This window comes from Myiozetetes cayanensis, unplaced genomic scaffold (genome assembly GCF_022539395.1).
Source record: "Myiozetetes cayanensis isolate MyiCay16 unplaced genomic scaffold, myiCay2020 scf7, whole genome shotgun sequence".
Classification (NCBI taxonomy): domain Eukaryota; kingdom Metazoa; phylum Chordata; class Aves; order Passeriformes; family Tyrannidae; genus Myiozetetes; species Myiozetetes cayanensis.
Genome location: NW_026087964.1, coordinates 12,174,019 through 12,246,107, shown reverse-complemented (window position 1 = coordinate 12,246,107; position 72,089 = coordinate 12,174,019). Strand labels below are relative to the sequence as shown.

Genomic DNA, 72,089 nt, shown 5'->3' with positions numbered 1-72,089 from the left:
AGAGCTGCAAAAAGCCTTGCCTGAGATTTTTCCTACGCACCCTCTGCTCATGGATCTGCATTTGAGCTCTGGGGTGATGGAATTGAGTCCATGATGGCAAGGCTCCCACTCTGCCGATAGGACAGTGCCTGCAGCTCCAGAGCTCACAGGGAGTTTGCTGCTCCTTGATGCCTGACTTAGCAGAATATCTGACAGTAACCTACAACCTGTTCCAGGGCCAGATCAAGCAACCTGTACTGAATGTATTTTCAAAACACTTTGGTTTTATTTGAAATTGTCTCTTCCTATTTCAATTGAAAGGGATTTTTAACCTTATACGCAGATTTGTGTCCCATTCAAGGAATACAACAGGACTAGAGAGATGGGGTCCTCGGTTATCAACTAGATGAGAAAATGAGAGCAAATACTCCTCTGTGTGAGGAGAACTAATGTAACAGGGCTGCACAAATCTGATATTCATGCGTGGTCATATTGTTTTATTATAATTTGTTATTTTTGGTCACTGGGCATAGCAAACTCCTGCTCTGAGGCTACATGAACCTTCCTTTATTTGGGCTGTTAGTAAAGCTAGAGGTATGATAATTCTGGATTGTCATAGTTCTGATTTTAGCAAGGAATTTTTCTTTCCCTTCCCCTTGCCGCAGTGTGCCCTGTGTATAGGCCATCAGGTAGCTATCAGGTGAACAAAAGAATCAGCCGGTCCACTAATGGCCGAGAGATCAGTCTCCTAGGAAATGGGCAGATGAAGGAGCTAAAGTCTACTTTTTTCTCTTGTCTCCAGTGCAACAGGGGAATGAGGAATTTTGGTGGGCTGTGGGGTATGGCTGGGACTGTTTTTTTCTCCCTGAACCATTGCCAGCTGCAGTTTTTGCCTGAGGTGGATTCTAACTAGCTGAAGATTGTGCGTTTTCTTCCGTTGCGAGAACTTTCTGTTTTATTGCTGGCTTTTTTTATTTTATTTCCTTTCCCTTCCCCCCCCTCCCCCCCCCACCTTTCCCAGTGTGGGAAGGGAAGGGGAATCGAGGTTTTTTTGTTTGTTTGTTTTTTCTTTGACATACCCTGGAGGGTATTGCTTTTCCCCTTTCCCCCAACCCACGTGGCGGTAACCAGGGATCTCACAGCGCCGCCTGGTGACAGGCACTGGACATTACAAGTTCTGCACCTCCAGTGATCCAACAGCGCCACCTGGTGACTACTATAGGACACTACAAGTTCTGCATTTCCAGTGACCCGACGGCACCCCCTGCTGACTGTGGTTGGAATTGCACCAAAGGGTGCAAAAATTGAACTGTTTATTTTTCCTTTTGCTGGTTTATTGGTTTGTTCTTGAAGGGGATTATTGGTGGATATAGGAGTATTGCTTGGTTGTTTTACTTGGTTTTTTCCATGTTTCTGTTAATACACACATACCTTTTAAAAAAGGGCTGTTATTTTCCCTTTTCCATAATTTGTTTTCCTTCAATTGGAGCCTCTTCATTTTGGATTTATAATTGCTTAGAAAGAGAAGTTTGAGTCTTTTTCTCCTAACTCATCCTCAGCAAAAGACCCTTGTCTCATTTAAACTGGGACATGGATTTACCCAAATTTATTGAATATTCTATTAAGTATGCTAGCTAACTTACTAAATTCAACATCCTGCATTAGTCCAGACTATGAGAGTGATAGAGAAAAACCATACCTCTTCCCAGGATGTAACATTCTGTTATATGTAATCATGCACTTCTCTGTCTTTACCCCATGCTCCATTATCAACTAAAGTAATAAGATGTGTATGATTCTTGGAGGTTTAGAGAATTTGCCAAGAAGTTGACTGGTCCAAAACACTCCTGGTAACTTCCCCTCCCCTCTTGAGTACAGTAGGCACCGTGCTGTAGTGACGAATCAGCCTCATTGCAGCTTACTTTGACAAGATGTATTTACCTTTAAATTGCATGCAGAGTGTTTGATTTTCCACCCACTTGTATCTTTGATACAAAATAGGTTCATTCCCTTCTTTCTATTCTCTCTAACTCAAAAATTAGATTTCTATAAATTGCGTTTCAGTCACTGAGTCAAAAGTGATGGACAGTTCACCTTTACTGTGTTTTCAGGAAAGACATGCTCAGGCTCTTTCCCCGCCTGTCCATAGAGCACTGTCACTCCAACTAGACCTTTACTTCTATTTAGGTTCAATGCTAGCAATCCATTAGAATTTTCCTTCATTTCCACTTTTTTATCCTGGAAACATTGTCTCCTCCTGGATATTGTGAGTTGAATTCAAAAGCTCCCTTTGCTCTGGTTTCTTCCCTACTGGCAAAAGGCAGTCTCTCTTGCTAGTGGCTCCAAAGGAAGGTTACTGACAGTAATTTTAAATCATAGAAAATGCTGAGTTGGAAGGGACCCATCAGGATCATTGAGTCCAAATCCTGAACCTGTGCAGGACACCCCATGTGCCTGAAAGCTTGTTTTTCTTTTCTTACACACATTGCAGAATAGCAAATACTTCTCGGAAATGATTTATGGAAACATTGCTGCACTACCTATGATCTTCCTATGCTGTATTCAGGCAGCATAATCTAAACCAAAAAAGAACACATGTTCATTGGACTTCTTTAATATTCACATATTCTTCTTCCTAACCCTAATGTTGAGGGCATTATCTCTTTTGTTTTAATGAACATTGAGCAAAAGATGGATATCTCACAAAAAGTATTTGCTGCCCCCCCTCGATCTGGGCAGAGGAGATAGCACATGATGGATTGTATGGAGCAGAAAAAAATAGCAGTGTTTGTCTCTTGCAAACTGATCTAGCAAAAAGAACACTCTGAGCTATGGAGGAGAGAGCTGGAGTAAGCAGTAACAGAAGACTTCAGGAAAAACTCAGGCTATGGAACTAAGCTTTATGAAAAGGCAAACACAAGCAGAAATGGGAGCTCTTGCCAAATTTCCACCTTGAGAGAGGTAAAAAAGCAGAGCAGCCTTCTCTGCTAAATGAGCCATGGGTCAGTATCACAAGCATTGAAAACTTTCAGGAAACTTGAGAGAAAAGACAATTTTAACAAATGACAATTATTTTTCAAAGTCAAGAGAATGGAAACAGTGATACAGAAATGACCATATGACCCAAAGGAGTGAGGTCTTTGGTCTGAATGGTATCAAACTTGAATATGAGTATCTAGCCAGCTATTAAGCTATATCATCAATGTCTGTGGTCCTTAAAAACTAAAATAAACTCAACAATTTCATGATAAACAATAGATCGTAATACATGAGAAACCCTCAATTTATTTGAAGCCTCATGGTTGATAAAAGATATATTACTTTATCAAGTAATTACTTTAACCAACGTTGCCCTGTCTTGTTGATTGAATTAGTCACAAAGGCTCAAAGCCAAAAGTCAGCACTACATGACTATATTTATTTTTCTAAAGCCAGTAATTGCACTAAGTCAAACATAGGCCAGCTTTTCTACTGCAAGTTCAAGCTGTTATAGAAGCAGTGGAGGTAGAAGCTTCCCAGTTCTTCCAAGGTGTAGCACATCCAGCAGCAGCATAGCCTCATTTAGCCAAAGATGCAGGGAACTGCAGGGGCACATATAGAGAAGCTGGGATTCTGGAGATGGCTGCAACTTGCATATCACCTTTCAGCATAGCTGAACTATTGAGGTATCTATAAGGTGCAGAAAGAAGGAAGTGTGCCCTGGGGAATGGTACAGAGTGAAGAAAAGGTTTTAGGGCCATGAGGACTTACTAAATGGCACCCAACCCAGTTTTCTTACCTCATGGTTTTGCCTTCTAATCACAAAGTAGATTCAGAAAAGGATGTAGATATAGTTGGTATATGGGCCATAAATTTCATCACTGTTCAGAGAAAGCAGGCTATGCTGCCAGTATTTGTCAAAGCAAACATTGAGAAAGCAGGAACATCATGGCACATACAGGTTCAAGATCTTAATGTTTCATGTCTGACAACCCTCTTCAATCTGCAGCCTGTTGCCTAATTTCTTAGCACCTGTAAATGGCAGTGTATTTATTTTTACTTTGTTACATCCACTGGAATATTCAAAAGATCTTACCTATTCCTGTGCTATTACTCCATAATTTCAAAATATCTGTTATAGCAACATCTGGCTCCTTTTAAGACTTTTCTCTCCAGTCAATCTTTGATGCAGTCTCCATCTCTGCCACTCACTTAATTAGTTGCCACTGCCTTCCTCAAGCTGTCTGAAAATATACCTTCTGACAGAAAAAGAACTGCCACTGTCCACATACACAATGTGCTCAATATGTCAGCTCAGATACACCATGACATGCACCACTGCATTCAGTGAAGTTTACCAAATATGTGTGCCATGAAATATGGGCGATACATGCATCATCTGTGTACATAAAACAGGTGCTTTATCCTGCACACAGAGTGCAACATATCAAACCTGCTGCCTGTGCTACAAAACCAGCTCCACCTAGTTTCTAAATAATGTTATTTCTCAGTTCACAGTGATCATGTACTGTTTGATCAAAACTGAAAGTGAACAACAAATTAAAGTAGAAAATACTTAAAGCAATTCAATAGCATGAACTGGACTTCTCACCCTTCCCCATGTAAACTTCCAAATTGAAGCTACACACCACAAATTCTTCCAACGAGAAGTTCCTCTGTTTTACTGCCGATGCACTTCCCCAGGAAAAAGTTAATCTGCCATGCTTCATCAGTATTAGCGATAAATTTAGGGACACTTAGATCCAATGGTCTTTAACTTTGTATCTGCCAGTTTCAACCCAGCATGGGTAAACCAGAGGCCTCTGTCTTCCATTTCTCTTCCATTCCTTTCCTATTCCTCTCTGTGCATGTAGGTCTATGTCCTTCAAGATCTCCTTTTTTTCAGTTCAAGGTACACCTATATCTGTCAAGTTGTTGAGGTGTTTTACAGTATCTCATTAAGATACTGCACTTTCCATTTGTTCATATAACTGTAATTCTTACCTGAGCTTTCACAAGTTGGTGTCTCGTTAACTGCAGCAACCACTGGACTGGTCTGCAGGCAATGTCCTGAATTCTGGTCAGCGATTTTTCAACAACTTTAACAAGACTAATCCTGTTAGTAGCCAGGTTTCCTTTGCTATCCTAGATGGTCATTTCAGAATCTCACCAACTGAGGAATGAGAAACTTTTCTTGAAATGTCAGGCTAAATTTATCCTCAGACAATTTATGTCCTGATTCTATTGGATGATATTTGCATCAAAAATTACCTCTTCCGTCCTCAAATAATTTTGAACTACTGTTATTCAATATGTTCTCCAGTTTTCAAAGTTTATTTCTACAGTATGATTCATGGGAAGCATTAGGTATAGATACCTACTCTCCATCTACCCACTACTGTAAAGCTGATGTGTCTTCATGTGAAAACCTTTAACCTGAGTGGCATCACCAAAACCAGACACTTTCCAGGTTGCCTTTGCATTGTGCTAGTGATACAGTGCATGGCATTGCCTGTCTTACTGCATGTTTAGCAGCTAAGAGTCACCTTCTTTACTGGGTCTAATTGACTCGTCCTCAATAGACTTCTCAAAGCCAAGCTGCAGGAACAGCAGGATATTATGCTTTATAACATCTTCTAATTTAACCTCAAATTTTATTCCAAGATAAATGTTTGCTTCTTTATGTTACAGAGAGGAGAGAGAACTTACAGGCTTGCTGGTTTTTTTTCATGTTGCTTTCCCACAGTGGCAGAAAAGCAGAAAAGCTGACTTGGTATGTTCTCCAGGAAGTTTTGAAAAAGGGCTTCTGGTGGACCTGTTTACCCATAGTCAGAAACTGATTCAGTGGGTGCTTACAGAAGTTTCCTTCTCAGAAATGTGCATGGACAACGACTTCACAGTGTACCCGTCCTATGCACAACAGCCAAGCTTGTGACTCCTCACTGAATTAACCCATTAATACAATTATTAACACAAATATTCAAAGTAGTATCGCTGTTCTTTCCCTGCTGTTGGTTCAGTATGGACTGACTACCTAAGAACAGAAAGTATTGCAGTAAAACGTCGGCGCCGAGCTGTGCAGGCCGGACTTGGAAGTGCTTGGATTTTGCTACATCCCAGCAGGTCACACTTGCGGCCACGAGATGGCAGCAGAGAACCAAATATTATCGATACCTTGTGTTAGCCGCCCATGCGATTGAGCTGAAATTCTGTTTGATTCGTGCTATAAACGGTGCGTTTAGCAGTGCCAAAAACACTCTACCTTTGGTAATAAATTCATTAAATATTTGACAGAAGCCTAGTGAATTATTTAGTTTACATTTTCCGGCAGGATTTCAGGCCTTTCCTTAAAAATCTGCTTACCTTTGGATTTTCTTCACAGTGAGTCTTTCAAATAGAATTGTTCTTGTAAGTAGACAAGCACAAAAAATTTATACCCATGTCAGAATTAGAGAACAGAGTGTGATACTTCAGCTGCTGGCAAGAACTCTTCACTGGCAACTATATAGAGCTGGTAAAAGTCCACACTGAAAATAAAAAAAATACAGTACAGTGAAAGATGCATTTTTAAAACTCAAGGAGTTACTCATAAATAACTGGATGCATCAGTAAGACAGAGTAGTGAACAGAGTTCTGAGCTGAAGGTCCCTGAGGTCGAGAGCCAAGAAAAGCCATAACTAAAAAGGATATGTGCTACCACAGGTGCATGCAGCCCTGGGAGTTCGCTGGCCTAAATGTCTTCCATAACTTGTCCTGTTTCCTTATTTTCCCCCCAGAACCTGCAGGAGCCAAGCCACAGGTGGAATGATAGACTACCCAAAGCATATTTTTCTCCTACTGCAAATATTCACCCAGGAATGCTTTGAGATATCTTGCCTTGACACTGCAAGTGGTGGGCTGACTCTGTCAGTACCACCAGCTGCACGCAGGTATTTTGGGGAGCCTTTGCAGTTTGCCATACAGCCATTCTTTGTTCACCTAGCTGTGGCAAGTCTCTTCAATACAAAATACATTTAATTGCAAATCGTTTCAACAGTTCACAATGCTTTGTACTATTACTAAAGGTGTTAATCACTTATTGTCAGCAGAGATTGCCGGCTCTTTACCATTATTACAGCTATGCAGATTTAATAGGCTATTTCCTTCATGTTTCCAAAATACCCATGTAATTTATGCATACTCAGACATAATGGAATTTCTTCATCCTTTCTTAAAAGATCTATGGTACTGGAATTCATAAAATCTACGCATGTTTTGGACAGAAAGATAAGCATGGCCACAGCTGATGACACCTGCCTTTACTATGAAGAACTATCCTGTCTCCAGCAGCCCATCATCAAACCCAATTGATTTCTTATGAGGAAAGAGCAAGAAATCCTGAAGCATACTAGCCTGAAAGAAAAAGTGTTCCTATAGGCAGATTTTTCTCTCATCTGTTAAAATTTGATTCATGTCCAAAAGAATGAAAATTAATCCTTACAACAGAACTGAATCTTTTCCAGTGCAATTCTGAATATTATAGCTTCATTTCCTATTTGAAGCTGTTGTGCAGCATAGCTATAAGCTGTCAAAAGAGCTTTTCTTTATCCCTATTTTGACTCAATTTCAGTTGGGGAGATAGTCCAACTGATTTCCAGCAGCGTTATTTTCTGGATTTTTAAAATATATATAGATGTTTCTGGCAGGTACAATTACACAATCTTTAGACGACAAAGTGGACCCTTACTAGCTCTTTGCTGAGTGTTCATCCAACACTGAAATGATTGATCTTGGATATCACCATTTTCTTTAATTAGAATATAAATTAATGGTTCTTGTTAATTTATTGCAGTTTTATGATTCTAGGAATAACATAAAAGTAAAATTTTCATCTGGGGCCTATATATTTTAAATTGAAGCTTGCCTTGATAAAAAATTAAAAACTATTATTTTCAATAATAGCTATAAGTTATTGTGCTTTGGTTTATTGATGTAATCCTTCATTTACCTGTTCTATCAGCAACCTTCACATCTATCTTGTACTGAGTAAGAAAACCTCCTTGCTTGTAAAAAGCACCTTATTCTTCCCTTCTGCTTCTTGGAAGAACTAACAAATTATGTATATCGTAGTAACTGCTTTGTTACCTCTCACAGTTATGTTCTTCATTCCCTTGTAGCTCACTCATTTTTCATTGTTATCACTTGATTTGCTTTTATTATAATCTCCATTTCAGACAGGAAAACTCTTGCAACAAAATTTCTTTGTGCTTTATTTGTAGGGGTGATGTGATAAACTTACATGACTACATACACAACTGTTACAATCATATAAACCAAAGTTATAGTGTTTCCTTTCCTGTTGTATTTCCTGTTTGAGGATTTCAGAAATATTAAAAAATGTTAATACAACATATATTACACATGCACACATCACACACACACCCCCTACCCCATGGCAGGATGTTTGGAACTAGATGATCTTTAAGGTCCCGTCCAAACCAAACCATTCTATGATTCTGTGTTGCTGAATCAAGCATCACAATTCTGGTAGAAGGTGACATACATAATAGTATACTCATTTCATATACAGGAAAAAAGTTCTGTAAAAGTAATGATTCTACATCTGGAATAAAGAAATAAACAGGTCAGTTCCCTGTGCTCTAATGTTCTTTCTTCTTTGGTTTCAAATGGTCATTTGTGAGTCTTCTACTGCAAAGAAATCCTTTACTTAGCCCCTCTGGATGAGAAGCAGGCATACTTTTAATTTGTTCCAATTTGATGAGATGGCCTTTTATAAAATACTCTACTTTTTGTTCTATGCATTTCATTTCTGGTTGGATTCAAATGTCAACAAATTGATCCTTGGCAAATCAAGCTTTCCACTGCATAATATCATAACCTCATTGCACTAAATACTTCACCGTATCAGTTGAAATACTGCTTTTAAAGTAATTGGGGCCTTAGATATCCATATTGTCTATGCAAATTAAAATCAATAGCTATGCTTAGTAAATGGGAGAATTGCCTGTTAGAGTAGTTTCCCACAAAAGAAGTTCAGTTGTTAACCCACACCTAAATTTAAGTTAAAATTTTTAAGTCTGGGTGTCTAAAGTGACACTCTTAAACCCAGATCTAAAATTTTTTATACAAGTGGCTCCTTTGCAAAGCTTGTCACCTCCAACTGCCTCTAGCCCAGTAAGACACAGTACTCCTCCTTTCTCAGCACTGTATTATCTACACAACTATCCTTGGAAGCCCACAGAAACTGGACTTTGTTGTACAAAAGAGCTGGCCTGGGATCAGTCTATTCCTTAGCTTCCTAAAACACACGGCTCCTAGCATAACAATGTTTGAGTGGTCACTGCAAACAAGTGGGAGGGTGTTCCTCTCTCCCAGGACACCAGTTATTTTCCAGAGTGAAACACTCAACTCCTGGCTGTGCCTTCAGGACAGTGTGATGCTCATCACGTGGCTGATTCAGCCAGGCATTAAACACACTCACTCAAGTTGGGCTAGAGGTCTGAAAGGTCCATCACACTGCTCAGGCAAAGTTTTAAAATTTGGCTACTGAAGATGTGAGGCAAACACGGCTAAGGGGGCAAACCCAAGACACGCGTGGAAGCACTCTGTAGAAAAAAAAAGGGCGATTCGATACCATGAGCAATCTAAAGTCATGGCATCAGAAACCAAAAGCATGCTGGAAGTAAGAAAGAGGAAATAAGAAGGCACAGTAATTCTGTGAATATTATTAACTTTTTTTCCTTCCAGTTTTCAGGTATTGTTTTATCAGTCTTACTTGCTCATATCAGGGACTCCAATTTAAATGTATGCTTGTGCTCTGCAGATGTATAAGAAGGTGTACTTTGCATACTACCATAAAGTATGCTGCTTGCAATGTTCTGCATTCATCCAAGGGGCAACACTCAGGCACTCAGCTGTTCTTATTTCAATTTATAAATCTCTTGATTTCATTTCAAACAAACTCACTTAAGGAAATTGGAGAATGATTGTTATGGATTGTGAAATTTAGGAGTACTGGGAGGGAACTGAATGTCCCAACTGGGAATATAAAAAGGAGGGAGTGAGTCATATAACTTCCAGTCATTCGGAAAGGGCAGTCCTGACTGGGCAGGGGTGCAATTATTAAAATTTATGTATCAAGTATTTATTCCTGGGTTAAATGAATAAATGATCTGCTAGTAGACCATAATGATCATAAATGACCTGCTACCAGTGCTGTGATAAAGCTTCTGTCAGCAATTACATTATAGGGATTTATAATACAGAACTAAAGTAGAGCATCCTTGGTCACTAAAATAACTCCAGAGTCAGACTTTGGATCAAGTTATCATAACCAAGCAGCTGACTAATGCCCACAAAAATATCTGTATGCATCTTTGTGCCAGCTGGTTGGATAGTTGCTTGTCTAGGGTTCTTTTTATCAACACCTCTACAGAATGTTGGGTACTTGGTTATGTGAACAAGCATCTCTGTGTGCAGGTGCTCTGAACAAACATATGAATATCAATACACACTGGTGCAAGTTTTTAGGCCAAAACAAGCCATTAGAATGCAAAAAAAATATCATGTATTCATAAGTCTGATATAGAAGTTAAACAGCAAATCTCACTCACTGAAATGCTGACAGTACTTTAAACATAATAGTGTTAAGATACATCATTTACATGACTTCTTCTTAAGTCATCTTAAGCCTGTGTTTGAAAATGTGCTTTCAGAATATTTTCCAAATAAGGAATATATTTCATATTGTTTCAATTAAATTTCTGGATTCCTTAACCTTTGATGGTTTCCCCAATACTTACGTTCTGGTATTTCAAATATGAACTCAGGGACTGACAACAGAATCTCAACTTTTACTCTTGATGTCTCTCCATGAATTCTGTCAATTCATAATGCGACTTTGGGGCATATAACTTGTTGAAAATTACAGGATCTCACAACAATAATAATTTGAAAATGGAAAGGAAAACCATGTTTAGTTAATATTGTTCTAGTTGATGCAAATGTAGGGCAGGCAGAGTTACTCTGCAGGAATATTAAGCATTTTCAGTGCAAGTGGCTTTCTTTATGATCTGACAGGGCTGAAAGAGCAATCCCAAATACATTCCAGTGCATCTTGTTACTCATCAAGATAGAGCAATCCTCCTAGAGTTCCAAATGATAATTGGATTTGTATGGGACCTGCCAAATTAAAATTGCCTGCTTAAAATATAAAACTTAAGCAAAAAAAGTACAGGAAATTTTGAGTTCCAGTTGATGTGCTCTTATCTCATCAAGCTACTACGGAGGGTCTTTCACTTGTGACATAAGAAATCACCCCTTGATGCTGTAACTGTGCTATTGATAAACACAAATTGGTATACTGATAGACAGAGTTTGTGAATTCATAAAAAGTCTACACCTGCACACTAACACATAAAAGATCATGCAGGCTATACTGGTGTTACTGGAATTAAATTAGAGTTGAACTTGATCCAAATGTTGTTCTCACATTTGACAACTGAATTGTAAGAGTTAATAATAAAACCAATAAAAAAAGAAAAATCAATCTCAAGGGATGACAATTATTAAAAAACACAGCACTGCACTCTTGCCTGAAAGAGACTGGCTGATTTTAGAACATTTCTAATCCTAAAACAATACTTGACCTTGATTTTAGTATTTTGTTGTAATATATATCTTGATACCTTGGAGTTTTGATGTTTTGACTTTTTAAATTTTTGTAGATCTTAGAAGTAGTTATGTAGTAAATGTAGATTTTAGAGTAGTAGCATATTATCCCTTTACCCTTAACACACCAGCTCAAACCCCTGTTACCCATTCCCATATCAATTCCCTAAATTCCACTGGCCTGTTTTGTCTCTTTTTCAAGGTACTATTATAGGGAACACCTTAACCCTACGGAAGAAGACATAGCCATAGACGCAACAACCCTCAGGCCTAGTATTCTGGAAGGCCTCCAAGGACATTACGTGCTCTGAGGAAGATGAAGATGAGGAAGAGGGGGTCCCAAAACACCCCCAGACCCAATTCCCAAGAGGCGTGGTGGGGGCAAAACCTGGATGGTGGCTGGACTGGGAATGGGTGAAAATCATTATAAAAACTGTGGACATCTGTATTTCGGGAGCACGTTGAGGGTATTCCAGAAAGCCTGGGGGCTCATTAAAGCCTTTGTATCCTTATCTTATCTCCTACCTAATTTGGCTTGGAGTGTTTTTTTCCCCACAGCCATTTAGGCAACAATCTAAATAAATATTTGTATGTCTATATATATAAAAAAACCCAATATCTGTGTTCACGAAGAGCAGTTCTGTATAATGTTTTTCACCTTCTTTATATTGTGCACAGTGGATTAAGTGTACCTATTCTAACACTGTTTAAATAACAAATAACAATTAAACAATGACACACTTACTCTTTCAAATGTCAAATAATTCGAAACCAGTCCCAACCTCATAACCACTGCATGAGCCCACTGAAGGTGATGACTTTATTTTGACTTACAGTGACTGAAGATTTGGTCTCAAAGCCATTAGTTACACATTTATAAGCAATGTATTTCCTTTTCTGCATATGCTACGGTTCATGGTTTTCAAGTGCAAGTATAATTACAAAATGAGCCATGATTTTCAGAAATAGGAATCTAAACTAGGCATCCCAGAACCTCTTAACTGACTCAGTTAGTCCTACAGGAGGTTCAACATTTTTGAAGAACACATGGGCCTGATGGGATGCATCCAAAGTGCTGGGAGAGCTGGCAGACACTGCAGCGAGGCTGCTCAGGATCATCTTTGAAAGGTTGTGAGATCAGGAGAGGTGCCTGAGGACTGAAAGAAAGCAAATGTCACCCTGGTGTTCAAAGGAAGACCCACAGAGCAGGCCAGTCAGCCTCACCTCAATCCATGGAAAGCTGATGGATGCCTCATTATGGAGGCCATCACTATCCACATGGATGACAAGAAGGTGATCAGGAGTAGTCAGCATGGATTCACTAAAGGTAAATTATACTTGACCAGCCAGATTCATTCCACAATGAAACAACTACCTGGATGGGTGAGGGGAGAGCAGTGGATATTGTCTACCTTGATTCAGCAAGGCTTTTGACACTGTCTCTCACAACATCCTCACAGGCAAACTCTGGAAGTGTGGGTTGGATGAGTGATGTGGGATGGATTGAGAACTGGCTGAACAGCAGATTCCAGAGGGTCATAATTAGTGGCAGAGGGTCCAGTAGGAGGCCTGTCACTAGTGCTGTCCCCCAAGGTTCAATACTGGGCCCAGTATTGTTCAACTTATTCATCAGTGACTTGGATGAAGGGGTTGATGCCTCCTCAGCAAGTTCACCGATGACACAAAGCTGGGAGGAGTGGCTGACACCCCACAGAGCTGTGCAGCCCTTCAGAAGGACCTCGACAGGCTGGAGAGATGGGGAGAGAAGAACTGGCTGAAATTCAACAAAGGCAGGTGCAGGGTCCTGCACCTGGGGAAGAGTAACCCCGTGCACCAGGACAGGCTGGGGGTCAACCTGCTGGAAAGCAGCTCTGTGGAGAAGGACTTGAGGTCCTGCTGGACAAGCTGTCCATGAGCCAGCAGTGTGCCCTTGTGGCCAAGAAGGCCAGTGGTACCCCAGGGTGCATTAGGGAGGTGATCCTGCCCCTCTACCCAGCCCTGGTGAGGCACATCTGGAGGAACTTCTTACTGTGCAGGTGACCGTGCACTGGAACAGATTGCCCACAGAGACTGTGTAGTCTCCCTCACTGGAGATATTCAAGAACTGTCTGGATGCAATCCTGTGCAATGTGCTCTAGGAAGACCCTGCTTGAGCAGGGAGGCTGGACCAGATGACCCACTGTGGTTCCTTCCAACCTTACCCAATCTTTGATTCTGTGATTCTGTAATTTTTATTGCCCAAAATCAGAAAAACACTTACCATTATGTTAAAATATAGCATATTTAAATTCTCTTCTGAGTGGAGATGCTTTCCAGAAGTGAGAGACTTAAGATCCTATCCAGAGATCTCATAATCTAATTGTGTGTATATATTTGTCATCATACATTATCATAATGGAAATACTCTTGCTGAGCTGAGACTTTCAACTAATTAAAATCAATAGGACCATTTACAGAAACCCTAATTGCTAATGATTCTTATAACACAGATTTCCATCTCCACTTGGGTTTGGCAAGACTGAAAACTCATATTGTAAATTCAGTCACCCTGACACTCTAAATCTGGGATTTCACCTTTGCTACCTGGGCCTAAAACATGAAGAAATGCTAGGCTGAAACTTATACATTAGGAAACTTAAATAAATTACATACTTTAGAGGTAACATTTTCTGATACCTAAACAAAACACCAATCACTTTCTGTCTAATACTGAGTTTCATTCTTAGGTACATGGAACTTATGCTGAGGTGCTGAGACAATACTCCAGTTGCTCTTCTCTTCCTAGTTCATGACTTTTGGAGCTCTTTATAAGCATCTTTCCTTCTGCATTTTTTTTACCAATTTCCTCCCACCTATTTCTCTCTCACCTCAAGTCTGTCTTAGCTTTGCTGAGGAAGCAGCTGAGGATGCAGTCAAAGGCAGCTGCACTCTTATTTTATAACACTTAAACCTATCTTGCCATGTGTAGAGCCATCTTTAAATGTTACACAGCTGCAGATATGTAACATGAAAAAAAAGAGGAAAGAAGAGATTACAAAACCTTTCTTCCAGCATCTCAGGGTGAAGCTTGTGATAAAAGTAGCTTGGAACTGAAGAGATTTAGGAATCTTGGGGCTACTTTACTTTCAGCTGTGTGAACATTGCGGGGAAATGCCCCATATATCACTGAGTTCAGCGATGTTGATGTTGAAAAGAACCTTTCCTGCTTTTTTACATAAAAGGTGTCAGAGATTCAGATATCTGCACTCCAATAGAGGCAGTAGTTTAAGTATTAGTTGTGGCATTTTGATAAAGATATAAACCCTGAAGAAATCTTGACACCAGGAAATTGAGATCAGACCATGAGCAGGAAAAAATGGCCACTGATAGTCACAGAAAAAGTATTGCCTTGATTAAAAAAAAAAAAAAATCAAGATATCTGACAGAAAAAGAGATATAAAAATATTGCACTAGGAAACTCTTAGAAGTTTTAACAAAAATCAAAGAATATTTTCAATTCTATTTTTAAGATAATGTGAGTATGCATTTAAAAACCTGTAGTACTGAACTAACTTTCTGTACCTCTGCCCTTCAATCCTGCTTGAACTACAGTCCCAGGATAAAACACCATATAAAAGTGTCTGAAAAGAATTATTTCTTCCAAAAATGTCAAAGATGTCAGGTGTGGAAAATCATGCTGTCACTGGAAACCACCACTGATTTTAACTTTGCAGTAGCTCCTGTGCTATATAATACAGTTTCGAAAGCAAACAAATAATGGAAATGTACCAGTGAGAAGTCAAACCCGACTTTCAGGTCCTATAGTATTGCATAACATGATTTGTGTTTTCATTATTCAAGGACATGCTGATGTTGAGTAATGCCCTTAGCTTACCTAGGAGTCAACCTCATCTTTAGTGAGCCTACAACTCAGGAAAAAATATGGTAAACTCTAGAATCATATATTTTCTATTGAGATTTTTTTTAAAAAAGGGGTGAGGGGGAACACTTAGGTTACGTGTGTGTATACAACAATTTCTTATACTGATTATCCCATGCAAACATTAATGTACTGCTTCGATGTTGAACATAAGATGAAGGAAAGAGTCTTTACATGATTTTTCTCCTGTGGGCGTAAACAGATATTTTTAACTTCTGCTACCAAAACACAACTGACTGAGACAGAATTAGATTATATTTCTAACCAATACTTTTGTACTTTGCAAATATATGACAGCTGCGACTCTGAAAGATTTAGAACTAAGTTTGCTAATATCAGCTGTTGCTAAGAGATTCATTGCCTTTAGTAGAAGAGTGAATATGCACCCACATAATAAGTGGATTGATGAACTAAAAGTCACAAACATAATGCAAAATGAATTGTTTATATTACAAAAGGATCTGAAAATATTTTATTGTGGAAATAAATTGGCATTACATTTTGAATTCACCATGAGTTTTGTTGACATGCCTCCTCACAGAATATGTACTCAGCAATGACACTTTTAAAAATGAAAAATTATTGAAAACAATGAAGACCATAATCCAAGATAATTCTTGCAGGATATTCAGGAAATTAAACCATTAAACCATACATTTTTAGGATTTAGTCTGTTTTAAATGATATTGGAAAGTCTAAAGAAGTTTGATCCCTACTAACAAAAAGCTTACAATAGAAAGATATTTTCACATGGTTATGAGTATTGTAGTTACTCACAATTGTTTCATACTGCTATAAGTATTGCATTGTTATTACCATCATTTTAACACCTGCGTCGTCTTTATTGTTAGTTAATGTGTTCTCCAGTTTCATGTACCTCTTCTTGGCAGTACATTGAGTTTCCACACTTTTCTCTATACTTCTTTCACATTTCCTAACCTGTGTCCACAATTTGCGTCTCATATGAGATGTAATTTTGTTGACAGATTTTTTTTCCATGTTTATATTACTCTCTAAAAAGATCTTACTTGAGCTCATTTTTAGCACACATCACTGATACACCATCTCTGTTAAGAGGGGATTGTCTGAGTTAGTGGGAGCAGATGACACAGATGGCAAGGTCTGAAAAGACCACAAAGTTTTGCCAGCAAAAAGCACTATGAAAACAATTTTTATACATTTTCTGAATCTTCTTCTTAATGACTTAATGACTTCTTAACGTCTTGTAGGAGAAAAGATCCATTAGGAAAAAAAGGAGTTTTAAACCAAGTAAAATGTTCTTCAGAAAAAGACCATCCTTCCTAGGAGAGAAAGTAGTTGCAGCAATGAGTACTCTGGGACTAAAGCACAGCTGAGCTGGACACACTATAAAATTTTAATACTTAAAACTGCCTGAAAAAATTTCCTGATGTCAAATGAGCAAAAATCCCTCTGAGATGATTATATATAATACACTTTATAGGTAGACAAACATCAGTCTACTTTATGTGTGGAAAATTTAAGGCAAAAAAATTAAGTAGCTTGTGCAAAGCCCCAAAGACCAGCCGTGATGACATTTCTCATAAAATTCAAGTAGCCCTTACTTCCCAGCCTGTATTCACTATTCTAATGGTTCTTGCTGTTCTATGAATGAAACTGTTTTTTTCCTGGAGACAGTCCTTATTTTGAAACAATCCTCCCTTTCCTCTCCACCTGCTAATTATCTCTTGGGGAAAAAAGGGGAACTGCAGCTGTGGGAACGTAGACAGGGTTGTGTCTTGTTCTAAGAAAATCGCTTCAGGAAAAAGATTGGTGAACGGTTATGAAACCGTAAAGCAGATTCTGACCCGCTGCAAAGTCACTCCACAGCATGTCTCATAGCAGATAAGCTTTGGAAACCAAAAAAATACTGCTTTTTGTGCCCAAAGAGCAGACGGTCCCAGATAACTCCCAACCGCAGGTATCGTAATGAACCACTACTTCCTATACGAACACTGCTGACATTTGTCACCAAACAACTTCTCCCCCCTAGTTCAAGGACTCAAATACCTAAAAACTGGATTTTGCTGCAGATGGATTAACCTTCTGGAAGTGGCCACCATGCCAAAATATCACTTGAAATATGCACATATTTGCGTGTGAAAAAGAATATATTATAAATCCAGCCAATGATGGTTATAAACTGTATATAAATACAGAAAAAAACATACAGTAGGATTCCATGGGTAGAAACTTGAGGATAGCTGCTCAATGTGGTTTTGAAGTGCCAAAGAGATGAGTGAATTCTTAGCTGAACCATATTGTAGTCATACTATTATCATGCCTTCAGCTGAACTACTTCAAGCACAAAACTGGAAGATGTTGTAAACTAAGCAAGGTTACCTTGGGTCAACCCCTGAACAGAAAATGTATGTGCTGTCACAAGTGATGCTGGCAACTCATTAGACACTTCTCAGTGTGCCTGAAGGAAGAAGAACATAGCTGGTTGCTAGATGATGTTTGATGCTGCAAGCACCTTCTTTTTGGTAAGACTGATAACAAGGCTGTGACAATTTGTTGTCCTTAAATATCATGAAGTACATCTTGTGGATGTATAGAAGCTTTATACAGAGTTGGAAAGAGAGAGGCAGAATGCCTCCCCAGTTGTCATGTAACTTTGCACAGACTGCAGCATCTTTCAACTGAGGTAATTTGTCGGCTCTTTTTGGAGCAATTTGTTCTGCATCCTATTTTTCTATCTTTTTATATCTACAGAGAAAAGATGGAAGTCCAAACTGAGAATGTGTAGTAGTTATCACTATTAGCTCCCTATATGATTCTCTTATTACACAGTATGAGTGACTGTAAAAAGTGCTCTATGCCCAAAAATACAAGACGTAGATTAATCCTACTAGAGTTGGGGCATTTAGAACCAATAAAGGCAATGGAAATGGGCACCTCTAGTCTATCCAAAGCCTGGAATGCTCTTTGGGACAGCTGTATAATTAAGAGTTATAAAGGAAAACTACTATGGCCTTGCAAAGAAAGAATAAAGCATTCTTTGTTTTTCCAGAGTGAACGGCTAAATATTAAGCTGACTGCATCTGGCCTGTGAATGCCCGATAAGAACACAAGAACTGAATGTGAAGGAGGTCTCGTACTTGAAATGCAGGCCAGGTATTTTGTCCTCGTGCCCATGTAAATTGCCCTGCGAACGAGTGCTTCACTGTTACCTTGAAGCTGCCTAGTACTTATATTCGTGTTTGCTTGTGTATTAAACATAAGCGGTTTGCTGCAGGAACAGTTAGTTTTCATTAGTATGGTCTGCGGCAAGCCTCATCGCCGCCGGTACCACACTGCCAGCAGCGAACAGCCTCTCCAGCCTCAGCACTTCACGAACCGCGTGATTTAAGACCCTGGTGTTCGGACTGGTGGGGCTCCGTGACCTTCGCGGGCTCCTCAAGCCCTGCAGGGTCTGGTGAGCTCCATGAGGGCCGGGGAGCTCCAGCCGGCCCGGCGCGCTCGGCAGCCGCCGTCCTGCCCGGGACAGCGCGGGACTGCGACCTCGAGAGCCCTGTCCCGGCCAACCCGGGTCCCGCAGTTCATCGGAACCCTGTTGGCTTTAGAGTTAATAATTCACCGCCCGCTTTCCGTTTTTGAACATGGTCTTTTATTTGCACGGCTCGAGGTGGATTCATCACGTTGTTCCCAGATGCTTTGAACTGCTTGTCTCCCTCACCCCCACGTGTTGGGAGTGTGTGTGTGTTAAACCGTGACCATCACACCCACTTTACGGACAAAGGCTCGAGCTGTCCCCCACCTCAAATAGCGTTATTTGTGCCCTGCAGGACCCACAAAAGCAGAGGGAGCCTCACACAGGGAGGTGCTGGGAGGCGCTCCCGGCCCGTGAAGGGTTAACAGCGGCACAAGATGGCGGCGCGCCGGCCCCGCCCCCGCCCCCCGCGCGCGGGGCAGCGGCGCGCGGCCGGTCCCGCGGCTGTCGCGCGGTGATGAGTCAGCGGCAGGCGCGCGGCGCGGGGGCGGCGGGCGCGCAGCGGGCGGCGAACATGGCCGGCCTGGCCGAGGCGGCCGCGCCGGGCACCGCCGGGGACGGGCGGCAGGACGGGCGGCAGGACGGGCGGCAGGACGGGCGGCAGGACGGGCGGCAGGACGGGCGGCAGGACGGGCGGCAGGACGGCGGCCGCGGGGAGCCCAGAACCCTATGGGGCAGCAGCGACCCGCGCCCGCCCCCCGCCGGCCCGGGGCAGCCGTCTCCGCAGCAGCGAACCGAGACGCTGGGCTTCTACGAGAGCGACCGGGGCAGGAAGAAGAAGCGGAGCCTCTCGGGTGAGGGGCGGCGGCGCGGGGAGCGGCCTGCGGGCGGCGGCGCGGGGCTCTCACGGGGGACCGGGACGGGTGGCCGGCGCTGGCTTCTCGCAGCGCCGCCCGAGGGGCCGGTGCCGGTGCCAGGGTGGTGCCTGAGGGCGCCGCCGCCGCCCGGGAGAACTTGGGCGAGCGACTTCAGAAAGTGCGTTGGGACCGGGCGGGCCCGGGGAGCGGCGGGCGGCTCGTGGGGAGCTTTCCCTCGGCCCCTGCCCGTGGGTTCGGCCCGCGAACCCGCCCGTGGCCGGTGTGTGCCGGGGAAGGGCAGCACGGACGGAGGGGTGTCCGTGTGCGGCCACACAGCTTCTCAAATGTGATGGCGTGGAGGTTTGTGAGCAGCACGGGCATCCCCCTGGAGCGTGCTGTGCCCTGGAGCTGGAACTCGGGCTGTGAGGCTCGGTCCTGCCCGGCAGTGTGTGTGACAGGAGCGGAGAGCCGAGGCCGGGAGGCTGCGGGCTCGCTCAACTTTCTCGGCGAAGTACGAGAAACGCTCCGTCGTCCTTCCAGTTCTTGTTGCACGCACACAGCTGTGAGCACAGTGGTGTTTGCCGCTACTACTGACAGTAGCGGTGCTGTTGGAGCTTTGAACTTGTACGCAGATTGTTAGAAGTCTTTTAAACTAAGTGTAGTTTACTAACTGAGGATTTATAGGGGAAAAAGGGCAAAGGTCATTGCTTTTGCTATCAATCTGCAACTATATTTACATTCATACTTGAACTGGTTATTTCAGGTATCTACCAAGTAATTTTTGAAAATAGCCCTGCCATTCTTGTAAAAATTGTCAGTTGGTGTATCAGGGTGGATTTAGTGTTGGTAAGGTTATAAATAGCTTTATTAGCAGCATAATCTTAATTGATTGGCTTGCTGAAAATCTGGAAAGTGCTTGAAGTGTTCAACTTTCCAGGCTTTCTCCCTCAGTGTTGATTGAGTGGGATATTACAGATTTTATCAAATGCAAAGAAAAAAAAAATAGAAAGGAAGTAGGATTTATTAAAATAATAATTAACAATTGAACACTTTCCTTCTGAGTTTGATGGGTGTTGTGTCTGTTTCTGATGGGTTATGTCATAGGACATGCAGCATCGACTGCAGTTCTGTGGTGTTGATGAACACTACGGAATGTAATGGTGATGTAATTTCCATAGTTAGAAAAGAATTGGCTTGGTTGTAGTATTATAAATTGCCTTGAGGTGAAAAAAGAATGATCAAGATACATTCTGATGTGCCTGACAGCTAAATAACTTTATAAAGGAACTGTTATTGGGGGCAGTGAAAAATACCTAACTATGTTCCAGCAGTAGATTTTAAATTTAAAAATAGTTAAAAATCGTTGGTGCTCTCTGACTCTTCAGAGCAAGAAAACATAAGGAGAATAGGCTTCTTGATAGAGCAAGTCGAAATCTTAACTCACCTAAGGGTAGCAATATGTTAAATAATAGAAGGGTTTTCTTCATGGTGATGAAGCAGTACTGTAAAAAGAAGTTGTTTAGAGGAGAAGGAAATACTTTTAAAATATATATTTTCTTCATTGATTATTTGGTGTGTTTATGGAAGAAGTGTGTATTTAGGATTGGTGGGAGTGAAGTGAGTGCCTGGAATTGTTGTATTTAGGATTAAAGTTATGATTATATAATAAATACTTAGCGAAGCGCAGTTTGTTTCTTGCTTGCACAACTTTTCCTCTGCATTTCTGGTTAATGGTTATCCTTGGTGTAGCTATGCATTGAAATATAACTTAGGTAAATCATTATCTTCATATCTTGAAGAAATTTGTGGTCTTTCATGTTTTTTGAAGCTGCTTACACTTTCCTCTCTTGAGATGGGGAGATAAATTAGCATACTATAAGCATTAAGAATATGCTATCTGAACAGATTAAACTTGGACCACAGTCTAAAATTTCCTGACTGCAAAAGAGAGAAATTTGAAGTAGGGAAGGAATTTGAAGTAGGAGTTAGAGTGTTTACTTTTAAAAGCAAATGTTGCCTGATGCTTTGATAGCAGAATTAAGCTGTTTTTCAAATGATTTATTGCTTTGTCCTGCCTTCATGTCTCATGCTGTTCTTTTGGTTATTGTGTTTTTCCTACAGGGTCAGCCACTAATCTTTTTCACAGCTGGCACGGGGCTAGGGTTGGTGCTGGGCAGCAGTGAGTGCCCAGAAAGGAGGTGGCTGAGTGACTGTGTTCTAGTGCATCCCCTGTCAATGGGGAGATTATTTTGCAATCACAGTCTGGAGCTTGTGTATTGATCAACCTCAGTCATGAGATTATCCCTTAATATCCAGGACATTGAAAGTCTACCCAGATGACGAAAACTTAAAATCATTTGTTTCTCAGCAATAGGCCTATTAAATAGTTTGTGTGAGGTAAGAAAGAGTGGGAACAAATAGTTCATTAGCTAAAATCATTGAATATCTCAGGTTGACAGGGACCCTTAAGTTACTCTGTGGCAGTTGCCCATATGCATGTATTTACTGTGCAGGAAACTTCAGTTGCTTGAGGTTGGGTTATCTTTAAGTTAGAGAAAGTCAGTTATCTGAGGTGGAAGAAAATACACCTGGGCAGTTAACAGAGTGGTTACTTGGTGTGTTTATACTTAAAGTTACCTCTTTGCTTTCATGTTTAGAAACAAGGAAGAATTGGCAAAACCAACAAAAGTTACAAGTGATAGTGCTCACAAGAGATCTGAACAGTGATTTAGTGGTATGAATTTCTGCTTTATTTCACAGAGTGAACTTTGATTGAGACTTTACATGTAAATATTATTTACTACTTGTTAAACTACGTGTTGGTTTGTTTGTTTTAAAATAAATGGTTTAAAGCTTAGTGTGGTTTTGGCCTGCCTTATAGAAGCGGATCAGTAATATATAAATCATCAAAATCACTATTCAAACAATCTCATACAGGGGAAAAATGATTCAGTTCACTTAGTTTAAAGGAAATCATGATTTATTAACAATACATAATTAACCTGCACATAGTGAGTTATATAGCTGAGATCAGTATAAGCAACATGATAAATCACAATACTGGGCACGCAAAGAACATTAATACACCACCACAAACTTCTGGGTGCTTGTTTGTGATGCCCCCAAGTTCTAGTCACACTCAATGTGTGTGTGTGTGTGTGTGTGTCTCCCCAAGGCTGTGTGGGTTATAAGCACACATTGTCTCTTCTGCTTCTTTTATACTTGTGTTTGAGCTGATTCCTTCTCTGCTTTGAAACACTTTATCATTTTCTGGCTACTGTTAATTATTATGGTTAATAATCACCACATCATCAGTGTGGTGATTATTGAGAAGGCATTGCCTCAGATAGTTTTGGGTGAACTTTTCAGGCATAGTGTCCATACTTGAATTCCTCTCTTACCAGCTGTTACCTGGGCATTTTTGCTGTTACTGTTATACAACCTCTTCATTCCCACGAAAAATGTGGAGCATTGTACCATGCAAGGTCCCTTCCACCTCTAATACTCACCAAGAATTTGGCTAAAATCTGAATTTACTATTTGCTTGTGTCCTGGTAGGCGCTCTATAGCTTTTCACCTGGTTGTTTAGATCAGTGATTTACATCTTTTCAAGGTTGTGTGAACACTGAGAGTTTCTATTTTTAAATGCCAATAACCAGAGATGCTGAACTTAATTGTAGTGTTCTGTCACTTCTGAAGTGTTACAAGGAGGTGGTGGTGTCAGACCTCATCAGTGACTGTTGAAACTTAAGCTCAACCTCTTTGTGCTGACAGCCTGAATGTCATAATTATGATTTCATATGTTTTTAATATTTTCATATGTTATTAATTTTGCAAGACTACTCTGTGCAAAGTCTTTTTTAGAAGCCATATGAGTTGGCTAGACATAGGTCAGTCGGCCTTCAGGCTGTTTACCTACAGACATTAAAACACAGAAAACCTGTGTGTGCCTGATGGCTTTTTGGTTGTGAAAGACTTTGTTCTGATCTCCAAATGTTCAGTGTGCTTGTACTGTTTGTGCACTGAGTGACTTGGGATCATTTGTCCGTGAACATTTTGATCTTACAGAAAATTTTTCTTTGTAATAAAAAAAAGGTTTCTAATATTGCTGAGAGAAAAAATAGCTTTTAAGAAGCCAAAAGTGGAGCTTAGTAAATTTAGGAGAACTGGCAATAAATTAAGTTTATTGCATTCAGTGGAGCGGCTTTGAGTAATGTTTTGGGTTATCTGATGGAAAGGATTGCCTAGGAAAAGTAACTTGTTTTGTTTATTGGAAGGCAACATGGCAATTAAGGGAGAGCACAGGACTTGCTTCTCATACAGCTCCATCCCTACAGTTATTTAATCATCAGCAGAAACCTGTGTTAGAGGCCTTGTAAATGCAACATGTAGCAAAAGACAAGTAACAGAAGTACAGCAGCTTCTCACCCTTTGGAGATCATGCCTGAAGTGTCTTCTGCTTCTGTGTGTTTCTGAATAGATCTTTCATTGCTGAGATTCATCAGTGCTGAGCTAACAAGAGGTTACTTTCTTGAACACAATGAAGCAAAATACACGGAGCGGAGAGAGAGAGTGTACACGTGCATGCGGATACCAAAAGAACTGGAGAAGGTGAAGTATGTTTAATATTTAACTTAGAGATGAAATCTGTTGCATTAAAATATTTAAGGAAATATGTGTTTTTGAAACACCTTTGCTACTAAAAAAAAAATGTAAATATCTATAATGATTATTTTTCAGTGTTATAACTTAAATGTTTTTGTTTTGGGGAGGGATTCTGCCTATATTTTCTTATTGCTGTTGGCAACTCAGCTTATTAGCAGGGAGAGACAAGTCCACCTAATGACAAATTGATTCAAATATAAAGATGTCACTGATCCTCAAAGGAATAGTAAATTAAAAGTAATTTTTTTGTAGCAAAATGTAATTTTGCATTAAAACATTTAAAAGTTTTTTTTCAAGTCTCTAATGCTTTGAGGATGGGAAGATTTCAGTCTTATAAAAATGTGGTGATGGATGAGTTTGTCTAAGGTTTTTTGACATAATTTTCATAGTCTTCTATTTTACTTCTTGCTACTGTCTACCACATCTTCCCTCTGTGGCCCTTCCTGAGGGATTCCAGCCACCTCCTTTATGTCAGCTTAGATATCATTCTGGCTGTCCAGTGGTGTAAGGTAGAGGAGAGTTTTAGTTTGGCATAACCATGTTGATTTGGAAGGCAGCAGCAGCAGTATGCTCAAGGATGATGAGTAAGGCAACACTGGTAATAAGGTTTGGCTAGACTGCAGTGTAATGATAACATTAAAATTAAGAGTGCTAAAATTCCCAGAATCTCAATGTATGAAGTTACAAATAGAACTAAATCAATTTAACTTACACTGAAGGAAGAGGCTTGTTTCACTCTTCCTCCCACTTCAGTCTCCTGCTTTATGCATGCTGCCTGCTTTGCATGAGCTGTGGTGCTTGTTGGATTGTTCCAAGAGTTAAATTAGCTCATAACTCAGCAGTGAATGCTTCACTTTTATTGTTCTATTATTCTGTACTTGGATAGTGAGCTGATTTGCTCAGCCAATATTCTTGAGAGTCCAGAACCTACAGAAGGGGACCTCTATAGCTTCGGGTAGAGGTAGAAAGATGAAAGGGCAGTGGAGGAGGGAGGGGGAGTAGGATTCCCTTTGTCAGTAGCACTCTGGTTCCTCCTTCAGTATCATTAAATTCATCCCTGGACCATGGTAAGGCCTGGTTTTAGAAATTCCCAGTCAGTTAATGCAGAAAACCACAGAATGAGATTGGGATGGACCTCTGAGATGATGTAATGCCTTCCTTAAACCTGTGTCACCTACAACAAACAGGTTGCTGGGGATCAGAGGCAGATGGGCTTTGAACCTCTCTAGGGATGGTGTCTTCACGTCCTCACTATTTACCCATTCCAGTTTATGGTAGAGACTCAACTGAGCAATACAGCAGTTCTACATCATCTCCACTGTAATTACATAGACTTACATGCCATCTCCAAGGCACAGAAATTATTCTGAAGGGCCTCGGACTTCCAATAAAACTTCCAGTGTGTAGGAACAAGTAACGACCAGCAGTCTTTTTATACACAAGACGATGCTGTACTGAAATTGATTTACCATGCAAACCCCACCAAACTTCAGTCTGTACTTTGAATATGAAATATTATGATACTGAAGAATAAACAGATTTAAAAAGTGATAGTTGTCTTCTTAAGGGGAGATTATGACAGAAATTTGTTAGTTCTTTGTTTTGGCTTAGTCCATGTTAGTACTCATACTAGCTATGTCAAATTGAATCTTACTCATTAAAAAAAGATACAATGATGAGCATCTAGAAAGAAAGCTAACTACTGCGCAGATCATCACCTGTTGCAGCAACCACTTGCCTATGTAATACAAAAATCTGCTTACTGGAAATAAGGCATGTAAGGCACTAGGAAAGGAACAGAAGAATTTTCTTAATGGCTTTTTTTCTACCTAGTAGTATAATTACAGAATAAGAATGAAAATTATAATCCGATAGAATAAACTGGAGTAAATTTATCAAAGCCTAATATTGGGAGATATTATTTAACATGCACTTATTACATTCCCATAGTTTTAGAGTGGGGTGTGATGTTAAAAGGGCAGTATTTTTGTTGTTCTGACTACCCTTTTTTATTTTGGGAAACTAGATAATTTACAATATAAGTACTATTTCCACTCAAGCTTTTTGTGCAATTTCAGTGGAAACTTTTCTTTGTAGTAGGGTATTTATACTAAATGACAAGGTGGTCTCTCTTCCCACCATCTTAAGGGAAGACTTGCTAGTTGATCTCAAAATTAAACTGTGCTCTTTTTCTAAGTTATAGTTATGATGATGGAAAAGCTCTGTAAGCTTTCCTGTTAGTTCCTTAGTATGTGGAATGTAGCAGCAAAAATAATGTTTACAGAAAGGATTGGAAGGTTCAGTACTGATTATATTTAAATGTGTGCATGTAAATGTGCAAGTGCATTGTAGAAAAAAATTAAGAAAAAGAGGACGTTAAACAACAATTGCAAATATTAACATAAGCTTACAGAATGTGAGAAACCATTATTACACTCAGGCAGAGAAGTCTGTCTAAATCAAAAAGAAAATGCAGTGCTGTTTTCAAGATTATAAAAATGTCCTCAAAGAACAGAGAGGCAAAATGACAGGCTATTTTTCTACTTTGCTTGGGTTAAGGAGTTAAAAAAAAAAACCGCAAGTGTTCAGCTCTGGTCATCCCCAGTGCTTGAAAATTCAGCACCTGATTTAAAAGTTAGCAAAGAAATAGGTTGCTTAATAGCATACTAATCCACTGCATAAATTTACCCATCATTCATGTAACGCTGCTCTTGATAACTTTAAATGATAACTCTGCTGAAATTTTAGAATATGGTATGAGAGGCTAATGAGTGAATGTCAGGGAAGAGACATCTTAGTATCATGATGGTATTGAAATATTCTGTCACTGCAGAATTGGTTGAAATAATATTATAAGGGAGAGTAACAACTCAGGGATGACAGCAGTGCTGTTGTGCCCAAGCCAGTCATCTTGCATGGCTTATGGATAGATACACTGGAGTGCAGTCCGTAGGATTGCTGTCAAAGTTACAAGGATGCACAAGGAGTAAGAGTGAGAGAAGGGGACACATCAGTGATATGTAGCTCCTTAGATACTGATGTGGCAGTTGCACAAAGAAGGTATTTTGAAAGGCAAAGAGATTGTGGGAGATAAAAGTAATTTACTTGTACTTTGGTTTACATACACCCCACTACCCCAGTGTCTTCCTTTCTCAGCAGTACATACAACTTCCATATGTAAATGCGTATCTGTCATGGACATTAGGCCTGCTTAGATGTTGCTAGTCTTAATTGTGTAGTAAGATAAGCTTGCTTTTTTACATGATTATTCTTGCAAGAAAAAGTATTAGCTCCTGGTTTGACAGAAGTATAAAGGCATGTGCCTAGAATCCCATTCAGGTAGACTCATAGAATCATCCAAAGATCAGATAAAGAAGGAATGCTGTGTGGGGAGAGTCTGGTATAAGAGCTTTCAATTTGTAGAGTTTAGGTCTAGTTTAATTATCACAGAGTTGCTTGGCTTGGGGCTATAGTGAAATGGTTTTAACTGTTTCTGTAAATTTAAGGATAAAACATTAAACAGAGGGCAATGGGAAATTTACCTCTTCATAGTTTCTCTTCTTACATGAAGAAGGTGAATGTTCCCTGAAAGAGATATACTAAACTGTAATTAGCTATGCAATAGAAAATTTACAAGGTAATAAAAAAATGGGAGAGTAATACTGAAAATATAGAAAACTGACTGTGCACATTTACACACAGCTTTTTTCCTCTGAGGTTAAAACATGAACTTTTGTAACTTTAGAGGAAAGTCACCATTGGAAAATGAACTACAGTTCAAGTAGTAGTAGTAGTTCAAGTGCAATTCATCTATTAAATAAAGACTGAGTTCAGTGAACTGTGAAAGTCTGCAAAAGCCTTTGCTGCTTGGACCTTGTGGTGCAGAATTTTTGCTGAATAGTCTTCAAAGTGCATAGCATGTTAATTTTTGTTACAGTTCAGCTGATCGAGCAAGTGAGAGTATTGTGCTTATTTGGTAAATTAGCCTTATGCAAATGTATTTTTCATTAAATAATTCTTTATGAACTTTTATAACCCTTTATAAACTACTAACATAATTCTGTTTTATTTTTGTAATTTAGTTGATGTTTTTTGGAATCTTTTTGTGCCTGGATGCTTTTCTGTATGTATTCACCCTGCTTCCTTTGAGAGTCTTTCTGGCAATGTTCCGGTTCATCACTTTGCCGTGCTATGGCTTACGGTAAGTTGATTCAAGGGAAAGGTGTTGATACCCTTAAATAATGTTTTTCCATTTATTTGTGTGCTTCATTTTTATGGCCTTTCTGTGCCTTTTGAACTACTGATGACTTCTTCCACTGTAAAATAGAAGTTTTAGTCTAAACTAGCCAAAGCAAAGGTGTGTGCGTGGGACCTTTAAACTTTGCCACCAGTCACTAACTCTCATCGTTGCTTCCTTCAGACACAGCAGTTTGATAACAGCACCACTTAGGCATATTCAGGTTAGTAAAGGACAGAGATGTAACCTTACCTTAGTTTTGTTCTTTTATCTAACATCTATTTGAACATGGTTTCAAAATTTCTAAGGCTGATTGACTTGGCTCATGTCTTTGGTAGACTTTTTGATAATGAAACAAAAGTGGGTTTTTTGTTTGTTTGTTAACAATAAAAATTTTCCTTATTTTGTGGTAAACTTTGCCAAAAGGATCCCTGAATGAAATGTGTTCTTTTCTTTCCTTTGAAGAATCTTGGAGAGTAAATCTTAGAGAGGAAAACTCATCAGAATATTAAGAAATTTTAGATCTTAACTCCTTGCTTTCCTGTTCAGATCAATACTAAGAAGAAATTGCTAATATATAGGGTTTTTAGTTTGTCTTTCTGGCATAGACATAAAAAATAGGATAGAATTAATTTCCTTCATAACATTTGCTACTTTACCGTAAAGCTGATTTTGTAAGCCTTAAGTGTAGCTTAAAAGAAAAGGAGCATTTGTATTAGTGTTGTAATTTTTTTCCTGAATGAAGAAAGACTTCAGGTTTTTTATTCCAGATTTCCCAAAACTTGATTTATGGTTACTGAGTGTTGTTGTTTTTTTAACCAAGTTGCTTGAATTAGTGTTATTAATATTGTCTTTTATGTGTGAAGGGCTTTTAGATGCATGGTTTACAAATGTGTGTTCTGATTAGAGCAAATGATAGTCTGGTGGCACAAGAAATAATATTTTAAAGTATAGTCTAAAGTTGAAATGTTCGTACTTTAGTGATGCTTAACGTAGGCACTAGGTGGCACTCTAATGTTTTATTGTGCTGTTCTTTTTGAGCTGAGTCTCAGACTTTGATTAGGTCAAAAGATTTTTCTTAGTTGTGTTAAAAATGACAGCTATTTGGTTTTAGCCTGATGACAAGTCAAATTATGTGCCTATTTTTAAATATCTATGTGAATGGTATTGCTAAAATATTAAAATTCAGGTAAATGTAATGGATTTTATTGTGTCATTTTGATCTTACTACTTTTTTTTTTGTTCAAGAATGTTTTTCCTTGTTTATAAACTCAGTTTTTCTTTTGACAAAGAAGTTTTCTGCCCTTCTGAAATTATGCATATAAATTTGAAAGACCAGTTGCTGGTTTTGGTTGTTGTTCAATATCCTGAAGCAAATGACATTGAAAGCACCGCAGGCACTCACGTATGTGATGTGTGTATATGTACGTACACGCACCTGCAGTGTTCAAACAGTCTGCTTGCTTGGCAGGATTTTTAGTGTGCGAGGCAGGGTAGAATCCAGTTTAATCTATTTAACTCGACTGTGTAAACTTTAAAGTGTTACCAGGTAAGGTGCAGTGAAAATAAGATGATCTTGAGTGAAGAAGGCTTTGTTTTTGTAACAACTGCTGAAGCGATTTCTATTGTTACAGTTTCCTCCAGTGTGTTTGAAATTTAGATCCCTAGAATCTCTTTATTTGTTCAATACTTGAGGCTTTGTCTAATCCATTCATGTTCTAATGTTGGTTGCTTTTTACTGAAAGATTTAGAATTCATGTCTAAGGTATGTAATGGAACTTTTTCAGATGTAATTATTCTTATTTCCAAATATTCAGAGCCTGTACTTTGATTTTTGGGGTTTTTTGTTTACTTTTCTGGTTATGCTATGTGATTTATTATGGCAAAAAATATTTGTGATTTTCTCCTAGCTCAGGAATACATATTTATGTGTTTGTAACAAACTAGAGTTGAATAGGTAAAGCACATTCATAATTGCAAAAAGTACTTACAAAGCAGGTGGCTGTTTAGCTTGCTCTTTCTCACAAAATATCAAATAAATGTTGACTAGTTGTTATTTGAACCTGCCACATCATATTCCATTCTGTGTAGTAAATAAAAGTGCTCCTCCCTTCATCTTGACTTTTTTCTCAACATCTCAGTGAAGTAACTAAACAGTGACTGTTCCGTCTCCCTTCCAGTTTACTCTTCAGTTCATTTATTTCTTCATAAATCTATCTACTCTTTTCAGTGTAGAAAAAGATCGTTACCCATTATTTCTATAAAACAATAAACTCACATTCTATGTAAATGGGCTAATTCCTGTCTATGTTATATTGTGCACAGTGCTTAAATGTATGGGGCATGCTTAATAGCCTCTTCCACGTGTTTTAATAGTGCATTTTATAGAGTTCTGAAAGGAAACAGAGTAATGTATCTTAAAGAAAATGGTTTCCTTTTTCTACCTGGACAGTGTAAGCACTTCAGTTTGATTTTTAAGTTGTCATTCCTCATCACTTGATCTTTTCTTTTGAGCAAATGTAGTTTGGTGGTTTTGTGGGAGCTATATTGGTGCTAAATAAGCTGTTTTTTAACAAGACTCTTAAAACTTCTTCAGTCAGAAGAATCCAAGATTCTATCATTAAGTGAACTAAACTGCTGGTAAAATCACTGTGATCAAACTGGCAGAGACTGAATCATCACATTGTGGTAGTTTTGGCAGGTGCAACTTCATTGCTTTTATGCTTTGTAAGTAGCAGGGTGCTCTTAAAAAATTAACAAACACTTCACAAAATTAAATTACATATCCTGAAATTAAAAAAAACACCACACAGTTCTACTGTATTTTCTTTTGAGTTGTGAATTTCTTAAATTACTCTCTTTAATCTTGTAAACTACTCTCATTTTATTAAAATATTCTTTGACAACATAAAACCACATACTTTGCTTTAACAACTAATCTAAGGTAGAAAGAGAAGTGGACCTGGTGGAATTCTCTTCGTAATTACAGTCCTTGGTGACAGGTTCCTAAAAATAGCTCTGTTTGTGGCTGAAAGGTACAGTTTCCTTTTAAATTCAGACTCTTTTTTTTATTAATACCTCAGACCCAGAGATTCTGGGTAGAATAATATCATTGCTTGTTTTGAAAATTTTATAGAGCTAACTAATTTTTGTTGAAAGTATGTTGCACATCAATAAAAGGTCATATGGGAATGTGAAAAAACTCTTCTGTATTATTTGTAAAACACCACAATATGAAAGCTAAAATTGTGTATTAGTGAAACGCTGATGGGACTCCCAATTTAATTATGCCTAAAGGCATTTTACATCATCTCCACAAAGTAAGTAAAGACTTGTTAGGAAAAGTGATACTTTTTTTTCCTCTAAATTCTAATTTCCTCAAGAAAATACAGTAGAAGATTATGGATTTTTTTATAGGTGAAGATTGAATGACAAGACCTTTGCAGTTCTTCCATGTGGAAGTAGATACAGTTTATAAATGCATGTTCTTTATTTTACTTTTACTCTACTCTCTGAAATAAGTGAATTTAGGTCCTGTCAGCAGTAACATTATTAACTTTGTCTGTATTCTATTTAACTCTTTAAATTCCTATTGCCCTCCTGTGAATTCACAGGTTTACGTTTTTCCATAGGAAATAAATAGAACAGCATTATTTCAAGAAAGAAAGTGCAGAAAGCAAGCATCTCAAAAAAACCCCACAAACACGCTGGCATTCTTATTAGGATATTATTTCTTTGTTCATATTGTCAGATTATTAAATAGATTTGAACCTCTGTTGCACACTTATTCCCAAGCCTAATTTTTTTTTTTTTTCTTTTGTGAAGGGCTACTACTCCTATTGTCACCTTAAGTTCATTGAGAAAGTACTGCACCTGCCCACCAAAATGTGTAGCTTTCTACCAACCAAAAGGAGGAGGGTGCATTCATTATTTTCTGTAGTGTACTCTCAGGTCAAGTACTCCTTTCTCCTTTCCATAACAGTGCATAGTGTAGCAACATTACAACCTTCTCTTTCTTTCTTTCTTGTAAATCAGACCGAAGGGAAGAGCACTTTCACTTCCTTTATAGGATGGAATGTGGTGTCACAGGGATTCCTCCTTGGTGAGTAAATCCTGATTTTCTTTTTCCTTCTACGCTGTCAGCCAAATTCACACATATACATGTAATCAGTAAAAAGACTGGTTACAAATAGCTAAATTAACCAGCATACTTCAAAGGAGAAAGCAACACTGAATTTTAATAACCAACACATGAAATTGATTCAGTGCTGTTTGCAGTAGATACATTTTCATATGTAACTTGCATCATTGTGGAAGTTGTGATGTTAGATTTCAAACACTTTTACTTAGAGTGCCCCGGGGACCATTTTGGCCCATTTTAAAATAGGTGTCCTGGAAAAAACTATAGCCCCTGCTGTACTTTAGCTTGTAGTGCCTTAAGCTTTTTGATGTTTGTCCTAAGTACTGCTTCAGCCAGGTTCATAGCTATATTTTTGTGTGTGCTTCAAGCAGGTATTTTTTTGTAATGCTTAACCTAAATTTTGGGGAGTCCTGAAAGTTCATTGCCAAGTATCTTAGTATTAGACTTGAAGATGATTCTGTGTAGAATAAAATACAGCACTTTAGCATATGTTCATTTACTGACTTCAGTTATAGTTGATTCTGTTATTAAAAAAATAAAAGCTTAATGAAAGCTTATTCTAGTTGTCACTTATTTGAAATCTCGTTTGTTTTTGTTTTTTTTTAATTTATTTTGAGACAGCTCTCATCGGGGCCTAACAGCAAGGTTGGTTTTGTTTCATTCTTAGCATGGTCTCGTGCTGTGTTGTGTGCATGTAGAGGCTTTTTATTGTTTAAGAAATGCAACACCATCTAATCTTGGCAAACTCTCTTCTCAGTACCCTGGAATTCTTCACTTGGGACATATTTTTATTATCACAATTTTACAACAGTGAAGTCCTGGGTACTATAAGGTGTCTCTCTTTCTAAAGCCTCAAACTGGATATTAGATTTGATCAAAATTTCTTCCTGAAGCCAGATGAACATAATTGTAGGAGAATATTTCCAGTGGATCACTTTGGACATTTTAAAAAGTTTTAGTGTGTAGTTATGTGGGCAAGTATACCCCTCAGACAAACTTGCTTGGATTTTATTTTCCCTGACATCTTTAGTTATGCTAACAGGAAAATATCCTGTTATATGTTAATCTAATCATTTTTGTTAGTGTTTCATGTGAGATTAGAAATTTATGACACCACAGTTGATTAATGAAGAATACATTAGAAGAATTGAGAGATTGATAAACACTACATGAAAACAAAATCCCACAAATAATATAATTAGAAAAGGTTTTCTGTAAAATACATGCTCAAACTTGTATCCTCAATGCTAAAAGACTTCTTCAGTACATCATTGGCTGAACAATAAACCTGTGTAAAATGAAAAGGTTTTTTAAGTGTGAAGTAAAACAACATTTATAGAAACATTACTCTTATAATAAGTTTATAAATGTGTATGTTTATTTTTTATTAATATGAAAATAGCCATCTAAAGCGTTATTACAGTGTTACGGTATTCCTATGTTAAATTACTGTATCTGTGATATCAGTATTTGGAAATTTTGTCTGTTAACTTCAAAGGAGAGTAATCTGAATTATTTGGATGAGACCAAGCAGACTAAACTAAAAGAACCATTTAAAATGAAACTAACTGTTCAGTTAAAATTAAAGAAAGTGGTCAGTCACCTGTTATTTAAACCAAACCAAACCAAAAACCAGCACAACAACCTAAACCCAAACAACCAAGGTGACTGAAACCAGGTTAATCAGACTAGCAAGAATTGAGGTTACAGGAAGCCTGAAAGACAAAAGAAGTTGTATGACATTGTATGACAGACTGGCAGAGTTAAGTTTACAGTAATATATTCAGAGTGCATATGTGTTGGATGCTAAAGTAACTAGTTAATTAGGACATCAAGTGTACTGTCTGCAGATTACACAATATAGTGAAAACATTGTTCAGTTTGCAGTGGCAGTTGCTGAAAATCACACGAGAATCAACTGTAGTGGGGGGTTTTTTTATACAGCAGGAACAAATTTGTCCAGGGTGCATTTCATGTTCCAAATGGTTTAACAAATTTAAATTCAATAAGCAAGGCTTATTAAAATAGTTAACACATAGTCTTGATTTTTTTCAGAAATCGCTCACTTAAACAAACTTGTGCATTAGCTACTTGTGATTTTTAACATATTAAATATTGGTAAACTGTGATTTATTCCTAATAATGCTCTGCTAAACAACTTCAATTGTACAGCTGTTGGAGCAAAAAAGGGCTTGGTGGGGTAGATAACAATACACTGAAAGCCTTGGGCTATTTTGCTTCTTTAATAAAGTAAAGGAAAAGTACAGTGAAATCCATTGTGCTGTTCGGTAGCAAACGTTATGGATCCAGTGGTATGACCATCTGGGTAGTCACAGACCATGTGGGTGATTGAACCTAATGGTTTTCAACCAGTAGATGGAGACAGAACTCTTATTACGATATAATATGAGGATCGTGGCATTTTGAGTATGATATTAAATAGACAGACCTTGAAAATTACAGACAGGTAACTAGTTTCTTAAACTTTCACTTTATCTAGGGAGTTTGCTTACAATGAACACTTGTTTTCTACACCAGATTTTTCTTCTCTGGGTAGCTGTTTTATGTAGGTCTTGCTATGAGTTTGACTTTATTTGTAAAAAAGTAGATTTTCTTTCAAGTATCCCAAACCATGAAAAAAAAAAATTGTTTTTTTTGTTTGGTTGGTTTTGGTGGTGGTGTTGTTGTTCCTAAAATTTACATAAGAATTTTGTGGGTAGCCAGGATATTTGGTAGCATTCTAATGTGCTAGTATTTTAATTTAATTTTATAGAATAGCAAAGTAATTCTTCCTAACTTCTTATAAGGAAAGTTGCTTGCTTTTGACTTTCTAACGTGGGCGGACTTGCACAAATCCAGTGGTTTTCAAAACAGAGGAAAGACTTGGATTCACGCTTTCTAAATGTGTCTGAAGGTGAACAAACTATACACTGGAAAGTTTGAAGTATGAGTATTAAACCTTGATTTTTAGTGTATTGTAAAAAGTAAATTTTTTTGTAACTGATGCCAGTCAATGCATTGTATAAATTTTGCCATAATTGAACTTTTAACTGCTTTAAACACTGTGTGATAAACATTGAGCTTGGCACGCTTCTCCTTTTGTTAAATGACTGGGCTGAAACAGAAACATGCTGTGGTGGAATAGGGGGGTATAGTAGTATGGCTTGCACGTCACTTTCTTATGTTAAAATGAATAATAAGCTCGTGTATGCCCTTAAGCATGCGTTTCTGTGTTTGTATGATTTTGAGATGTAAGGCTTTGTTTTGTAGGAGATTTCCTGTCAATTAGTAGATGTAATGATAAATGTACCCAAAGGCTGAGGAGTTTGAACCTCTTGTTAAGTATGTGCTGTAGAACATTGAAGTCTCTGTGTGGGTTTTTTCTGTTTTGCTAGTTAACATTACAGTGCAAGAGAGTTTATCTGTAGAGGAATGCTTGGATTTTCACTCTGAATTCATGCAGATTGAAGGATCATCTCATGTTTAAACAGCTTAGTATATTCAGTGGTAGTAATAGTGTAGCAATATAAGATTTTATGTAGTGGATAACAAAAAGAATGGATAAGCCTTACTCTTTAGTATTAAGGTGCTTTGCTGTTTGAGGAAGTTGTAAAATTTGATTCCTTGATAGTCTAGGCTGTACAGTTAATGTGCAAACCTGAGACTTAGCGTAATGAAACCACTTGTAAAATTCTGGGAAGAGCATCTTAGAGAGCATGACTTATAACAAAAAATCTGGGAAGTAATAATGGAATAATCATAGAATCATAGGTTTGGGTTGGAAGGGACCTTAGAGATCACCTAGTTCCAAGCCCCCTGCCATGGACAGGGACACCTTCCACTAAACCAAGTTGATCAAATAATGACAGAAAATAATTGGGTGAAAAAACTTAAATCATATATCTTAATGAGGTGTGTTTGAAGGACAGTCCAGATGCACTGAATCTATTTATTTAGTGGTTTGAGATGTGAAAATTGTAAAGTAAATTATATTCAACTATGTAATCACCCAAATGGTGAATCCATTCATGTAATTATTTCTCAAATCTGGTAGGATACTAGAGGAACTGCATCTTGGAGAAAGGCTCTCATGATACTGTCTTTAAAGACTGGAGTTCACTAAAGCCAGGCAAGCATTTAACTCAGTTTTGCAGCATCACTGTATGCCTGGGATAGCTTTGAAGGAAAAGACCAACTGATGTATTTAGACAGATTCTGCCACTTGCTGTTTTGTTACCAGAACGTTTAAATATAAAATAAGATAGTTGTACTGCTCTTCATTTATTGTTCTTTGTCACTCCTGAGAAAAAACACCCATACCTAATTTTCATGTGAAATCTTTCTCTATTTCATCACACTTCATGCACAGCTGTAAAAGCACCAAGTGTTTTGAAATGAGCTAAGGTGTCCCAGCTTCTTCTATCTCCACTCAATGGTTTCTAAAATTGTACACTATCGTACTCTGAGTTATTACAGTAACTCAATAATGTCTAATTCTTACAATTTGGGTTCCTACTTTCAGGTGAGATATTACAGTTATCAGCACTATGCTATATTTTTCTTGTTTGTTTCTTGACCTTTCCATAGTTGTCGTGGCTTGGCCACTAGCAGCTTTTATCTTTGTTTCTTTGAGATTCTGTAGTACTCATGGTGTGGATGACTGCAGCAGTATGAATTCGTGTGTTATATTAATCATGAGGTCTGATTAGTTGTGCAGATGTTCTGAACGTACTTTTCAGTGTTGGCATTGAGTAGTTACTGGAGACAAAGCTAGAATCATTGAAAAAAAATGAATGCAGAAAATGTACTGTGTGTGGGCCAGGATGTTATGACAGGCATAAAATCATATCAACCTGTGTGTGTTTATATGTATTACACAGCTTAATGCAAAGAATAGGAATGATTTGTAACAAATACAGATTGAACCAATGTGAGCCTGATCATATACTAAAACTGCAACATTCAGTTCTCACTGAACACCGACTACATCATTTCTTAACTGCAGGCTTTGCAGTCAGTTCTGTGTATTTGCCAGAAGGTGACTAATTATTAGACTTAATCCATTTGTTTGATTTTCTTGTCTTTGTAGGAAATAATTATCCCTATTCCATGTTATATTCAGAACCACACCTCAAAATCCTTTTGAAAATGTTATTAACCAGAGCAGAAAAGGATTCTGCTGCGATAAAAATGCTTCTGTGGACTTATGCAGTAGACATGGTTAATCTCTCTCAGTCAGAAATGTGTTAGTGGTACACCATAGACTACTTGTCTAGTCAATATGAAGAGGTCTTTCTTAGTGTACAATGAAAGAACACTGGCATATGTTTTAAATGCTAGGATCTTCTTACTCTTCTCACTTTCTAGAAAGCAGTTTTCTGTAGACAGCCTTTGCAGTAATCCCTTGTGCTGTGTAGGGGGTAGAGATGCTGACAACTCTTCTTATCATCAAACTGAGGAAGTTGCAACAGTGAGGATATTTTTGGGACTAAGGTGTTGTAGTGTAATCCCAGCCGGCAACTAAGTAACACACAGCCACTCATCACTCCCTCCATCCCCAGCCCATGGGGAGGAGAATTGGAAAGAAAAGGTAAACCTCGTGAGTTAAGAATAATTTAATAATTGAAGCAAAATATGGTAATAATACTACTAATTATTATGCTGCTAATAATAAGTGTAATGATAAGAAGAGGGAGAGAGAGTGACAGAACCCAAAAGAAACAAGTGATACACAACACAGTTGCCCACCAGCTTCTGCCTGGTACCAGCCAGAGCCTGAAGAGCAGTCAGTCCCCTTATAGTAACTCCCTCAATTTATATACTGGGTGTGATGCTCTGTGGTGTGGAATATCCCTTTGCCAGTTTGGGACATCCTGTCCTGGCTGTACTCCGTCCCAGCTTTCTCTATAGCTCCTCACAAGCAGAGCATGAGACACTGAAAAGTGCTGGACTCAGGATAAACACTTCTTAGCAACAACCAAAACATCAGTGTGTTATCAACATTATTCTCATACTAAATCCAAAAACACAGCACAGTACCAGCTACTAAGAAGAAAAGGCACTCTGTCCCAGCCCAGACCAGGACTACTGTATTTTGAAGAAGTCACAACATTAATGTTGGATCATGTGGATGAGAAGCACAAGAACTTCTGTACAACTCTGAATAGAACACTACTGAGAGAGTAAATCCAAGTCACTTTGAGAAGTAGGACAAGGAGACTGCAAGTTGTGCCAGGGGAGGTGTAGATCAGATATTAGGAAAAATTTCACCAAAAGGAGTTGTCAAGCATTGGAACAGGCTGCTCAGGAAAGTGGTGGAATCACAGTCCCTGGAGGTGTTTAAAAGATGCTGTAATTTAGTGGTGGACTTGGCAGTGATAGTTTAATAGTTGGACTTGATTATCTGAAATGTCTTTTCCAACCTAAATGATTCTAAAATGCTCTAAAAATCTTATTTGACTGTAATCTGTTCTACAAGTTTAATTCCTCTAAGGCACCAACAATTGAGAGTAGTTGATCTGACTCTTTAGGGCAGCCTTTAAATTGAATCACAGTGATACTCTGTATGTTCTGTATACACTACATTCTCAAAACCTTTCAGTCTTTCCAGTGTAGATGATACTGTGTACAAGTTTGTATGCAGCTTCATACAGTGTTATTTGCCAGAGTTGAGACCACCTTTACAAGAGCAGTTGTGCTCTTGAATGTATGTAGTCTGTTTTCAGAGTTTGTATTCCCGTGATGGTTGCTGTCTGCATTTACATTGGCTTCTCCTGAGTTGGTGTTCCTTGAGTGAACGTAGTCATACAGATGAAAATCAATGCAATCAGAAGAGTGATAGAGTTAAGAGTACAGAACATCTCTGACTTGTGACTGTAGTGGTGGTTGAGCATCTTTGATGTTACTTGTAAGTCAGAAAACCTTTTACATGATATTTTCAGTCTGCATTGATTTGTGGACATCAAAGGATTTTCCTGTGAGAATCTTTCTGGACTGCTTCAGAAGCTTCATAAACAGATTCTACTTATTGGTGCATTTCAGTAAGACACCATCCTATCATTAAAATTGGTACCTTGCCAAACTTTTAAACATAGACTTTTGAAGTGAGTGTCTCTTTTGCTAGTCAAGTGTACTCTACCAGGTACTACTCACTACGTCTCTAGTGATAAAGTAGTTGTTGGCTGGGAAGTATGAAGATGCTAATTTTCTGAGTAACAGATTCTGATTCTCTTTTTCATGTGCGAAGACCTGGCGTTACTGTGGTGGAGTAATAGTCCCTTTACCACTTTATCCCAATCTGTGTTGCAGAGTTTGAGTGTTGTCTGTAGACTTGTACTGAAATGACTGAATACACTTTCAAAATGGAAGTAGGTTGGAGAAAAAGGAATATACTCTGTTATTCAGCATATGAATGGTAATCATAATCATAGGCTTGCTTAAATTTTATACATATTTCAATATATGCTATTATATTTTTATGAGTATAATTATTTAAGTCAGATGTAGTTAAATAAGGCAGTAGATTTTCAAAATGTGATTTTGCAGGTTGGAGAGGGTGCATTTTGGGGGAGGTGTGTCATGCAAAGACATAGTCTTAGGTTCTTTAAGCAGTGGGCAAGACACTTTCAGTTTTCTGTAAGTTTTTTCAGTAGTGTTTTCAGTGAAAAGTTTAGAGGGTGGGGAAAGGAAGAAGGTTCACTGAGGCTTTTTGTCAAGGACTTTGAAATAAGTGGTGTGGATATTGTTGATGGATGACTTTTGAAAGCAAAAAAATGTCTCTTATGGAGAGAAAGCCACTCTAAGCAGTTCTTGTATGCTGGACCAAGTTGAATTCTATTATTCAGAATATAATTTTAATACAGTTTATGCAGTAAAAAGTAAAAGGAGCAGTTGCTCTCTGTTCAAAGTATAATACTGTAAGTCTGAGAGTTCTGGATACTTTCTTACTCATACTCCTAGCAAAAGCACAATCTATTTGCCTGTATAATAATATAATAGTGATATAATGCAAAAATCTTGTCTTCAGGGTGTTTTTCTTTGAATGGAAGACAACAAAGAAACACTAAGTATAATGCTCCAGCTCTGATAATGTATTTAAATAAAAAGAGTGAGGTAGAAGGGATTTGTGACTTGTCCCCAGGGTCTGTAGAATGTCTTGACTCCCAGAAGTCATAAGTAACTGTTTTTATAAATAGTGTAAATTCTTACAAATTAATTTTTTTCTAAACATGTTATCAGTTTATGGGAACATTGTCTAATTTCTGGATAACCTACTGATTTAAGAATACAGAAATTGAAAATTCATAACATGCGTTCTGCTAATTGGTTCCAACTTTTATGAAACATTAACTTCTGTAAAAGCCTTTCAGGGTATATAAAAAATATATATAATAAAAATTCTTTTCTCCATTTTTTTATATTTGTCAACTTTTTGATTTCATTTGAAGGCTTTTTAACTGCTTTGAATCCTATTCATACTAAACTAAGTCAATAGACAAGTAAATACTGCCTTGCAATTTCATTATGCATATGGCTACTGTTGTGGCAATTGAGGTAAAACTATTTTCTTCCTGTAATTCTAATTTATAGGAAGAAATTTTGTAATGATTCCTTTAGTCTCCTGGGACTCATGGGACTGTAGATAGAAAACGTCTGCATTAGTTCATGACCAACCTCAAGCTCTGATGTCAAATTGTTTGCATTTACTGCTGCAGAGCTTAGAGCTTGAAGATACAGAGTTATGTTTACAACCTGTTCCTCAGCATCTGGTTCATTGGGCTGAAATCGAAGATGACAACTTCATTTCTTTTTGGTCACAGCAGATACAATTTCTGTAACTGAGGAAGTCAAAATCAAAAGTTTGATTGGCTAGAAGAGGGAAGGTTAATTAGAAACCAAAGGGCATGCATGCAGAAGGTTCTTAATAAGTGGATACTCTTAATAAATACACTGTTTTAACCAAAGGGTTGTGTCGGATAAGAGGATGTGATCCTGTTTGTGATCCTATTCATATAAATGTGCATCATGGTCATGGTGTTGGAGTGAGGGGCCAGGGAAGGGGCAGTAATAAACCACATTAAAATATGTCCTTGATTAACAGCATCTGTAAATTCCTGTTGACTTGGTAACACTTGTATTTTGTGGATACATGACATTTAGTGGAACTTTTTGCCCTTTGTATTTCAGTGATAGACGTTTGCTACAACCTGCTCAGGTATGTGACATTCTCAAAGGAGTTATATTGGTCATCTGCTACTTCATGATGCACTATGTTGACTACTCTATGATGTATCATCTGATAAGAGGACAGTCTGTCATAAAGCTCTACATCATCTATAACATGCTTGAGGTAAGAATGTTGGCATCAGAATATGAAGCATGCTTTTTTCAGACTAACTAAAATGTTGTATTACAGTGTTGGTCCTTAGAATGTGGCATATCTGATATTCTCACAAATGTGCATATGACCACGATAATAAGCCTAGATAATAAACAGACGGGATTGTGAAAAATAAGGTTTTAGAATCTGTTTCCTGTTGCCTAGTTTTTTTGGAGATTGTTACTCAATTCACAGAATGAGACTTGAGAAATGGAAATGAAAGATGTGTCTTATGAAATGCAAGATAGTGAATGAGGTTTTGAACTCACTGAGCAAAGTAGAAACTGTTGATTTGAAATAGTGATAAGATCCTGAGAGAGAGCAGAGAAGGAAGATAGTAGAAAACATGGAATTTGTTTTTTAATTCATTATGATGGAAATAGAGCTTTCACTGTATGCAAGGACACATGTTACTGCTTAACATGTCTCAGTCCTGGCTAGCAGACTAAAGCCTGAGTACATAAGCAATAAGTTGAATACATGTAGTGACACAAGAAAAGGAAATTCTGTGTCAGGAGACAAGATAAAGAGAAATTCTGGTGAAAAAATAGTTTCTGTTTTATTATTAACATAAAGCATGATATTTTTGATTGTACATCTGTGATCAATGATCGCAAAATAAATAATGTTCTCATAGCTACAATCTTATCTCCATCCTGCAAATATAGAACCTAGTAGAGACACAGCCTCTTAAAAGGACTCACTCAAGGCTTTGTACACAAAAGTTACTCTGCTAGGATTCTGGGATCTCTGAATGACATTAATCCTTGTTTGAACATCTGTTGTACCTTTGTTTGAAGACTGTAAAAACAGGGTTACACTCTGCTAAATCTGAATATGTTGTCTAAAGACATTTGTTCTTTCTCCATAAAATAATATTGCATAAGTAACACACTTTGTTATCCTAAGTGAAATAAATATTATACAAACCACCTCAGTTTTTTGTTCATAGGTTTTTCATTTCCTTTGATTTTAGATTTGCTGAAAAATATGTACAAATATTAAATAAGTGCTGAGTTACTATATGGATTTTATTTGTGTGGGGAAATACTTATCCATATATAGTTCCATAATTGATGAAAGATTATCACTTACTAAATAAATCCATGTGCTCAAAATAGTAATTTCTCTTTATTTCAAGACTACTTCAAGTCACTTAGTGCTATACTTTCTCAGCTTACCACATAATTTGAAGCAATCCTACAGTGCTTGCTGTGAATTGGAAGCCATGTGCCATTCCACTTTGAATAAAGAGTTGAATTACTTTGCTATGTTTGGCAGAATCAAAAGCATGTATCTCAACTAAGAAAAGTGCTGCCCGAGTGTTTCTTTCAGGAAAGAGGAAAGTCTGTTACCACTCATGGTTATTAGAAAAATTATATTAGGCTTTTAAGTTGGAAACGGTATTTAACTTCCAGAGTATCTCATGAAACCAAACATGCCAAGCAGAGGGCATGTTTTTAAGGGGCTTTTTTACTATGGCAGCTTGCAGCAGTATTGGCAGAAAATGTTCATGGGATCCCACTGAAAGACTTGGTTAATAGTTAGCTTTCAACAGTTTGAATATTGGCTTGCTTAGACTAGTTTGGTGATTTTTATTGAAAGTCTTTGCTATTGATGCAAACAATGCTTTTTAAGGAACTCCTAATGCACTCTTTTTAATCAATATGCTTTACATTTTTTCACAAGTTTTCAGAATAGGTAGATCTTTTTAATTTAGTGAAATCACTGAGCAACAGAGATGTTTACAATGTCCTAATGTTTTCGGCTGTTGGCAAGTCCAGGGAGCATTGTCCTGGACAGATATGAGGAATGCAAAATCTTCAAATTATGTGCTGAATGCTCCCAATAGACAGCCTGAGGGGAGCATTCAGCATGTTTGGCTTAAAAGACACTTTTCTTTTTTAGATTCAGACCCACCGGCTCCTGCTCCTTGTGAAGCCCCAGTGTGCGTTATGATGGTGACAGCATTCACCATGGAATTCTGCTGGAGCCTGGAGCCGGCATGTAGGGTTTAGGTAAGTCATATTTGGAAAAGCAAGTAACAATATTGTGTGGTGGGTTTTAATATTTTCTATCCTTTCAGCTAAGAAACAAGAACTGTTTAAATAGCAAGCAAACGAAAGCTACCATTTATCTATTAAAACCCTCACAATATTGTGAACAAAAACCAAACTCTAAGCATTCTGTAGTTGGTGTTACTACGCCAGTTGTAATTATTCAATGGGTTATCACAATGAGCAGGAACCAAATCATGCAGATCACCGTAATTTACAAAATCTAAAAGCCGAAAACAATGCCACTGTAAATATCTCTTGAACTGATCAGATTTATGATAATTCATCAGCTCACAGTTTTGTTCATTCTATTTCATAGGTGATACTTAGTAATATATTTTAAAGTTTACTTGAAACATCCTGTAAAATTTTATTCTAGTTCAGCTTTCGTATTTTAGAAAACTTCATTTAATAAATGTTTCTTGAACAAGTATGACTTTGCTCACTTTGGTATCTCTACCTTGAGGACTCTTAATTTTAAAAGTTAGGAAATGATCCCGAGTCTAGGTTTATTTGTGTTGTGCCAAGAACTTTCTTTTTAGTAGGTATGGTTCAAGATTTGAAGGTACATTGCACACCTAGTCCTCTGTTCTACATGTTGTTTTAAAGTGTCCAAAATTGTTGTCTTACAGAAAGACACTAAGAGAAAATTTTGCCTTGAATAAGTAGAGGCAGTTTTTCATATTTTACTGTTTCCATTTGGTTGAATTAGTAAGCAATGAGAGATAGCTCTTTTTTTCTAGCTGGACATGTGCCTTGTGATACCAAATTTAAATTCTGAAGTGCTGTTTTTGTTGCCCTATGCAGCTTAGTTTTAAAATTACTGAACTGTAATGTATAGGCAGAAAAAACCTCTTTCCTTGTAATGATTTTCAGTTTTACATCCTTGATGATGATGAAGTGTTGAGAACTGGTGGAACTCCATTTGACCTTTCTTGCTGTGGTATTACATTACAAGTTCAAATGCTGTGCGTGTCTTCTATCTTTAGAGTTACTGCTAGGAGGTTTTTTCCTACTTGTGCATATATTCTTTGGATTACACTTTAGGTGGTTGTTGATTTGGTTTGTTTTTTTTCAAACTGATTTTCCCTTTTTGGCAGAATTTCAAGTCCCTCTTGATCACTTGTTGTTGTGTTATACTCCTTTAAATTTTGAATTCTGCTTAATGCAGATATTTGCATAAAGTAGATATTTCGGTATATGGGGAACAGTGGAGCCAAGTCTAATTTCGATTCTTTTTGTACCTGTAAGCTAATATTCTCAGTCATGCATCTGAAATTAACTTTTCATTGACTTTTTTTCCCCTATTAAACCCAGAGGGATGGGGAAGAACATTTAAGATAGTTTGACACAACGTACGTATTGCTTTATCAAAGGCTGAGGTTTAAACTGCACTTGAGTGTCTTTCAAGGGAGCATCTAAGATAACAACATAGGATTATTTATCATAAATATTGTTGAGAAGAGATAGTAAATTTGAGAGGGAGAGTAAACTCCTGAGTATACAAAGGAACAGCATCACTGTGAAATCCAGAGTGGAAATGAAATTAATAAGAGATGAAAAGTGATAAATAATATGAAACTTTTTTTAAATTGAGCTGTACCTACAGTGGCCTGTTCAAGTGTTGGAGAGAAAAGTAGATAGTAAAAGGCAGTAAAAAGTTGTTCTTGTTTAGGTGGCTGATCGTCTGATTTCTTCATTTGGACAAGATATTTTGGATGCTCTTTATTGGACAGCTACAGAACCTAAGGAAAGAAAAAGAGCTCACATAGGTGTGATTCCTCACTTCCTCATGGCAGTGCTGTATGTCTGTATCCTTTCTCTGTGATAAATTACAAAATTTTATAAAATAAATTATGGACTAATTGCTCTGCATTATTTTATTTTAATACATTTGAAAAACTGATAGTATTCCTAAATCAGTGTTCCTTTACTTGCAATGTAAAATTGCCAGTACTTCCAGCTTTGAAAATTATCCCTTCACAATGGTATACCACTGCAGTATTAGAGAGCTTTTTAAATACCTATAGTAAAGTGAAAAACAATAATTGAGTAGTTCATGGAAAATTTGACTTCTAAATTATATTTTAATATTTTGGGTCATGGATTCTTGAAGACAGTGGGGTTTCGTTTTTTTGTGGAGTGTTAAATGCATCTAGCTTGAACATATTTTCTGAAAATGAAGGGATAAACTTGTGCATATTCAGCATGCAAATGTGCTTAGTGTGAAATAACCTAGCAGTGAATTGGTGAAAACTAGATCTCAAGAGATGCATAGTCCAGTAGTTATAGTGATGAATTTAGAATTTTTGTACTTTTCTCTGTTTGCTCTGAAATCTTTAGCCTAATTTTGAATCTTTACCTTGGATTTTTTTTCTTCAGCTTGTATCACTGTTTCTCCTGACAAATGTCATTGGGTTCTTTTAGAACAAGAAAAATTAGCATAATTGTACATGCTACAAAAGCACTGTGGGTATGTTACATACATATAAGTATTGTCTTGCTGTAAGTCTGATTATCAGGGATATAGAAATTTTTTTGTTAAACTTTGGAAGCAAAATAGGAAATTTGAATTTTGGTGCTCTTCAGTACTGTTGTGCAGAAAAATTATTTCAAATATGCTTCCTTAACCCTGCTATCCAGTCCTGCATGCTATTCTTATAATGGTTCAAGCAACAACCCTTAATGTGGCCTTCAACTCCCACAATAAATCACTGCTTACCATCATGATGTCCAATAATGTAAGTATGTAGCTTTATTATATAGCTACCCTAATTCATTTCAACATCCTTTGTGTTTGTGTATCATATGTCTATTCACATATTATTTGATAATATCATTTGTTTATATCAGTTTTTCATCAATAAAAACTGACTAACTGTTTTTAAAAATTGCAGTTTGTTGAAATAAAAGGAAGTGTCTTCAAGAAGTTTGAGAAGAACAATCTTTTCCAAATGTCAAATAGCGGTATGTATATCTGTGCTGATCAGGAGAAGATGTGAAGTGAGAGGCTCATTTTATAATTTATTCATGTATTTAATGTATTCAGTGTATTTAATATTATTCTTACTACATTTACTTTATCTTGGTTAATTTGTGTGTTCTGACTTGTATTCCTCATCACTGATATTACTGTTCGGTTCAGTAGGATGAAACTGAGATTCCACTTCAAAGAACACTGGTTTTCCTTCTATGGCTAGTTTTTATTTGAGGTGCTAAAACAACCTATTGACTGAAATACACATGTGTGTGCCAAAATACCCATGCCTCCAAGTGTCTCAAGTCTTCTGTTTTCAAAAAGTTGACTCTGTACCGTTCTATGTTGGCAGTGATCTCAGAATGCGTCTTGTTGAGTTCTGGCTGTTGAGGTGATTTTTTGCATGCAAATGTTAAACGTTAGTTGTTTTGTAATTCTTTGGACGAAAGACTATTTACAAAAAAAATCTTAAATGTCCCATAATGAAAAAATTATCACTAAATTTTAGTCTACCTTGTAGAAGTTCTTAGAAACACAAGAAAATAATCTTTACAGCTGGGTTGACAAGCTGTTTGTTCTGTGGTAATGGTATTATTTTTGGTTCCAAGGTTTAATTACCTCTATTTTTTGAAATTGAAGTTATTCAACTTCACAGTGAGAACACCTAAAAGTGGTGTTTACTAAAATATTGACAAAATGTAGATGAGTATTTTTAAATTTCCTTACTAATGAAGAAATAGTTGCAAGTATGCACCTACCTCTGCTACGTAAAGGCAAGGCCTCTTTCTTCAGTTAAATGTTAAAATAAACAATGGACTGATATTAGAAATGGCTAGTAATTTCCTCCATAAAATGAAAAGTATATCAATATTTTATTGCTGGATATCATTATTGAAGACCCATAATAGCAATATCAGGTCTCCTTTTATCAGTTGGTGGAAAAAGTGATGCCATTCATTATACTACGTGGGGATGGAAGCAGTGATTACATACCTAGAAGAGTGCACAAAACAAGCTAATTTATTCCTTTCAAATAGATAAGTTTTACTGGAATACTTTTCAATATGGTTTTAAATAGCAGTGTTTTTCTTCTCACAGATAAATAACAGAAACAGGTTTTTAGTAGAGGCTTTCACCTCTTTTGAACTTGAACTGCATTACATCTTCAATAAGGATGGAACAGTACTGTTCATGTATTCTGATCACTTTGGTGTCCCTTAAATGTGTTTTTTATGCAGCTGAAATAGTGATGTATCTTGTGTTGGCCTGCTATGCCAATGCCTTATCCTACCCTGGAACTCAAGCTAGGCTGATCCTGTCGGCTGAGCTTCCAGTTAGCCTTTGGAGTGCCTCGTGTGTCCTACACACCCTGTTCTTAAACTGCATGCCTGGACTGAACTTAACTGAAACAAACATTAAGTATAAACCCCCCAACATGTATTTCCTACCTTTCTCAGTTTCTTCCAGCCATTTTCTCAGGTCTGCAGTCTGCTCTAGGGCAACAACGGCAGCGGCAGCTGATTCAGCTTAGAAAGAATGGATCCCCTTTTGCCTCACCTTTTCTTGGGCTCTGCTCAAAATATTGCTGTTGTCAAACGCATGTTTTCAGTTCAATGAAAAGATACTGATTAGTATACAGTAGCTAAATACAGTAATTCTTGAGGGGAATAATGTGAATCTTGTAGAGATCTGAGGAATTTGTCACAAATAGGTGAAACTCCCTTCTTATTTAACACGTTAATCAAGAGAAGAATATGATCTAGCAGAAAAGATAAGCAGTAACCTCAAGAGTAGATACTCTGTTCAAGAGAAGTTGTTCCAAATGGAATTTTAAAGCAAGTAATCTTGTGAATAGAAGCATGAGAACAGAAATGAACTGTTGAAGTTGTACTTTCTAAGAAATATCTTGCATCACATGTTGAAATACCTTGCAGAGCCCTGCCTGGCTCAAGCTGCTATGTAGTAAGACATCAGGAGTTGAAGTGCCGCCATGCTACCAGTTTAGATCTGGAAATTGTGAAATCGTTTTTACTTGGCATTGTGCTCAGCACCAGTTTGTGGATGGCAAGCTGATGTGTGCTATTTTCCCTAGTATTTCCATATCTGGACTTAGTGTCAGTGGAATCAGTGATCCTCCTTACCTTTTTATGGCCACGTAAAATTCTGCTGTAACAGCTAATTATCTAAAACTTCAAGACTAAAAGAACTGTGAATCATCTACATAAAAACTAATTGAACAGGCCATGAGATATGCATTGGTTACATTTTTATCTAATAAAACTGAACCTGTTATCTTTTAGGTGCAGGTGGTCAACAAAGACCTTGGGGCTTATGTAGCTGCCTGAGACTGCAGCTACAGCACCTGTGACTTCAGTCGCGTTAGTCCCCCAGCTTTGATTGTCAGCTGCAGCAAAACTACTTCTGCATTGTCACCCTGACTTTCACTAGGAAATTCATGTACATCCAAGCAGTCTAAACACCATGCCTGTTGGAAAAGAGTTCTATACAAAAGACAAAAAAAGTTATTATTTGTTGTAGCAGGAAGAAATATTTCCCTAAATTTAAGTAGTATATTCTCTTTTTTTAAATAGTTATCTGTAAGCTAATTTTGTAGTGTCAGGATTAGTGAACAAGGAGACCAATATTATAAAGAGAAGCTCTTTTATCATTGTTGAAAGCCCAGCATGCTACCTTCCTTTATGCTTTTAAATGTCTTTTTTAATTTCAAGCTGTGCTCTAAATTAGATTTTTTTTTTCACAAAACGCAATTGTACCTCATACAAGGAAGTACATTAGGTGTAGTGTATTAGGTTATTTGCTGCAGTACTCTGTTAGGCTTGACTGTTTCCTGTTTTTTATATCTCGTCTCAAAAATTTATTATATTTATTCTGAAGTTTTAGGAACTTCAGGTTTTTTCTTTATAATTTTGTACTCTTTTAATTCTATTTTTCTGCTTTGTTCCCAATTTATCAGTATCTGTGCTCAAAATATTGAATAGCCTTTATTTTTATCTTTAGAATTCAAACTGCTTTCTTATGTGGTTTTAGGTTTTTTTAATGCCACTATTCTAATCCAGTTGTTCATTTTAAGGATGAGGGGTTTGGGGGCAGGAGTACATTTGAGATCGATGCTCCCTTGATGATTCTTTGTTCAGCCTTTTATCCTTTCTTGTGCTCTGATCACGTGTTAAGAGGTAGCTGTCACTGGAGCTACTTGGGATTTGCTGAGCTGTAAACCAAAAGATCTTGTTTCATTTCTTACATGTTATGATGTATAACCAGCTTCTGATGTAAATATATAAACACTGGAATTTACATAGTAAAAATTATTTTTTTTCCTTCCTGATTCAGGATTCCTTCATGGTGTGCCAGGGAGTCTGGAAGGAAATAATTAGGTGTTCTAAAGACTACTCCACTTGTGGACCTCTGCTCCCAGGGTCTCACTGCAGTTTTTAGTTACCAGTGCAAAGTACCCGAGATCTTCAGAATTTAGGTCCTTCCTGAACAAGTTCAGTAGTCAGTTGTTTGACGTGTTGGCTAATTAATTACACTAGTCTGTACTGGATGCAGTGCTGTCCTAGGAACATCCTTTATTACCACTAGCATCTATTTCATGTCTTTTACATGCTTTTTAAAAGGGATGATACCCTCTGACACACTGGACATTAAACTTTGGGTATGCGTTGCTATCAGTCCTTTACACTGAATGTCACCATTTTCCAAAAGGATTTGTGGAAATATATGCAGAATATGCTCTTAATATAGGCATAGAATTCTATTAAAATTGGAATAGCAGGGCTGTTGTAAGTGGGGCAAAAGTATTAAAAATCTGATTTGTCTCTGTACAATTCTTTTTTGGGGCTTTACTTCACAGAAACAACAGAAAAAAAGTACACCTTGCTTTCCCCCCCCCCCCCGTTACGTTTATGGCCATATGTGCACTAGATGTCTTTGAAAGAAATGTTTACCACCTCTATGCATCAACCCTAATAGGCATATGTGATTTATGTTAATGGAAAAAGGTCTTGTGGCTAGATTTTGACATATGACCACTAAATTCTGATGTACTAAGTCCTGGAACATCTGATTCTTCGTATCACTTTTCAGAATACTGAAATATATATTTTAAAGGAAACTGAAAAGGTTTAACCATATCTACTCACTTGCACCACCAGAGGATGCATGGAAGCACAAGCAAATGCAGTGCCATCTTCCAAAAAAATCTGAAGTGTGTATGGGCAGTATATGGTATGGTGTGTGGCCAGGCTTCAGGGCTATCCCTAGTAAGAGTGGAGGTTAAGCATGGCATTGGAACGCAGTTTATCACAGAAACATAGAAAGGCCTGGGATGGAAGGGACCTCAAAGGTCATCTAGTTCCAAGCCCTTTGCTGTGGACAGGGATACCTTTCACTAGACCAGATTGCTCAGAGCTCCATCTAGCCTGGCCTTGAACACTTCCACGGATGGGGCATTCACAGCTTCTCTGGGCAGCCTGTTCTAGTGCCTCACCACCCTCACAGTAAAGCATTTTTTCCTAATGTCTAATCCAAACTTGTTCTCAGTTTGAAGGCATTCCCCCTTTGTCCTATCACTATATGCTCCTGTAAAAAGTCCCTCCCCATCTTTCTTGTAGAGTGCCTTCAGGTGATGAAAGGGCATAATTAGGTCACCCTGAAGCCTTCTCTTTTCCAGGCTGAACAAACCAAATTCTCTCAGCCTTTTCTCATAGGAAAGGTGCTCCATCCCCATAATCATCTTAATGGCCCTCCTCTGGACTCACTCCAACAGGTCCACGTCCTTCCTGTGCTAAGGATTCCAGACCTGGATGCAGCACTGCAGGTGATGTCTCCCCAGAGTGGAGTAGAGGGGCAGAATCACGTCCCTCAACCTGCTGCCCACACTTCTGTAGATGCAGCCCAGGATATGATTAGTTTTCTGGGCTGCAAGTGAACGTCCAGCCTCTCATCTACCAGCACTCCAGAGTCCTTCTCAGCAGGGCTGCTCTTGATCTGTTCATCCCCCAGCCTGTGCTGATACCTTGACTTGCCCCAACCCAGGTGCAGCACCTTGCACCTGATCATATTGCACCTCATGAGATTCCCATGGACCCATTTCTCAAGCTTGTCAAGGTCTCTCTGGATGGCATCCTACCCTTCAAGTGTGGCAACTGCACCACTCTTGATGGTCATCCGCAAACTTGCTGAGGGTTTGCTTGATCCCTTCATCTGTGTCATCAATGAAGATATTAACTGGTCCCAGTATGGACTCCTGAGGGACACCACTTGTCACTGATGTCCATCGGGACTTCATGCCTGGTATGTCATCAGGATTATGCATGGTATGTGCCAACAAGAAGCCGATCAAGGGGATAAATATATCTGAATTAGTGCTAGATGTCAGGTTGTCAACACTTAGGGGCATAAACACTGAGAAAGTAAACTTCATCATGTGCTTGCGGAGGTAGCTGAAGACCATTTAAAATGTCCTCAGTCTGTTGTTTTGGCTTTCATTTAACCCTGTCTTATAATGGAAAGGATTATTGGAGCTACACCGTGTTCTAACAGAAAAACAGTTTGTGATATGCTTCTCATCAATATTTCATGGGATATACATCAAACTGAGTTGAAATGGCTTATATCAATGTCAACTAAGGATTGTCATGATGGAGAAAGAAGAAGAGAGCACTCTTCATTTCCACTTTACTCTTTGTTATGGTAAAACAGAACAGAGTAATTTCCTTCTGCTACTACCTGAGCTCTCTGTAACTGAACACTAACACTGGTGGCTCGTCACTGTTTCACCAAATTCACAAGTACAGTAATTTATTTTGCCTTAGTTGTTCTTCAAGGGCATGTTGTCTTTAAGTGTGAATCTAGAGATATAGCCTTATAGTAGTTCCATAGTTCACCACATCATCTAAGTGGCAATACAGGGCACAGGAAATGCCCCTCACCTTAAAAAAAAAAAAAAAAAAAGTACATATATAGCATCAAACAACTGTGTAATAAACGATGAAACATTACTCGTGCATATTTTGTATTCTGAAATTTTAACTGGGATTTAAAACTGATTACCAGTGGTTGATTTGGATATCCTGAAGCCTTTTTTGTCCTTGTCCATAAGGGTGAGAAATGAAATGAATTTTTTAATTGTTTGGGATTACTGTTGAAACTGCTGTAAAATGCTGTCTCCCTTGCTTGCATCTCTGACAGTCAGTTGATGAGAGGGACGAGGATGAAGAGCAGCAGCCACAGTCATTTGTCTCACTCCTAACAGCCTTGAACAGCTGTGGCAGCAGAGATAACAGATTAGAAGGGAGGCCAGGGAGAACAGGAAAAATAAGCAGAGGGGGAAAATAGGTATCAGCCTGTCACCCACTCTCAGAAATTAGTGGAAGAAAAATGTTTATTATTATAGTACAAGCAGAAATTTAAAGCCCAAGATGTCCCTTCTCTATTTAATCCCAGCGTCTGGTGAGGTACATAAACCAAGCAGGTAATAAATGTCTGGAGGATTAGCTTGAGACATGCTTTAATGTTTAGACTTGAATTAAGGTCCCTAATTCTCACTTGAGAATAACTATCTATAAAGGCCCCTGAAGATCTGAAGCACTGAAGATGAGATCTGTGCGGTGTCCTACACATTGCTGACCAAAGATGTGTCATGGCAGTGTAGAAGTATGCAATGTGGGAAATGCGAGATGAAACCTTGCTGAGATTTCTGGGCAAAAGTCTGAAAACACGGTGATAATTTCCAGATTGCTAATGGGTGTGATAAAGTATTTAGATCAATACATGCTTGACTGCATTTTAATCCATTGGTGACAGCTTCAAGTGGTATCTCATAACTAGATTTTTCAGAAAATATTGTGTTCTGGTCATCTGGGCAGTATTTTTTGAATTTAGAAGGACAGAAGAACATACTTGAGTTGCTGGAGTGTTATTGTCAAGAAACCGAGAAATTATGATTAGGGTTTTACCTATGTCCTGGTTTTTTCTGCTTTAAATTTATTGTCCTGAAGGATTTCCTTGTTTCTTCCCTCATAAATACACCAATTCTTGAGTTTTGGAAGCTTGTGCTTCCTCTGACCCTTCCCAAGCCTGAATTTATGTACCCCAAGACATGTCTTTTTACGTGTGTACATGCAACCTCATTCTTCTTGAATCCTGTACTTTTTGTTCCACTCTCCTGGAGGATTTGTTCTTTTCTTTTCGCTCCATATTTTCAGGCTTGAAAGTATTTTCGAACTTCTCTTTTAAAATGAGGAGTATTATTATACTATAGTAAACTATACACACCCTATACAACTGCAGCCATGAGCATTGTTGTTCAACTGTAGTTAGTCAGAGATGATGGAAGCTGGCACAAAATCAAATATTTTTTTGGCCAACTCAATCCTTATGTGTTCTTCCAAACATTTCTATTTCTTGTTTCCTAAAGCCAGTAGCTAGAACCCCACAGAATATAGGAGGTGCTTGATGAAGTGAACCCTTCGGATTTGGAGGTGACTTGCCCACAAAGAAATTATTGTAATGGTTATTAACAGGTGCAACAAGCAATAACAGTATCTTCACAGATTTTCCTAATAGCTCTGTCCTCTAAAGAAACTTCTTTGGACTTGCTAGTTGTGACAGGTTTTACCCTGTTTTTCAGTAATTTCAGGAAGGTGGTTTATGCATCATCTCTGGAGACAGGGCACCAAAGCTGAAAAAAAAACACTGCCCTGTCTGGGAGGGCAAGTCATAGGACTTTGTCTGTTGTCAGAATGCTTTTGTGTTACAGTGCTTACAGTTTTGATAACTGGTGGTACATCCTGCTGGTCCCTTTTAAGGTGGCAGTGTGAAAGACTGGTAGGAACCTTCTAGCTAAGCCATAATAGTTGTCTTGAAACTTTTTTTCTTCCTGTTACTGAACCCAGAATGTAGCAATTTGGATATCCATGATCTGTAGAAAATTAAATGCACCTTACTAATACCTTGAAAAGACAGATGGGTATATTCTCTCCATTTTTATGCTAGGAGGTGCTGGTTCTTTTTGAATCCCAGAAGAAATGCACAAACTTTATCAATAAAATTGATCATTTTATTAACATATTGGAAAAGGTGATAGTAGGTCACAACTTAAGTCCCTTCTGCTTCTTGGAACCCTGAGGTGAGGCAGAATCAGACAGACCAGGGCACCGCCTACTGCGGAAATCCTGTCTGTGGTGTCATTACCAGCCAGTTAAATAATTTGTGGAAAAGATTATCTAACCCAAAACTTAATAGATTATAGAACCTCAAAATGAGTAGGTACCTGTGTATGCAAACAAATGTTTCTTTTGAGTTAACAGCATTTTTTTTATTTGGTCTAGATATAAAGGAGAGGTTCACCAATTATGTGCTGTTACTAATTGTATGTCTAAGAAATATGGAACAGTTCTCATGGAATCCAGGTGAGTAAACTAGTAGAAGAATTAAATAAAACATGGCAAATTCCTGTCCAGTCAACAACTGTATCTTTTGCTTCTTTCCTCAATCTGAAAGATAAGGGTAACTAAAACATTTAATTAAATAATCTTAATTTTGTCAAATACCTTAGATTCTCATTTTTCTATTTCTGGCATTCTTTTAAGAGTGACTCTATCTTCTCTGCTAGAAATATATGTTGTTATGCCATAAACATGCATAGTTATGTTTCCTCTAGTGTCTGGAATGATTTCTTTCCTGCCCTTTTGTTTCCTTGGAGTACACTAGAGAATGAAAGATTCCCCAGAAAATGTTATTTTGTGAGGCTGGAATTTGATTCAGATGCTAAAAATACCATTCTAAATTTAATATTGATTATACTTAGGATTTTAATACCATATGGAATAAATATTGAGTAAAATATTGATCTTTATTTTATTAAAACATTAATAATTTTGAGCCTGATCTATGAGGTGTATTTTGACTTAATGTTACCAGTCTACCTAAATTTTACCTTTAGCATCAAAAACTGCAGGTGCTCTGCCTATTCCTTATACAAACAAAGGTTTTTTCCTAATAGAGATAAAGCTTTACAAAGTAAAGACTTTGGGACCTTATCCTACCTGTGGTGGGATTGTATAGTCCTGATAAGTTTCTAGAACAGCAGTGGAATAAGGAAGATGCATATTACGTGCTGAGTGGTGATGTAAAGTCATGGACTCTCAGATTCTTGAGGATTTTTTGCTGTTGAGCAGAAGTGTTATAATCTTTGTTTGGTATACTGGCATTAAATTAAATGGCCTAACATGTTTCTTCCCAACCTACAGATCATCTTTGGGTGTTATTCCCAGATGTTTGCATGGTGGTTGCTTCAGAAATTGCAGTGGATATTGTGAAACACGCCTTTATAACAAAATTCAATGACATCACAGCAGATGTAGGTATCCTGCTTGTAATGCTGAGTGCTATTTAAGTTGCTATTTATTATTTTCCTAATTTTTTTTTTTTTTAATTTTTCCAGTGTAGAAAATGTAAAAATAGTTATTTTCATATATAGTATGTAAGTTGGGAAATCTTAGTGATTTCTTGCTAGAATCTGTCTGAGAATCTTTTAAATGGGGAAGTAACACCTCTGCTTCTAAATTAGTAGTTCCAGATCCATAAATTATTGCAAGTGTTGTGTAACAGCTCACATAATAGCTACAATTCACATAACTGGCAGATCCTTTTGTGAAGTGATCATTAGTTAAATTGACAGAAGGTCACTTGTTCTGCAGTCTAGACAGAGCTTGTACCTCTTCCTAACAAAATGTTTTGTAAGTTAAAATTCAGACTTTTAAAAACAGACCTTGTTAGGCTAATTTAACTCTGTTCTTGTGTGTGTGTTAAAAGTGGAATCTGAAATCAGATATTTTTTTGCACTGTCCCTGGAGCACTAATATGAAGTAGGTTATGTTAGTTTCTCACTCCTGAAATTTCTTGGGCCGCATATATTATCCAGTCCTTCTTTCAAAGCAGTGGATGAGGTTACTTCTTGTGTGTTGCAGCATGATACACTGACCATTTGTCTCCCACATTGTTTGAATTCAAATACACTTGATAAATTTGTGAAGATATGAGTTAGTGTCTTTTCACTATTAAAACCACTTCTCAGGAAATGAGATCAAAACTTGTGGAGTGCTGTCTTTTTCAGCAGCTCTAAAGTAACTGCATTGTGCAGGAGAGAAACAAGTGTAATAGATGCACTTAATAAGCTCCCTTATGCCAGAGGCATTTATGCATGCCCTACTTTCGTACAGAGAGTGTGGAAAAGAGCAGTAATGAACTCATGGTAGCCAAAAATGTAGCATGCTTCAGAGTGCTGAAACAGCTGGAGGATGGGGGTAGTGACTGGCAATTTTGCAGGGTTTATTTAACAAACTTTGGATCTTTTTGTATGAAGTTCTAAAGATTTATGGTTGCTAGGTCAGACTTTTTCCAGAACTTTTAACACCTGCAGTGCAAGTTGTCCTGCCACTTAGACTTAAAATAGATGCTTTTCTGTCTTAATATGCAGAACTGTTTTAAAGAGAATGAAAAACTTCATATTCTGATGCAGTTTGCTTTTTTTGTGGGTTCACTTGCTTAGTGCATAAGAAAACTCTCTCATTTGTGTAGTTTGATCCTAGTGCTAGCTTTCATGTAGCTTAAAACCAATTATGAACTGTGAGGAAAAAAATAAATGTGATTTGTCTTATTTTGTGTTTCTGATGAGCCTGAAATTCATTGACTTTATAAAGTCTCATTCAATTCCTAGAACATAACAAAGCGTTGTTTGTTTGTTGTATATATATGCAAGGTACTTTATTGCAGACGTAGAGGCTCATCTTTTGAAGGGTGCAGTCAGACCTCAGAAAAAATGGCTTTGACTCTTTCAGCAAATGCATAAGTTTATAATATTTTATGTAAATATTTTATTAGTATCTGTGTTGCATTTATAAAGCATGATAACAAATTAATCACACATCTGATATGCTGGATTCTTTCCAGGTCTACAGTGAATACAGAGCCAGTCTTGCATTTGACCTTGTTAGCAGCCGACAGAAAAATGTAAGCCTGAAAATAAAAGGAACTTTCTTGTATTAACTGACATAGTTGTTATGGAGGGAGGGATATTGGAAAAAATACTAAAAAAATACTAAAGAAATACATACAGTACTGTAACACTCCTGCACTGCTGAAATTCTACTCTGCTTTTTCTTAATCAAGAGATAATGAATATTTCCTTGTGATTTATATTATTATTTTTATCCAGTTGTTCAGGTCAGCTCAGGCTTTATTTAATATATTGTTGAGAAGTCTCTTCCAAATACACTTACACTAAGCAGATGATTGTCACATCTTTACCTTTTTGAGATACATGAGAAGTAAGCAAGCTTAATAGGATGTTCCTGAGATAATTTTAGATTCCTGTTCTTTTCACGGTATTTTAACTGTGTTGGGTTCATTAAGAATTTCATTAGGAATCACAAGGGATTCATTAGGAATTTCTCTTTCTTCACAGAGAAGGTGCACAGATGTAGATGGATGTTTGCACCATGCATGCTACTGTTGTGGCATGGGTATTTATAGAACACACAGACCTCTTGTGTTTTTAATTAGTACAATTTTTTGGAAGACTGTTTACAGCACACCTTTCCTGGAGGAGGTCTCGTTAGGGTTCCACTCATCAGTGCTCTAGATACATGCTTTAACTATTAAATGGACTTTATTACAATAATTTCTGTAGTTTTCTAGGGCTGTTGTGAGGAATGAAGTAGTTAAACCTCATAAAGAAGTTAGGCACCTTCAGTTAGAAATAATTAATTATTAATAATTTAGTGATAGTAAAAAAAAACAAGTTTTTTAGTCTTGATAACTCCATTACTTTTCCTAAGGATCCCCTGTGGGAAGTGAAGTAGCGTCATTTATGTGCTAACCTCTGGTGTGACATTCAGTACTGCAGGCAAGCTGTCATGCAAAGTGTTTTGAGTGTTCAAATGTAAACACATTTTCAAAATTATTTTAACACAGTTATATTAAGGCTAATTATAGATGTTTGTCAAATAATTTAAATTGCTAGTGTGGTGGATTATTGTTCTTTTATCCCTGTTACAGATTTTTCTGTAGACTATTTGAGGATCAGTCAAATTAATACAAAAAGATCTCTAAGCTACTAATAATGTACAGAGGAAATATCACAGGGCCTTTGGATTCAGTGTCCTAATTGCTCCCGATTTAGAGATTTGTATTATACTCCAGTTTCTCAATTTAGAACACTGAAGCTAATCTTACTGGTCATGGTAGTATCACATTTTTGTCTGAGGGTACAGCTATCTTCATTTGAATTCTAAAATGTGAATAGGTACACTTTATGCCAGTAAAGTGTTTGTTAACAGATCTTTATTCTTATCTAGAGGGTGTGCCAAGCTAAAATAAGCTCATTCCTTTGCATAAGTAGTTCATTATTCTTCCTCTTGTTTTCCTAGGCATATACAGATTATAGTGATTCAGTTTCCAGAAGAATGGGTTTCATTCCTCTTCCACTCGCTGTTTTAGTAAGTTGTATCTTTCCTATCAGTCTTCTGTCAATAAGATCTCACTTTTGAGACTGTGTGCCTCTGAGATAGCTGACTGGATGTTTTGAGGATGAAATTATCATGTTAACTAACTGAAATGATGCTGGACAGTTAAGTTAGCATTCAGTATAACATGTATCACATACTACTTATGACTTCAAAATGCATTACTGTTTCTTAGAACACAGAATGCCTTTCATAGAAAATCGAATATGTATTAATTTGGTAGAATTTGTAAGAACTGAATTGTACCAGTGGAATTAAACTACATCTGTGTTTATTAAACATATATTACTTTTGGCAGTTATCCTATTCATTCATTTGGAATAGTCAAAGCAGCTGGTTGCCAGAAGGTTAGCAGTAGTGCAGCAGTTTATTTAGGTTTTTCACAGTAGTCCTTGTGGTTGTCCCTGTGATGGCATGCTTAATGACTAAATATTCTTTTATATGGGGCACTGAGCTTTTGAGCTGTTGCAGAATACATAATTCTGAAATAGTTGACTGTTACTTGTACATGCTGCTATAAAATGAATCACTTTGTTAATGGAACTTTGTCCACACGCTGTCTGTCTTGAATTAACTATTGGAGAATGTTTTCTGTAAATAACTGCTGTAATTTTCCCTATACACACATGCAGACAAGCAGTAGTTATCATAATACTGGGAATGCATCCTTGCTTTGCCAGCAAATATGCTAATTCGCAATTTTCCTGGAAGAATATCAGTATGAATTAACTTAAATATGTTCTCTCATAGAGATGGGAGAAAATACTGTTGACAGGCTTTATGTAGGTTTGTACCCAGGATTTAAAACAAACAAAAAACCAAATCAAAACCAAACCAACAAAACCTGAAAAGAATCACCACAAAAAACCCCACAAAACTACTATGATCATAATCATTATTTCTTTTATAATAAGGTAAAGTACATCCAGTCAGAATTTAATTGAAATGCTTTTTTTAAGTTGTGTTCTGATATGACATAATATCCTGGAGACCAATAAGTTTAAAATAAAATTAGGTGCTTTGCTAACTTGAAACCCTAACTGTGAACTACTGAAGTAAAACTGAGGTTTCAGGATCACTTGTTAGTGATACTTGGGAATCATAAGCCTAGTCCACAAAGCAGTTTTGTATTCATAAGGTTAGCTTGGTGCAAAACACCGATTCTGTTTTTGCTGCATCAGCATCTCTTGACATTTTCCTCAAAATTTGTTAACTCGTTTTCCAGCCCCTGAGTTTTGGAGGCTTTTTTCATTTATTTTACTTGAGAGTCAGTGGTGAAGGAAACATTATCAGACTTCAGTTTTGTCAGAGCAGCAACTAAGTGCTAGTTTAATACTTATTCAACCCAAAAACTTGAATAGTTAGTGTTACCAAGGAGATCATTAGCATAAATTTCTGTTAATGTAAATGTTTCTACTTTTTCTTGAATTTACCAAATAAGAAATGTTTGTTACGATGTTCTATTTATAATTGTGTGCTAGGTTTTAACTGATGACCTTTTATTCTTAAAACAGCTCATCAGAGTCGTAACAAGTTCAATAAAAGTACAAGGAGTCCTAGCTTATGTTTGTGTTGTGCTGTTCTACTGTGGGTAAGTAAATGCATACAATTAAAAAGTATTCACTATTATTTGATCAGATATATGAAAGAAGCTTCTCTTGATACTTCTAGATACTGTTGTAAGCATAGTTTATGTTCAGTAGAACATAAATGTAAAATGCTTATGCTCATAATCTGAAATTAAGAGTGCAGATTGATCCCTAAGTGCTGTAATTGCACTGAGGGATTATAGCCCTCAATAAGTAACTAATGAAAATAACTAATGGGAAAATGATTGTGAACATTTATGACAGACAAACACCATACTTCTGTGTAAAAAGGGAAATTGAATTCTAAGAAATGAAGCTTTCTGTGACAAAATTCAGTAAGCCTACAAAAATAAGCAGTTTAAGTGCTCTGAGCAGATTGTGAATTTTTCTCTCTGGTAGTTAAATGCAAGGTTTACTTTGTGTTAGGAAACTGCTGTATGAAAAAAAAAATAAATGCAAGGTTCACCTTTCTGGGATGGGTGAAGTCAGTAAGTAATCTCAAATTAGAAATATAATGTCCTGTGGCAATTTGTTTTCCAAAACCAATGCTTTGCAAGTATCCCTTCACTGCCCAGTCTGTTATACTTGTGTTATCTTTAGCTTCTCACCAGTCAGTATGTAGTTCTGAGACATGCATAGTTGTACTGTAAATGCAGTCTAGTTTGCCTGTCTTGAGGCACTTGCTGTAGACTGCAGAGGGGATGGCCACTTTCTAGGAAAGCTGTATATTGAACAGTCAGCTTTTGTTGTCTCTCAGTACTGATACATATTGGAATCATCCTAAAATTAATCTTAAAGAATTAAGTAATTCAAGTTGCTACAAAGAACCTGCCTACAATATTGTGGGAATATCTCTTCCAGTGTCCTATCAAGTTGTGCTTGTAATTGAAGGCAGCAAGGCTTGGGAAGTGAGTGTCTTCTAGGTCTGGGTGAGTGGTTCTGGAGGTACAGGGGAAGAGAGGAGACTACTGTTTTACAATAGCTTATGAAAAGAACAGGATTGCTCCACATTTTTCATTAATAGGGAGACTCTTATCTCTAATCTGACCTTTATCTGCAAAAAAAAAAGGTAGAACTTGATCAGATGTGTCTAGTCCACATCAGTGTAGGGACACATCTTTTTAGTGTTAGACAGCTAGGGCTTTGAGATATTGCATATAGGACAAATATTAAAATTTCAGCCACATTCCTTTGCACCATACTTTGATTTCTTCCCCAGCATACTACATGCTGTGCCTGTGTTCTCCCTAAAGCCAGGTCTATATAATTGAAAGCACTAGCCCCTAATCATCACATTCAAGCTGGTATACCAAGCTCAGCACTCTCATGCTGCACACTGGTTTTTCCTTTTTCCCAACTTATGTAATATTTTCCTTCTTCTACCATTCCACTGCTGCAGCCCAGTCCTGGATTTTTCGCTGTCGCTGTGGCTTGGAGAATGGAGGGCAGGAAGAAATAAAGTGATTAACATGAAGTATTAAATGCTGCTCTTTGAAGGCATAGGTCACAGGAGTAAATACATTTTGGTCTATTTTGTCCCTGTAGAAAAATGAGAACAGAGTTTTACTTCTGCCATGATGTTAGATTTAGAGCTAACTTACCTCTTGGATCTTCCAAGTAATTTGTGTTGTGAGCATAAACTTCAGCTTTTCATCAGATTAGTATAGCATAGATATGTGAGAAGCGACATGATAAAATCTGAAACAGTTAACTGGGCAAAGGATTGAGCCTGTAATGTGGAGGAATTTGTTTTGTATTGATAACTTACAGATCTCACAGTTGTTAATTATAGTACTAAAGTCTTGCCCAGTATATGAAACTTGAGTTTTCTTTTTCTAGAATTTTGAACAACTGCAAACTTACATTGTTGTTAGAAATTTGAGCCTGGGGTGGGCTGGCTGAAAAGAATAAAGGAGAATTGCCAGAAACACTTGCATAATTTTCCATGAGAAGCTGGAACTGATACACTGAAGTGTTGATTTATGGCCTTTTCAACTTCTTATCTCATTAAATCAGAGTCAAATCATGCTGTAAAAACCTACTCTCAGAACAAAAACATATTACATAAGAAGAATAAGGAAAACACCTCTAAAACATTAAACACGGAGAACTTCTCAACTCTCTGAAATAAAATCTGTCCCAATAATCTAATACAATTGTAGAGAAGTACAGCTTTCAACTTGTATAAGACGATATTTTCTTTGTGGTTGCTTGGATACTAAAATGTCACTTTTTTCAGAGTACTGAAAGTGATGTGCTCTGCTCATTCTTCCATTTCTCTAAATTTCTTCTACAAGTAAATGTATTGCATAAAATTCCCTTAAAAAATTCCCTTAAAAGTGTTTTTGTGTTTGACAAGTTCTGATTACATTAATGCAGTGAGAGAGAGTGAAGCTGCCGCTGGAGTCTGGTTGGGTCACTTAATGATTAAGTAGTTAGACCTGCTCCATGGATCTGTAATGTTCACTCCAAGTTATCTTTTTAGTCTGTTAGTGATGTACATAATGAACAGACTTTTCAGAGAGTGGAGAATGAATTTAGAGTCTACATTTGGTTCACTGTTGTTACATAGCTTGATTTGCCTACAGAGTGTCTCATTCATCCTACAGAGAATGGATCATTGTTTCCTTGTCTTTCTGCAGTGAGCCTTCCCTCACGGCAGCGGACATTGGTCTGTGGGTCGTGTGTTAACTAGTGATGGAACTTAGAGATTACAAAGCTCATTTGAGTGGTAAATCTAAAAGCACTTGGTGGTAGATGAGACATCCCAGTTCTTCAAATGAGAAGACAGGTGTTAAAGGGATTCAGTAATTTGTCAAAGTCTGTGCTGCAAATTAGTGCTAGTGGAAAAGGAATCTGCCACCAGCTGGACTGTGCTATGATGTTAATGCAGTGCTACTTCTTTGGATTTGTTGAGTTTTATGGTCTGTCTTCTGTGATGTGAAAAAGGACTTATTACAATTAGCCTGTAGTTTGTGAAAGGTAGATATTGGACTTGGCAGTGCTGGGTTAATGGTTGGACTCAATGATCTTAGAGGTCTTTTCCAACCTTATTCTATATTTGCTGTCCTGTGGTTCAAAGTCGACCAGTGATCCTTGGCTGGGCACACTTAGGCTACAGTTCTAACAGTAGTGCATTTAAGTTTGACTTTTGTGGGCCCTTTTTCCTTCTGTGTTTAAATATTTGATGTCTTAAATGGCTGCTTAATTGTCCTTGTAGTCCTTTAGTTAAATGATAAAGCTTGATGATTTTCTCTAGATGCTTTGTGAAGGAAAAAAAAATTAGCATTGAATCTGAAACAAATCGTTAGGAAAAGGAAATTACCTTTTGATCTTGTTACTGGAAGGATTTGTTAGTTACTCCTTCCAAGACAGCACTAACTATATGCAATTATTTTCATACGCTAATGCAAATGTGTAAACAATTTTTTTTCAGGTTAATATCTCTCAAAGTCCTTAACAGTATTGTATTGCTGGGGAAATCATGTCAATATGTAAAGGAAGCAAAAATGGAGGAGAAATTATTCAATCCTGTCCTGACTGCAACCCCAGGGAAGACAGCTGGCAAACAGCAAAGCACGTTTAAATCTACCCAAGGTAAGGCTAACTGCCTTGGTTTGTTTTCAGTAAAAATTTTTCAGACTAAATGCTGCAAATTCACCCTGTTGCTGGACCTTAAGTGTACCATCTCACAACTGTGAACACAAGTTGGTAAATGTAACAGAATTTATTGCTTTTAGTTCATGCATCTTCTTTTGGTAATAAATACTCCTGTCTCTGATAAGATCCCACCGTTATGCATGGATAAAAACAAAGGTGATAGAAACAATGGAACAATGGCAGGCTTTTGCTTGTATAGAATGTTTGGGGTTGAAAAGGAGCTTTAAAGATCACGTAGTCCAATCCCCTCTGCCCTGTCGCTGCACAAATAAGTAAATATTTACATATCAACTGTGGCAGTGCTTAAGTTTAGTTAGAAAGCAATCTATGTATTTCTGATGGAAATGAATGTAAAACATGGTAGGTTCAGGCATAGGTATAAATAGGTATAATTAATTGTAGTTGTCATGAAAAAATATTGAAAAGCTTTATGAAATCCAAGTAAGAATTCCAGCAGGTCTCTATCACTTTATTTCAAGTCTGTGCAGTGCAGTTTTCTCATGGAGGTCGTCGGCATTAGCAGTTAATATATAATGGGAATGTGGCATTATTGTGACACATTAAAGAAGGAAACAGAAACCTTCATTGTTCCAGTCAACTGAATTGGATTGTATCTTCCTCTCTGAAAAGCTCAATGAGAGCCCTAGAGAACTTAACAGTGATGCTTTTATTGTGTTTGCTGCTGCTTGCCAACAACATGAACAGCTTGAAATGCAAGGTGCTTGTTAGTCGTCAGAGTGTCTCGCCAGCAGTAGGAGAGTTAAGGGTCTGTCAGTTTCAGTCATAAATCTCTGCATCTCACCTGTGTCAAATCACAACAGGCAGAAACTTGGTGCAGATATTTATTTTTAAATTCATAGAATTGCTTTATTTTCATGATGAAAGAATGTAATATGAATTGGTCTGAATGTCTTTTGCATTTCATTGGAGGACTATCGTGATCATAATGTTTTAATTAAACATTCTAGCACTCCACTTGGGTATGAGACTTAGTAAGTTGTACTTAGTTTATACTGAGCCTTAAACTTACAGTATATAAATCCTGAACACTGTTTTTAACTGAAGTAGCAGAGATGCTTATTTCCTCTTCCCATGGAAAGATTTTGATCAAAAAGTAACAACCAAAAAGCTTTTGCCGATTTTATTCAGAATATTCAGAGCTCCTACTGGTGATTAAAAGGCTTGATTTTAGAGTTCTTGGGGATTTTATACTTTTTTAACAGCTCTTTATTTACTAGAAATCAATTTTGTGAATAATTTTACCTTTCACAGCTTTTATGTGTTTGCATTATTACTTCTGGAGTCTACAATCTAAGTTAATCTCTGTCTCCCACTCATCAGTTTTTTTTCAATACCATCACTCAGCCCATCTCTTATTAGAATTAGGGTAAGGGAATCAATCTGGTCCCCTTTCTGCCAGCTTATAGTTTAAATCAATTTATTTTCTGAAGATTTCCGTTTCATCCACAGAAACAGTTAAAATTTTGAAGAATAAAATTTTAAACTTGCTCTTGAAGGATGAACATTCTAATAACTGGTAATCACAGCTGACCAGCTGTGTCTCTAAGCTGATGAGTTAGAAAATACTTATGTCTGTAACCAAGTTCTACAGTTAGCATTACTGGTCTCCTTTCTCAGTGCAAGTTTATTACTTTTAACTTGCATTAGACTGTAGAGCATAATCCATGTACCTTCAAGTAGTAGTTGGTATACTGTGAACAGATGCTCTACAGAAATAAGTTTGTGTAGTAATTTGTGTAGTGCTGCCATTCTGACAAGGTTCCCTTGGGCTGGTCTCCAGTACTCTCCACATCAGTCAGATTTTTTCAGGCTCCTTTAGACGCAATACCTCTGTCTTTACAAGGAGATAGTAAATAAGAAAAAAATATTTCTTTCCCATTTGCTTGTGCATTTTAATTCTTTAAATATTTTAACATAATGTGGAAACAATACATGGATATTACTTACAAATATCTTAGGTTAATGAAGCCAGTGTTCAGTCCCACTGAAGTAAGAGGCAGGAATAAAAATAGACATCTTTAATAGCACTGCTTTAAGAGCCAGTGCTAATAAAGTGTGTAGCAGTGCATGAGTCATTTATTAGCTATCCCTAGAGAAGGCAGGTTTATTGTACTTATGTAGAGGATTAGGTACATCTAATTCCTGCCACAGAGATTCCTTTTGTTCATTTCAGTAGAAAATATTTGTGTGATTCACACAAAATCTGTCAAAAATCTTTTTGCTTAAGCCAACAAAAATGAACATGTAAACCAGAAAAATACACTCCCTTCTGCTGCGTATGCTCTTGCTCATTATTTGAACTTCTGTGAAATTAGTTTTCAATCCATTTACTAAATTACGAAAGGAAATCTCTTACAGTAAAGCTAAGAAGAGGTAGTAGCTTCTAGAAAGCGTTCTTCTGCTGCTTTTTTAGGATAGCTTTGCATGAATCTGGATGTTACAAATTGCATCAGTATACCCATGTTAAATTCATTATTATCTTTGTTTTCTGTTTCAACAGGAATTTCCACAGATGAAAATGGGTCTACATCAGTTACCAATCAACCTGTGCATCAGAAGGAGAATGCGCCATCTTTACTTGTAACAAGCAATTCTGATCAATTTCTGACAACTCCTGATGGAGAAGAAAAAGATATAAGCCAAGACAGTTCAGAATTGAAACACAGGTCTGCAAAGAAAGATTTGTTGGAAATAGACAGGTTTACTATTTGTGGAAACAGAATTGACTAAATTTTTTTTTTTTTTAAATCAATGTGCTAAGAATACTGAGCTGTTGGGACAGCAGATGCTACCAGAATGGACAGTTGCCAAAAGGCACATAAATATTTATTTAAAAACTTAAATTATTAATGGCAAAAAAAATATTAATTTCTTTCTACAAGTAACTTGGCTTGGTATCTGGTCAGGTCAAGTAAGTGATCTTTAACTTGCCTCTTGGAAAATGTGGTGGATCGTGAGTCTCTAGCCTGGTGGCAGAGCTGCAGTATCAGTTTGCTGGAAAACAGACTGGAAAAAACCATAATCCTGTTCTGCGTTATGAAACTGTGCTTCCAGAACACTATTTTTCATGAAGGTTCCTCCAGTGTAAGGATATTCCTGGAAATGTATGACAACTTGACCAGAAGCTTGCCTATCCAGTTACCGTGTTTTATTAAACATCTGCAAGCAATTCAAAACTTGTGCTTATATCAACAAACGCATAAAGCATTGGTACATAAACCAGTAAGTCAAGATAGTTATTCTTGTCAACAAAAACCTTTTCAAGATGTATCTTGAAAATCTTGTAATCAGAATAAAATTTTTGCCTTTAAGTGAAAGACTTACTGCATAGTATTTTATCTGAATACTGAACACCAAGGAAAGATCACAGTAATGAAGGTTCTGCTTAACTGGGCAAATATGAAGCATATCCATTTCATGTGTTGTGTGTCCTGCAAGGCAAATTATTTAGAAAATTACTTTTAAAAGCTGAGGATTTTTTGTTGCTGTGGGAAAAGATCTTAAAGGGACACTTCTAATGTTAAGGAACAGCAGTGTTAACTGCAGCAAAGAAGTGTCATGTTGGAACTGTACGTATGGCGTTAACACAGCAGAAAAGAACTGCCTTTTGCATTTGACTCTTAGAAAAAGGACATCTATGTATTAACTTGCCTGAAAACATGCTTGTAAAAGCTAATACTGACAATCAAATTAGAATTATCCATCTTAATTTAATTGATTGGTTGTAGTCAAGTAGATCTATAAAGCATTACAATGCATCTTAATTTCTGGTGTGAGATGCAGTTGTGAAAGAGTTGACAAAAGATTTGAATCCTCAGAACAAGAATGGATTAAATTTGAGCTCAAAACTTGGGCTGGAGTCTTGTATCAGAAGAGACTCCTTAGTTAAAGATAAATTCTTCATATGTTGTTAAAACACAGCATTGACTTGCTATGCCTTTCAGACATTTTAGTAAGCACCAGTTTCACTTTTCAAGGGAAGGTATCATGGAAGTACTTCAGTGCTGGACAAATGAAGACAATTTGCTCTTTGCTAATTTCATAATTTGTCTGAGTGGGAAAGCCCAAGTTTATTTGCTGTATGAACATTTGAAAGTTTATTGTATATGCTAATCCCTGAAACTTGCAGGACTACAGTAATACAGCAAACGGAGGCAGTTGGACAGAGTTGTTATGTATCTGAGCAGACTTGGTAATGAGAACTGCAGTACAGGTTAATGTGGTCTGCTCAGTGGGAACTTGTTGCTGCAGTCTTTCAGCCTCTCCTCTCCCATTAAGAGTAGTGGGAGTAATGGCCAAAATCTGTGGTTACTGATCAGGGATGAGAGTAAAACAAAGAGGACTTGTGCTGTGGACAAATTAGAAATTCTTTAATTTTTGATGTATTTTATACTAATTGGAGATGTTCACACATTGAAATTAAGATTATCTGTCAATTTGGTGTATCTTACTTTATAATTATTCAGCAGTTGCTAAAGAAAGCTTGAAATTGCTTTCATTTTTTTTCTGTTGAATGACATTCTGTATCAATTTTATAAGTGCATCTTGTGTGAAACTCAATAAAATTCAATTTTGTAATATTTGTTTAAAAAAGGAAAAGTACAGCGTTGAGATTTCTTTTTTGGTATTCAGAGTTGGTGATCTTCCAATTTGTTTAATGTATTGAATTCTCATTTCCATAAAGTAAAATTCCTGCAAATGCGGGACACAAATGTGCATAAGAACTGGGTTATCAATGGCTTTACTTCAAATCTATTTCTGTAGCAGTTGGTTTTTGCCACTTGTAGGAAGAAGGTACTGGTGCCAACCTATTATTAATTTGGTTTTTAAGGGCACACACCATATAAATGAAAAAATACTGTATCTTAGGGGAGTTGTAATTTGTGTAGTCAGTTACTACAGTTGGTCTACTTACACCTACACAGCAAAGACAAATGTAAATGTGGAATAAGCACAGGCAAATCCTTCCCTGAGCACAAGGTGGTAGCAGTGGAAGGGTAATGGCTGATTGTGCTCTTGGGTCTGAGTCCTGGCCTGGATCGTCCTGGGCCTGGGAGCCTTGGTTGGTTTGTTTTGACAATTAAATTGTGGTATCCAGATCTAAAGCTGGGCTTTGGGATATGACTGGTACCTCTCTGCCTGCTGTGTAGGCAAAACTTCATTGACCTGCAGGTCAGATGGTGCGAAGGTGTGCTCGAGGCACTGGTTGTACAGGGCACTGCAAACACAACACTTCCCCTTAAACTCTGGAAGTCTCACAGGGGCCCAGCTGGGCATGAAACTTCATTGTTACCTCTTGCTGCGAGCTCTCTGTTCTCATGGCTTTGTTTGTGATTTATATAGGGGATCCTTGGATATGTAGCAGTGAAGGGTCACAGCTGCTTTTCTGGCCCTGGATGGTCCACTCAGAACTCTAGAGGTGGCTGAGGGGGAACAAACCACCAAACAAAAAAACCCCAGCAACACCAAATTTCTCATCTACAGATACAGCTGTTTATTCAGGTTTTCTTGAAAAGCTCCTATCTTAACAGTGTTATATGGAAAAGCATAAGAAGTTAAGTAGTGAATAAATGGAGCTCTTCAATTGATAAATCCCTCCAAAAATAAAAATCTAGTGAAACAGTGATATTTGAGCAAAAGTCACAGTTGCCAAATTAATTCCAAATGCACACATTGAGTACAGTGGATATTCATAATTAGTATTATTCTTTATGGGAGCATTAAGGAACAACTGTTTGGACAGGATTATTTAATTAATCTTTTGAAGCCTTTCAGATGTTCAATGGCCAAGCAGAATTTTCCCTCAAGCAAAGTAGTTTTACAATGACAAGCACCCTGTTCATTTACTTGCCTCTTAATTTAGAATGAGTTTGTTGAAACTGTTCAACTTTGTCTTGGTTTTTTTTTTTTGTGGTGCAAAATTTTCTGTACTCTAAACATTCATTTAGAAGTTTGTTTCTGTGAGTCAGCGTAGTTGATGAGGTCACTGTTGTTAAAGCCAGTATTTACCCAGTTGTGGCTGCCGTGCCAGCTCAGCTGTTGGGCTACAGTTGTGAATCTATTTGGTGGTGGTAAGCAAGGATGAGTGCAACTTAATTATAGCACAAATGTAACTAAATTCTGTGAAACTTCTGAAACACTGCGAGATTTTGTCTTACAAACTGGGCTACTCTGTTGTGAGTAAACTAGGAGTTGTACCAACTCTGTCCATCTTGGGTAATTGTAGCTTCAGAAAGCTCTTAGAAAGTGCTAGACAAGTTTGCTCTTAACGTTTCTTCAGAGTAAGTGCTCTTTCTTAGAAATTTAGACTGTCTTAATTTTACTATCTGTGGGGAAGCAAATAGCTTTGTGTAAGTATTGAACAGCTGACAAAGGAGGCTGCAATGGGACCAACTTTATCACAAGAAAATTTTTCTGCATCTAATGGTATGAGATGCTTAGGCTCTGAAGGCTGTCAAAAAACATCTGTTGCATCATTTCTGTAGATCTCTTTCTCTAGGAGCATAGTAACGTTCATTGGCCATACCTACCAATCCTGAGCCTAGTTACCCTATTTTTAGGACTTCAGTGTACTCTGGTTTAGAAAAACATGTTACCAATGGAGGAGTTGTAAGAGGGATCATAAATACATAACACCAAAGAACACTCTTTGGTAATCTCAGAGCTCTTAATAATAGAAAACCCCAAAATTACAATAACTTTTAAAAATAGTTCTCAGTTTTGACCAAAACACTGTCATCATACTTGTGATGAAATAAACTCCAATTTCAGAATGTGCCTTTGTTGTAACTACACTGCCCACCTGTACCTCACAGCTGCTGCTTTAGGCTGTGTAGACTGTCATTTCTTCCATTCATCACTCATGTCTAGGAGAGCAATGCTATCAGGCAGAGCCAAGGCTTCACTCTAAATTGGAGGCAGTTCTGCCTGACAGCTGAACTGCAGGAAATGAGCATT

At 37.5% G+C, this 72,089-nt stretch overlaps 1 protein-coding gene across 3 annotated transcripts; it reads left to right on the top strand.

Moving 5' to 3' along the window:
• The first annotated feature begins 19,572 nt into the window (after positions 1 to 19,572).
• On the top strand, positions 19,573 to 69,731 carry TAPT1 (transmembrane anterior posterior transformation 1). 3 transcript variants are annotated; one of them, XM_050338199.1, is made up of 15 exons: positions 19,573 to 19,852; positions 24,336 to 24,466; positions 28,603 to 28,721; positions 33,520 to 33,543; positions 42,085 to 42,247; positions 46,010 to 46,145; positions 46,978 to 47,075; positions 47,232 to 47,301; positions 55,666 to 55,746; positions 56,587 to 56,696; positions 58,289 to 58,348; positions 59,767 to 59,835; positions 61,377 to 61,453; positions 64,888 to 65,048; positions 67,633 to 69,731. In XM_050338199.1, exons 1-15 carry the CDS (start codon positions 19,573 to 19,575, stop codon positions 67,860 to 67,862), a joined length of 1,809 nt encoding a protein of 602 aa, XP_050194156.1. In that variant the 3' UTR covers positions 67,863 to 69,731. The 3 variants fall into 3 exon arrangements, with proteins under 3 accessions (XP_050194156.1, XP_050194158.1, XP_050194159.1); XM_050338201.1 differs by lacking the exon at positions 33,520 to 33,543; XM_050338202.1 differs by lacking the exons at positions 19,573 to 19,852; positions 24,336 to 24,466 and adding an exon at positions 32,793 to 32,859.
• Positions 69,732 to 72,089: the final 2,358 nt, after the last annotated feature.

Excerpts from the sequence above, each read along its gene's own strand:
- TAPT1 (XM_050338199.1), top strand. The coding sequence starts at position 19,573 with ATGGCCGGCCTGGCCGAGGCGGCCGCGCCGGGCACCGCCGGGGACGGG. Across the intron at positions 33,544-42,084 it reads CATCGGGGCCTAACAGCAAG|TGATAGACGTTTGCTACAAC; the intron begins GTTGGTTTTGTT and ends TTTGTATTTCAG. Across the intron at positions 47,302-55,665 it reads TTTCCAAATGTCAAATAGCG|ATATAAAGGAGAGGTTCACC; the intron begins GTATGTATATCT and ends TATTTGGTCTAG.